This window comes from Cryptomeria japonica, chromosome 8, assembly GCF_030272615.1.
Source record: "Cryptomeria japonica chromosome 8, Sugi_1.0, whole genome shotgun sequence".
Lineage (NCBI taxonomy): Eukaryota > Viridiplantae > Streptophyta > Pinopsida > Cupressales > Cupressaceae > Cryptomeria > Cryptomeria japonica.
Genome location: NC_081412.1, coordinates 553,947,494 through 554,019,582, shown reverse-complemented (window position 1 = coordinate 554,019,582; position 72,089 = coordinate 553,947,494). Strand labels below are relative to the sequence as shown.

The 72,089-nt window shown below is 33.3% G+C and overlaps 1 protein-coding gene and 1 long non-coding RNA gene across 2 annotated transcripts; both read right to left on the bottom strand.

Moving 5' to 3' along the window:
- Positions 1-35,017: 35,017 nt before the first annotated feature.
- LOC131067098 (probable serine/threonine-protein kinase At1g01540) lies at positions 35,018-36,759 on the bottom strand. Its single transcript, XM_058002034.2, has one exon. The coding sequence runs from the start codon at positions 36,260-36,262 to the stop codon at positions 35,180-35,182; it is 1,083 nt and encodes a 360-aa protein (XP_057858017.1). The 5' UTR covers positions 36,263-36,759; the 3' UTR covers positions 35,018-35,179.
- A 19-nt stretch (positions 36,760-36,778) lies between these two features.
- Positions 36,779-39,466, bottom strand: LOC131067100 (uncharacterized). Its single transcript, XR_009111772.1, has 4 exons — positions 39,409-39,466; positions 39,111-39,221; positions 38,452-38,610; positions 36,779-36,793 (listed from the first exon to the last, which is right to left on the bottom strand). It is a non-coding gene; the product is annotated as an uncharacterized LOC131067100 (long non-coding RNA).
- Between the last annotated feature and the right edge of the window lie 32,623 nt (positions 39,467-72,089).

The following is a 72,089-nucleotide window of genomic DNA, read 5'->3' as shown; positions in this document are numbered from 1 at the left end:
AATACTCCCTACATAGTTTTTAGAGCCACAACACTTACTTCATCCCCATGTTAGAAGCATAGGTGTTGTCATGGTCAATTATCTAGATGACATAATAGATCCCAATCTTAGGACTCTTATTTGTAATTTTATATAAGTTTTACTAACTATGGATGATCTCAACCCTTTTACTCACATTCTATCTCTTTTCATTCTTGTCTATCCACATTTTAGCAACTTCACTCACTTGGAACTAGTAAGTTGTTCTATTCATGCTCAACATCCTATAGAAGATCAAGAGGAGGGTTCTCTTATTGACAAGAAGCCTTTTAATAATGACATTATGTCTATTAATGTATCAGATAAACTTCATAATCATGATACCCCTTCTTCGTTATTATCTTATTAGTTAGCAAGTTTACTTATATTTATCATTGGTCAAGCTATAACCTTAATTTATTTTTATGGAGGTCATTGAAGGCATCTTGGTTAAGCACAAGTTTCGTATTGCCTCTAATATGTGCCATTCATACCCAGTTACAGATGAATTCGCAATTGCATAGTTGTTTTCGTTCTTCCTTAATGTTAGAACCTCGCACATTTTAAGAGGAAATTCATGTGTAAATTGAGGATAAAATCCTTTGAAAAGAGTTTGCAGGGCAACAAATCATAAAAAAAAAGCCATTGAATCTAAGTCTAGAATTAAATGTTTCCATGAGAACAATTTATTTTTATTTTTATTTTTTTAAATTGTGTCACAAGGCGCCTGTTTGTCAGGGTTTCACCAAGTAATGATTTTTTTTTTATGTTTATGATTTTTATGTATTTTTGATTATTTTTTTGTATTTTTGAATTAAGATATTCTAAAGAGCTATGTGTCAAACCTGCGAAGGTGCATGTTGTTGATTTTATCTTCCAAAGGTTCTCCATCTGGTGTCAAGAGCTGATATGCACCTGATCTATAGACTGATGTGATGATGTAAGGACCAAGCCAATTTGATTCAAACTGGCCCTTCTTCTCTCTGTCTTGTTATTTTTATGATTTTCTCTGAGAATTAAGTCACCCACCTCAAATGTATGAGGTTGTACCTTATGATTGTAGCTTTGACATTCCTTGACTAAATGATATGTAGCTCGAGTGACTATCTTCCTTGATAAAGGAACTGAGATAGAATTACTAATGTGTGGACTACACAGGCCTGCATGCAGGTCACCTAAAGAAGTTTGGGCATCCCTGACAACAAATTCCTTCGAGGAAGCTCCATTAAAGGTCCATGATGTATCGTTGGAAGGGAATGGATGTGTGGAACAAGTGGATGAGGAATGAAGGCTTATGATTGCGAAAAGAAGTGAAAGTAGGATAGCATGATATAGACTTAGGATCAACAAGTACGCATTTTGACTTGAAATTTTAAAACTTTTGCCCCCAGTTATTTTGATATTAGGGAAGATCAACTCTTTTTCTTTTTCTTTCATAGGATTTTTATCCTTGACTTTGATTTTTGCAAAGTCCAATAGCTTTTGATTTGATTTGGACTAAAGGACTTTTCTTTATTTTTGAGTTTTAGATTTTTCTTTTCAAAGCTTGATTTCTTATCCCTAATTAGTAAGGGATTTTGTGATTCTTGTTGATCCAAGTCTAGGAGAGGAGTGGAAATAGAATGAGTGGATGAAATGGTAAACCTATGTGAATTCTCAAGAGGGTTGGCGATACGCTCAATAGATTCTTCGCTGGAACCACTCTTAGGACTATTGATATCAAGAGTTGCTTGAACCACTAGAGGAGATTTGCATTCAGACCTAGTAGATACAACACCCAATTCCTTGGCATTGCAAATAGTTTGTAGGTTGTTCTTGTCGACTAAATACCTTAGGAGATAGTGGCAGTTGATCAACATGAAAGATATACTCACCACATCCCATATCTTTAATCTTGAACTTTTCTTTGATCTCTGCTTGTTTTGATGTAGAAGCTTTCAATGATTCTGGATCAACATATGCTAATGAAGGAGCAGTCTCTCGATTGACTGGGATTGTTATTTCTGATCTAGGTTGCAGATTGTTGCAATATATGAAAGGGTTTGGATCAGCTTTGACGGTTACTTAAAGTTCATTTTGTGGGAACTTGATACATCGAAGATATGTAGATGGGACTCAGCTCATCTAATGAATCCATGGGTGTCATAGCAATATGTTGTATGTGAGCTCTAGATCAAGGACTTGACAAACCACATCCTTCTTAACTAGCCCAACTCTGAGAGGTAAAGTGACTATGCCTTTAGATGAACGGCCTTCATCATCATATGCTTTTATGGTGATTGAATGTGTAGAATTCAGAGCCTTTTCAGAATATCCCAATTGTTTAAGAGTGTTGAATGTATAAATATCTAGACCTGCTCCTCCATCTATTAGGACTCATTTTATTCGATGTTTGTGTACGAAAGCTTCAATGTGTAAAGGTGCATTATGTGGTTGGCTTACGGAGGCGTCATCTGCTTCAGTGAATGTAAGAGAATGTGGAATAGATAGGTATCCCACCATGGCTTGAAATTGGTCCATGTTCATATCAGTGGGTACAGAGGTTTCTCTTAGGACTTTGTCAAGTATGGCTTTATGTGAAGGAGAGATACATAACAATTCTAAGATTGAGATAAGTGCGGGTGTCTTCCCTAACTGTTCTACTAGGTCGTACTCAGGTTTGGTAAATGAGGAAGCAGTGGTTTTAGCTGGAACACCTTGCAAGGTGACCTTACCTCATTGAGTTGTGACATTACATTTTAAGGTAGATTCAGAAGAAGGTCCAATGCCTTTTAGGACAACTTTGGCCCTTTAAGTAGAACTTTCAAGCGTTTTGTCCTTTATGATAATAGTGGAAACATAGTTGTCCATTGAAATGTGATTAACGGTTGAATCATTATCATAGGACACTTGGGTATAGTTGTCTTGCTCATTTGTGGCTTTGACTTTTCTCTTGTCATGTTTAGGGAATGGTTCCTTAAACATCTCGTGTTCTTGATTGGATGTATGTCCCTTGATCTCAATGTCACCTCTATCAATAAGATCTTGTATAATGTTCTTCAAGCGATGGCAATTTCCTGTTTTATGTCCCTTGCTCTTGTGATATTCACAGTACTCATCATCATTCCACCAATTTGGTTTGACTTTTGGTTCATATGGAGGATTGTTTGGAATTTTTATTAGTTTGTTTTCCACTAGCTTCCTAAAAGTTGACTCAAGTGGTTCTCCCAATGGGGTGTATTTCCTTTGTGGTTTTGAAGTTGCTTGAGTGTTTACTTGGTTGTTTGTAGAAGAACTTGATCCTAAAAGAATAATTTTTGGTCTCACTGTGTTGGCATCAACAATACCATCATTTATCATGTTCTTGTTCTTGTTCCAAAATCATGGCTTGTCCTTTCCTTTAAAATCCTCTTTATTTTCTTTGAATATCTTGATGATTCCTTGCTCAATTAAGACCTTCTATCTCGCTAAGCCTTTCTTAATGACGTCCTTGAAAATGGACAAACAAGCTTTTCTCAAGTCATAACTAATTTCTCTGTTGGCATTTTGTGTAAACATCTCTACCATTTGTTTTTGTGGAATTTCACAAGAGCATTTGTTGGCTAAATTCCTCCATCTTTGTAAGAATGATGAAAATGACTCCCCATCCTTCTATTTGGTATTGCACAAAGTGGTAACTGATATGTTTGTCTCTAACAAGAGCTCAACAAAGAATAAAAATATGGTTGATAGCTTGATCGCATATGAAAATTTAAATTCTAGAATGCTTGGGAAGGGATTGATAATGAAGGAAGCATCTCCTTATATAGAAGACACTCTAGGAAATGGAGGGATGAAATTAAGAGGTGTAAAATATAAATGGTCGGCTAAGATTAGAGGGTAGATAGAAGAAATAAGAAAATAATGAGAGGGTGGGTAGTGTAAGAATTAAGAGATGAATGACATGTGTCATGGGTAGAAAAGGATAATTAATTAATTAGATAAATAAAGATTTATTTGATTAATAGAAGAAATGGGATCAATTAAATAAATAAAAGTATTTATTTAATTTATAAAAAGGATAATTTATATAAATAAAAGTATTTATTTAAATGAGGAAAAAGGTTAGAAGAGGATAAATGAATTAATTAAATAAATAAAGATTTATTTAATTAATAGAAGACTTAGGCTAAAATATTTATTTAATTAGACAGGACAATTTTAGGTGTCTACATTTTGCCCCTCTTCGAGACAATGCAGCTTGTCGTGTTGGCTCAAAGAAGATAAGATGAACTGATACAAAGTTACCCCAAGATGGGAATGATATTCCCCCTTGAGAGATTGGATGAAGATATCTGAAAAGATAGTAGACAATCTCTCAATAAGAAAGAAAGGCTAGAAAGGACAGACAAGATAGGATAGAGTGATAGTCATGGGATAAAGAAGACTAACACAGGAGACTAGGGCTAGGGTAGTCTATAAGATAGACTAAGAGGGAAAATATCCTCATTGTCATCCACACACCTAAGAGATTAGAGTGCAAAGAGAGCAAAGAGTAGTCAACAACGATGGCATTGGTGCATAGATTCAATCGCATTCGCCGATATCAAAGGCCAGCAGATGCAGGAGAGTCAGTAAGTACCACAAAACCTCCTTGTAGCTTGTTGCATTAATTGTTGTCATAAATGCATGCTAGGTAGGGTAATAAATGTGCATTAGGTATGCTGAAAAAAATGTCAAGCGGGTCAAAAGATAAGAATGTGCATTTGCATTAATGCCAGGTGCATCTGGGTAGGTTAGGCACGTCTGTGTAGAATGTCAAATCCTCTATGTCAAATGCAAGCCTATTTGCGAAGTGCATGCGCGTCTATGCAGGGAAAGTATGTCTGTGCATAACAGAGGCACGTCTGTGTGTTTCAGGCAAGTCTGTGAAATGCAGAAACGTCTATAAAGTATGTAAGCGCTTTTGTGTCATGAATGCGCGTTTATGTCTTCAAGGTCAAATCGATAGTTCTATGATAAACATACACTGTCAATTGGATAATTTGCTGAGAGGATACACTCAAACAGGTCCTCTAGGAAAGACTAGGATAGCAGAAAGGGCTAGGATTGACAATTATGTGATAGAACATACGTTGCCAATCAGGAAACTACTCAAGAGGATACACTCAAGAAAAGGCCCTACAATAGGATATAGCGAGGCACTTTGTGATGAATAGGGAGTACCATAGAAATTGACAATTTTGTGATGGAACATGTGTTGCCAATTGGATAAGGTTGAAATTGATAATTTTATGATAGAACATACATTGCCAATTGGATAAACTACTCAAGAGGATACACTCAAGTAGGTGCCCTAAAAGATAAGAGTAGCACTTTGTGATGATCAAGGATTACTACTAGAGAGAGTGCCATATGATAGATATAAGCACTAGGATAAAAAAGCAGCACTTTGTGATGAACAGGGAGTACTACTAGAATAGAGTGCCATATGATAAATATAAGCACTAGGATAAAAAAGTAGCCCTTTGTAATGAACAGGGAGTACTACTAGGATTGACACAGTTGATTTGCTTGACTACATGAGGATCTATCGATGTTGGAGTCATGGGAGAGATTCCCTTCGACTCAGGGATTATGAGCAGAGTTGACATTTGAGGATAGAGTAGTAGTTGAGGCTATGGAATTGCGATACATTATGTATATGCCTGAGTTTCGAGTGAACATGGGATTGTTGACTACATTAGCTGAGAGATGGCACTCAAAGACATGCACTTTTCATTTGCAGATGGGTGAGATGATAGTCATCTTAGAGGATGTGTACAAGATACTGTGGATATCTATCGTTGGGGAGTTGGTTCCTTACGATCGAGAGGGATATAGGGATGCACTAAGATGAGTGTTTCAAGATCCAAGACTAGAGATGAGGGCAAGACATGTGGCTTGGGACACCATGACAGCTACGGGATTGGTGTTATCGGTGGTGTTGGTAGGAGTTATCAGTGGGTTCCTCTATCCAGACAAGGCGACACGAGGGTTGGCTATGGGATGGGGGAGGACTTTGGAGACATTGGTGACTGAGTTGTACTAGGTTTGCATGGGGTTGTGTCTACTAGAACACTTGTATTATGAGTTGCATTAGTTTGTGTATCATGGATCAACAAGATTGGGGTGCAGAGTGACATTACTATAGGTATGGGCATATAAGCATCTTTTGGTGACACGGTCGATATACTTTAGAGGTAGGGGACATGGGCACAGTTATGTGCATTGTATGATATGATTACTTCCTAGCCACGGATTGGGAGGCTAGAGTATTGGCGTCGAGTGATTGATGAAGTAGATAGTGTGATATGGAGGCCTTATCGAGATTGCGAGGAGTGGGAGGATGACACAATGGAGCTGCCATATGTGTTCAAGAGTAGGTATCTGATTGGGCGGACACCATATGTTATTGAGCGGTAGTTGATAGACAGAGTGTGTAGGCAATTCGATAGGATACAGTAGATGCCACAGGGTTCAGAGATGTATGCACAGATAGTGAGAGATCAGGCTCATTTAGGTACATTATTGTCTTATGATCAGGCAGTGACACAAATGATGGAGATCGTTATGATGCCTTGGGATATTTGGGTAGATGTGGAGGATGCAGGGATGGATGCGGAGTACAGTGCATATTGGGCAGAGCATCCATTTCCATTGCTGATAGATCTAGGGGAGCCGATAAAGGGTGATGGTGGAGATGGTGGAGATGATAGTGGAGATAGGGGAGGCAGAGGCCGACAGTGGAGGTGGGGGGCAGTAGCAAAGAGGAGAGTAGCTCAAAGGAGAGATGTAGGAGAGGAGAGGTAGGTGCATGTAGTCAGAGGTAGAGGTGGATTACCTTTACAAGTGCTAGCAACATAGGTTCCTAGATAGGTACAGGGACATAGACAGGGACAGGAACAACAATAGGAGCAGCCATAGGGACAAGGGGAGGTTGGAGGAGAGGAGGAGGATGAGCTACTATCCTTGCGAGAGATCTGCCAAGGTTAGGAAGATGACATCCAGGATCTGGAGTAAGATGGGGCTAGGCTTAGGAGACAGTTGAGTGACACTAAGCGCGAGAGAGATCAGGCTATTCAATGCTACACTGAGGCTGAGACAACACTGAGAATAGACAGGCAAGTAGCAGAGGACACAGGGGTTGGATACGCCTATGTTCTACGGGCAAGGAAGGAGATAGCCTACTAGAGAGACCTATATTTTGGATTTGTGACACCAGATCAGCGGGTTAGGAGCTTCTGAAGACCATTGCGGACTATGATGACCACTACAGGAAGAGATAGGAGACAGGCATCTAGTGGTGGGGTCATGGATCCTCCACCACCACTAGATAGAGGGGGCAAGAGAGATGATCCTAGGGCAGGGACTTCCAACACTCAAACTTCATCAAGGCTAGCTAGCTTCGAGGGAGGGAGTTCATCATAGCCTTAGAGGGCTCCCTATGTATCAGTTTTGTACCATTTTTTATATGATGATATGTAGACACCTTCAAGTGATTGTGTATCCATATGTATTTTGACATCATTGTATCATGACACTTATGATTTTTTGAGATATATATATGAGATGATTCATCCTTGTGGCAGCTATATGCATGTGTACCTATGTGATGCTTCTATATGTTTTATGATGATGATTTTATGATATGGATGCAAATATGTACTTGATGGAATGCAATATTTCTTTTTTTGTTCTTTTATGTTTTTTATGTTATGCAAATGCAAATGTGAATGTATGAAATGCAAATAACTATTTATATGATGAGAATGTAAAATGTGTTAATATGTGTTGTGTCCAAGATATGGTGCAATTTTGATATTTATATGTATGTATGAAATGGTAATATATGGTAATGCAGGTGCAAACTACATGAAATGCGAATATTTTGGGTGTGTCATTATACTCGGTCATGTGATAGCGGGCTACATGGACTCAAGAAGGATGATGGAGGTCAATCAAGAAAGGGGGATGGAAGGTAGAAGATATGGAAGTGAAAGAGCTTCTTGTGATTTATCGTCATTGAGATTTATTATGGAAAATAGGTTATGACAATCGAGGTATAGGTTTGACCTAGAAAGTCATTGTACCCGTTTGCATGGAGATCAGAAAGTTGCAAACAAGGATTGCCCTAGTTCACACTAGACTCACAGTGTCCTCATATCCTTGGACAAGTCATAGCATTACTAAGAGACAATCCATAGACAACAAAACAATAGGTGAATATATCCCATCCTTGCCTTTCTAGTCAAAGACATCCAGGAGATAGAATCTCTAGTCAGAGACATCTCGGAAAAGCTAAAAGACATGTCACCAAAAGATAAAATCAAAAGAAAACCAAGACTTGACACCAACATCCACTGTAGTCCTCAATATTAGTGTCTCTTGTCACTTATATAAGTTGATTTGATTGTGGTCACAATGTTTTCATTCACAAAAGGATAGATAGCACTGAACCCTAATGTTGTCTGAATCTATTGAAAGGTTTGATTTGTTGAAGCCCGTTGTTGTTGTGTCTCATCTAAAACTGACTGAATACATGAAACCGATACTTTATTGCTGAGAAGACAGAACTTTATTGCAGATCTGTGATGCAAGTGTTCCTTTATTGTGGATTGTGCACGGATAGACTGAAGAAAATTGGAAGAAAATGTACTCCTCAAAATGTGTGATGCACTCAGTTCCACACCCATCACTAGACTTAAGATTTGTCGTAGCCACGGATAGGACCTAATTTATTATGGGTGGAAAGGGGTGAAAAGGAGGGATTATTATGAATGGCTAACCAATCTTAGGTAGATCAATAACAAGCCATGATGGGAATGGGTAAGTTTATTATGAATGGACAAGTTGTGAGTGTGTGCAAAGGTGAAAGGACAAAAGTGAATTGTGAAGGAGGGAGGAGAAATGTCTCTACACATGACATCGTTGTCCCAGTTTTCACCATGGTACTTGCCCATGGTGCCACCGAAGTGGTTTTCACCATTGGACGAATTTATTTCTCTTTACTTTGTTTGATTTTTCAATTTTTTTGTGTCACAAGGCACCTGTTTGTCAGGGTTTCACCAAGTAATGATTTTTTATTTTTATGATTTTTTGAATTTTTTTGTATTTTTGAATTAGGATATGCTAAAGATTTATGTGTAAAACCTTTGAATGTGCATGTTATTGATTGGATCTTCCAAAGCTTTTCCATCTGGGGTCGGAAGTTGATATGCACCCGATTCGTAGACCGTTGTGATGACATAAGGACTGAGCCAATTTGGTTCGAACTTGTTCTCTCTGTCTTGCTAATTTCTAGGATTATCCTTGAGAACTAGGTCAACCACCTCAAATGTTTGAGGCTTAACCTGATGATTGTAACTGCATCGTTCCTTGACTGAATGATGTGTAGCTCGAGTGATTGTCTTCCTTGATAAAGGAACTGAGATATAATTACTAATGTGTAGACTATGTTTGCCCATATGCGTGTCACCTAAAGAAGTTTGGGCATCCCTGATAACAAAGTCCCTCAAGGAATCTCCATTAAAGGTCCATGATGTATCACCAAAAGGAGATGGCTAGATGGAACAAGTGGATCTAAGTTATGAAGGCTTATGATTGCGAAAAGAAGTGAAAATATCATGACATGATGGAGACTTAGGATCAACAAGTATGATTTTTGACTTGAAATTTTAGAACTTTTGCCCCCAATTATTTTGTAGGGTTTTGTGGTTGAATCTATTTAGTCTTTCATTATTGTTGTTTCCATTTTTACCATAAACAGTGGTTAATTCCGACACGTTCATCATTGATTGTGGATCACTGGTTGTCTATACATTCACCGCAGTTGGTCTAAGATCCAAATTAGTTGTTGTTGATTGTGGATCTTGATTGCATTTGACTTCAGATCCCACACAGATTGTGGATCTTGATTGTGATCTTTGTTTCCTTCACCTATACGGTGTTTTTCATATTAGATAGAAAGTATTGAAATGTAATCAATAGTAGTGAATATTAACATTTTGATTCTGTATGTTCTATTTTTTCTTAATTGTTTCATTCTTGTCTGTGTTTTTTTTGCAATTTTATTTTTTTCTTCTTTCAGTTGGATCTTGAGCTTAATTTATAGGTAAAGCTATAATTTTACATGGTATCATAGCCCCAAGGGTAGGAAGAAGGAAAATAAATATTTTTTCTTGCAGGAACAGTGAATCAGAGCTTAAAGAATGGAGTTTCCAACCTCTTCTCTTCTCACTCCATACAACTATTTCGAATGGAAGCCAAAGATTTTGCTTCAGCTGAGAGGCAGAGGCTTGTATCAAATAGTTATGGCAATAGAGGTTGAACCTAATTTTTTGTTGTAAAATCCAAATATTTCAACAAGATGGGTGAAGCCTATGGTCTCTCATGCTTTTCCATGTCTCTAGAATTGATGTTTCATGTTGAAGGATGCAAAAGTCCAAATTAAGTTTGGACCATGTTGGAGACTCTTTTTGGAAAGCAAGATGAGATGCGGGGTCACATTGTTGAAAATGACCTCAACTCATTAGATCCAAAATTTTTTGATAACATTCAAGACTTCTTCACCAAGTTCAAGGCCTTATTACTCCAACTAAAAGGATGTGGAATTGAAAAAATCCAAGAATGAAAGCAAATTAATCCTTGCTATTCTGTCAAAGTTGGATCTAAAATATGATGTATTTGTCTCCACTTTCACACAGTCAGGACAGGAACAACTTGGAAGATTCCCACACTTGATGCCTTCATTGAGTCCTTGATACATGAGCAAGATAAGTTAATAAAGATGGGCACACTAAAAAATTCCAATGCTCATGCACTTCTTGTGCGTGGAAGTAGAAAGAACAACTCCAAATCCAATCAGCAATCCAAAGGCAAAGGGAAGAAGGAACTAGATCCAAAAAAGGAAGGAAACCCCAAACCTCCAAATGGATCTACCAGCTCAAAAGAAAAGAAGGACAAAAAGGGAAAATCAAAGTGCATCTATTGCAACCACGGTTACCATCCAAAATCATCATGCATGAATAAGACCATTGATCTCATGACACAAACACTTCAGCAAAACAATCTTGGTAACCTTATCTCAAAAGGTGCCAAGAAGAAGTAGGAAGAAAAAGCACCAAAAACAAGAAACAATTCTCATACATTGATTGATATTCATTCTTCTTCATATGCATGGATCATAGACTCTGGAGATTCACACCATATGGCAGCCACAAAAGATGCTCTCTCTTCTTTGAAACCATATTCTAGTTCACCTATTCACTTGGGAGATGGATCTCTTGTAGCAGGAACTGGAATAGGGAAGGTTGAGATGGGAATTGGAAGTTTTAAAAATGTCTTGCACATTCCAAATCTTTCTATTAATCTTATTTCTATGTATCAAATGACACACACTGGCACTAGTAGGAGAGTTGAATTCACTCCAAATTCTATGAGCATATTTGACATTGAAGACAACTCCAAAATTATTGTTGGTAAGGAAAATCATCAATCTCATATGTACACTTTCACTGATTTTGATGCCAAATCAGATTTTACTTTACTTCTAACACATGCAAATGATGAAAGTAGAATTTGGAATGCAAGATTTAGTCATTTGAACTTTAGATGCATGTAGAATTTGAGCAAACAAGGGATGGTGAAAGCCTTGCCTACTATAGAATTTTTAGATGGAGTTTGTGAAGGTTGTGCTCTTGGAAAGCATCCACAAGAAAAGTTTCCAGAGGGGATTGCATGGAGACCCTCCTCTCCTCTAAAGATTGTTCATGCAGTGATCTAATGGGTCCATTTCCTGATCCTTCCATGAGTAAATACAGATATGTCTAACTTTCATTGATGATTGCACAAGATACACATGGGTTTATTTTCTCAAATTCAAATCTGAGGTGTTTGAGAATCTCAATATTTTCAAAGCCCATGTGGAGAATCAATCAAGAAAAATGATCAAGATCCTTCGCACAAATAACGAGGAGTATGTCAAAAATGATGTTCAACATCTTTTTGATGAAGCGGGAACACATTTGTAGAACACAATTCCTTACACTCTGCAACATAATGGAGTAGCTGAGAGGAAGAACTGATCCTTGAAGGAGATGGCTAGTTGTACGTTGCATGCTCGATCTCTTCCCTCCAAATTGAGGGTTGAAGCAATCAATTGTGCTTCATACATACAAAATAGATCTCCTCACAAATCTATCACAGGAAAGACACCTTTTGAAGAATGGAGTGGCATGAAACCCCATTTCTGAATTTTTGGATCATGTGCATGGGCTGGTATTCCTACAGAGAAGAGGAAGTTCTTGGGGCCTCAAAGCAAAGAATGCATCTTTGTTGGATACCCAGATGGTGTAAAGGGCTACAAATTGTTAGATCTTTTAAAAGAAACACTCTTCATTGAGAGGAGTGTCTACTTTGATGAAAGTCCCATGCATGCATCTCAGGAGCCACATTCCAATACTTCTTTGCTTCCTCCTCTTACAAATCTTAAAGATGATACGTGCCATCATTCAGATTTGAATTGTGATACATCTAAATTTGATCCAAATAAACCTAAGCATGCATGTGCAAATCCAAATGTTGTTTATGATTGGGCTTCTAGTGATGATACAGTATCTCCTATGATAAATCAAAGGACTAGGAGCTTGGTTAATATATATGATGCCCCTCATGCACTTTTAGCTACTGATCCCATCATGCCAATGCATACCTATATGGTTCAAGCATCTAATCCTTAGACTTATCCAAAAGCTCCAGAGAATCCTCTTTGGGAAGCTACCATATATGAGGAGTACAATTCTCTCATTGAGAATAAAACTTGGGACTCGGTTCCACTTCCACCTAATCGCAAACTTGTAAGGTGTGGGTGAACTCACAATAATGGTTCCCACTTTTTTTCCACTTTTGACACTAAGATGAACATTTTTTAAAATAATCTTCAACTTCCGATAGCTATAACTTTTAAACTATTAAGAATTTGAAGATGATGTAAATTAGTGATTTGTAGCATTTTGTCTACAGATTCCATAATATTTTTTTCAAATTTTTCCATCTCCCTTGAAAAGTAATCTTTTACAGAAAACTACATTTTTTAAGAGTGATGTGCCTCCCAAAATGCATAATTTTTTTTTATAGATGATAAAAACTCAATTCTTTTGAATTTTGGTTTGTAACATCAATATCCAAGGCTTAATGTTGATTTGATAGTGATATGTTGAATATTTTTTATTTTATTAAGTTTTGAAGTCTGGCTAGTTATAATTCAAACATAGGTTTAGGTTTGAACACATAACTTGTTCTATATAGATCAAAATTCAATTTTATTTTTCTGTTATAAAGAAGACATCAATACCTAGGGCATAGATATTTTTCAGAATCTTTTTGAATTAGTTTCGTATTTTTCCCAATGCGTTGAACAAAGAAGTTCATGTTCAGTGAAAACCCAATATTTCATAAAATTAAAAAACAAGAACATAATAGATTCACAATGTAATAAAATCATACTCGTTGTAAATATTTCTCCAAGCACTACAATCTTATATTTTTCGGTTATCAAGGTTATTTCAATTGAAACTTGAACCAGAGGTTTGAAGGCCAAACTTTCTCAGAATTCTGAAGAATTTGAGGAAAGATCTCAAAAAAGGCGGTTCAAACGAATAGGGGTTTGAGCGAAGGGGGGTTCGATCGCTCGAACCTGTTGAAATCCAAGAACATTGAGACAGGCAGGTGAATCGGTGTTATGCCAGTTAGAATAAATTTAAACTTATAAGCACAACAACTCAACAACTGGTATAGATAAAAGGATATAACAATAAGTAACAATGCAACCAAAAAGATGAACACCATAACACCACAGATTCATATGTGGAAAACCTTAATGAGGAAAACCAAGGTGGGATTGGAGACCCGTGATATCTATCCACTGATCAGATGAATAAATATTGTAATAAGAGGCCTACACATGCAGGAAGGCCAATAGCCTAGAGCGCACTTCTCATAACAAAAGGAGTCTCACTGACTACAAAAAACATCAAACTACAATCCAAAATGAAGATTGAACTGCTAGAATAGCGTCTCCTATGCCTGAGTATAGTTCCGGTTAAGCTCAATACTGGAGGTCTTAAACCTCTTACACAAATCCAATTCGATCACCTAATATGATCAACCAAAACCTCTACATATGATTACAAGTTTATTCGGACACAAATAATAACCCACATATCATGATCTACAAAGAGATCTTACATCATATTTATACCAACTTGAGACCTAAACAATTAGGTTGGCCACTTAAAAGATAATACAATAAATCCATTACATAATCCCACAAACCAATGATAAACCAAGTTGGCCTAAGACCAAAACAACATAAACCAATCAATAAATCCAATCAATAATGCATCGGGAGCATCAACCAACATATGACATAAATCAGTCCACAACCTATCAGAATAACACTGGACCTAAAATAGGTCGCCATAATCCAAATGAAACATTGTTGATCAACTAGAACACAAACATGATAACCATCAGCATCCTGATAACCTTCTAGAAGCCACACCAACACCACTTATTAGATTCATCAAAAGATCTTCAACAAAGCTCTGTCGGTAAAACCCTTACTGGTAACAAAAAGGCTTACTAAAACAAATGATAGCTTCCAGATCATCAAATCTTGAACCAACTAAATGTGATATGCATTAGGAACACATGAATAACTAATCCAAACCAATTCCACAAGCCAAAACATACTAGAGAAGATCTCCAAATTAACATCATAATCCAACCACTTTATCGGAACCTGGTAGACAGCAAACAACTAGTGTTGACATCAATGACAAACATCAATGCAACACATAATCAATTCCTCCAAATTGCCACCAATATCCCCCTTTAGCATTGATGGCAACACTAGATGTAAAAAAATCCAAGTGCCAAGAAATGCCAAACAAGTCTCCCCCCAAAGGAAGACATCCAACAATCTCCCCAAGATGATATAACAATGAAGTTATGAACCAATAGACCAAACGCCCCTTGTGAATGATATCCCTTTTAAGCTATGTTCTCTCTATTTTTCACATCAATATCTCTCCCCCTTTGACATAAATGCCATAAATCTGACATAAACATCAAAGACAAATCATATATCCTCTAAACCACACAGCTGACTACTCCCCCTGACTAGTAGCACCAACTCATCAATCCGGAATGAATGATAGTTCTGATAATACATGTTAGACTGAAGCCAAACAGCATCACTCTCTGAAGTATTCAAATGATTCCTTAAGAAAAGGTTTAGTGAAGATATCTGCAATCTACTCTTTAGTGTTCACATAAACCAATCTGACTTCATTTGCTTCTCCTTTATAAAATTATACTTGATTGATACATGCCTTGTCTTAGAATGAAATACGAGATTCTTTGATATGTCAATAGTAGTAGAGTTATCACGGTGGATAACTACCGGTTCATTACAATCTAACCTTATATCCTTCAACATTTTCTTCATCCATGGAACTTATGTACAGTTAGTAGTAGCAATAGCTTCAACAGTAGATAAAGAAGTCCATGATTGTTTCTTGTTAATCCATGAAACAGGTTTCTTTCCAAGAAAGAAAAATTCACCAGATGTGCCTATCTGGCTACCTATAGCTCCAGCCCAATCTGCATCTGTATATGTACATAGTGTAAATTCATCATAAACCAAAAACCATACCTAAAAATCCTTGAAAATATCTTAAAATCCTAGCTACTAGAGCAAGGATTCAACATAATCAATTCCTTCCTTCTAAGAGTATCCTTTGTAAATCAATCAAACCTAGTTCCAATAAGTCCATGTGTTGTCCTTTTCTAACTGATCCAATTCCTCTTCCATAGCTTACATCCAATATTAATCCTTACATGCTTCATCTATTGATGTCAGTTCAACTTGAGAAATTAATCATACCTCATTAGCTGCCAACCTTCTCCTTGTCCAATTATTTGATCTTCTGAATGGTTCAACCTTACATACCTAGGAGTCTTCTGACTTTCTGTTTCTTTACTCTGATCTTCAGCTATTGTTGAATTTTTTGATACTGTCAGGGTAACTGGTTCAACATTCTATTCTAGTACCGATTCAGTTATAATCATTTCCACTTCTGGTTCTCTCTCATAAGTTTTGATTTGACCTATGTATTGCTTATCCACCTTAACATTAACACTCCACAATTTTTTGCAGTCTTTTGTTATAACATCTATATGTTTTGCTTTTATTTGAATAATCAAGAAATATTCCTTCATCACATCTAGGATCAAACTTCCAATTCACTACCAAATATTTTGAAGTACTTAACTATAGATGTATGACCAAACAATAACTCATAAAGTGACTTATCGGTAAACTAAACTAGATCCAAGATCCAACAAATCTCCGCTGGTTAACCTTCAAACTGACTTCTCCAAAGTCTGAAATAGGATTTCAGACCACTAACAAGGGTAATGCATGATCTGTCATTAATTTTCCTCTCCCTAAGTCTAATGCCTTAGTTACCAGATGAATTTCCTATAGGTGCAAGAACATTTTTCTTTGTTAGTTGAGTAACCGGGGTATATTCTTCAACCAAATGAAAATTTGGGGCATTTGATTTTGTTGGTTGATCCTTAGACTTCACAACCCACTTCTCCTCATGCTCCTTCTGAATATCATCAACCTTCTACTTTCCCTTCTCATTAGATTTATCACTTCCTATCGATAGGTTCTTGCTTTTGCAAAATTTAGCAATATGTCCTACTTTGTTGCATGCATAACAAGTGGCATTATTCTTCTTGATTGCCTTATTGTAACCTTAACCATTCCTCAACCTACATTGATTACCCATATGTCCAAACTTTCCACATACATGACATCTCACATTCATTCTACAATCTTCTATCCTATGACCATACTTTTTACAATTTGAACATTGACCGAGAACTGAATTATTATTTTGATTTTCTCTATTTTTGCACTGACTTGCCATATGACCAAACTTATTGCAAACAAAGAATCTACCATTAAATTTGCGTACATTAGGTTGTCTTACCAGTGATTTTTTATTCCAGTTCACCTTCTGACTAGATGTGTCATCCTAATTTGCAGTACCGGAGCTTTCTCTATGCTCAAATCCAAGACCTCTAGTGTCTCTAGTGTCCCTTTGATTCTTTAATAAGTCATCAAGCTTAGCAGAACTAACCTTGAACTTATCTTTGAATTCATTTGCAGCATCCAGATCTCCTCTTAGGATTACTATCATTCTTTCCAACTCTTGCTCATTGTTTTGTGATTGCATCAATTCAATTCTCAACACATCATTCTCATGTGCCAACCTGATGCATTCCTCAGATATGTCTTTTAGAGATATGGAAAGATTTTCTTCATTCTTCTTCCGGTATTCAATCTCCTTGGAAATCCTTATAGTTATGGCTTGCATTTCATTCTTCATGACACCATTCTCTTGACTCAGCTTCTAACATAGTTCCTTTAAAGTATTCTTATCTTCATCATCCTATTTTTGTAATTGATCACAAAGTTCCTTCCTTTTAGCTTGTGCAGATGACAACTTCTCCTACAGAGTAAAGATGAATTCCTTTGTATATCTCAACTCATCTTGCAACTTCATGTTCCACAACCTTTCAACATCATAGTCTTCAAGTGCTACTTGAAGTTTCTTCCTTAAACTTATCTCCATGGATTCCAGATTCAGGATCTTCCTGAAGTTGTTAGACTTATTATGAGGCACCAAGCTCTGATACCAATTGTTGGAATCCAAGAACACTAAGAGGGGGGTGAATTAGTGTTTTGTCGGTTAGAATAAATTTAACCTTATTAGCACAACAACACAGAAACCAATATACAAAAAATCATATAACAATAAGTAAACATGCAACCACAAAGATGAACACCATAACACCACAAATTTATATGTGAAAAACCTCAATGAGGAAAAATAACAGTGGGATTAGAGACCCACAATATCTATCATTGGATCAGATGAATAAATATTACAATAAGGGACCTGCACATGTAGGAAGGCCAACAGCCTAGAGCTTATTGCTCATCACAAAAGGAGTCTCACTGACTACAAAAAACACTGGACTACAATCCGGAATGAAGATTGAACAGCTAGAATAGCATCTCCTATGCCTGAGTACAATTCTGGTTAAGCTCAATACCGAAGGTCTTAAACCTCTTACACAAACCCAATTTGATCACAAATGATCGACCAAAACCTCTACATATGATTACAACTTTATTCGCACACAGATAATCCCATAACCCACATATCACCATCTACAAAGAGATCTTACATCATATTATACCAACCCGAGACCTAAACAATTAGGTCAGCCACCTAAAAGATAATACAATAAATCCATTACATAATACCACAAACCAATGATAAACCAAGTCAGCCTAAGACTGAAATGACATAAACCAATCCATAAATCCAACCGGTAACGCATCGGGAGTATCAACCAACACGTTACATAAACCGGTCCATAACCTAGTAGAATAACATCGGACCTAAAATAGGTCTCCATAAGCCAAATGAAACACCACCGATCAACTGGAACACAAAAATGATAACCATTAGCATCCTGATAGCCTTCTAGAAGCCACACCAACACCACTTATCAGATTCATCAAAATATCTTCAACAAAGCTTTGTCGGTAAAATCCTTACCAATAACCAAAAGGCTTACTAGAACAAATGATAGCTTCCGGATAATCAAATCCCAAACCAACTAAATGTGATATGCATCAGGAACACATGAAAAACCAATCCAAACCAATTCCGAAAGTCAGAACATATCGGAGAAGATCTCCAGATCAACATCATAATCCAACCACTCTAAAACCTGATAGACAGCAAAACAACTAGTGTTGACATCAATGCCAAATATCAATGCAACACATAATCAATTCCTCCAAATTGTCAATAGAACCCCTGGGTAAAATAATGATGTGTACTTTCATGTAACGGCCAGGTTCGAACAAACCCTACCTTTCATAATGATCAATGTTCATTCAAACCCAAGCCGACCCAAATTTCTAATTTCTTCAACAATTTAGTATGTCATATAAATATACTTTTTTTTTTCATTTTTTACACACAAATGATCAAAACAATTTGCATTTTTGGATGAAAGAAGACATTTAAAAGTTATTTTGAGGGAAATAGTTTAAAGATATTTTAAGGTCATTTTAAAAGCATGGGGAACAAGAAGAGAATGCAAAATAAGACTTCAAGGAATTATTCACTCGAAACAGAACAAATATATCGAGAACAAAGAAGGCAAAGATATCATGATGCAAGTATGTATCTTTATTTTTATTTCTATTTAATTTCAAGTATGTATCTTTATTTTTATTTCTATTTAATTTTATATGTATTACATACCAAAAATTGTGTTTATTTGTTAGTATTAGTTAAATATTTTTTATCTAATATTTTTATGAAAATTATTTTAAATAATATTAATTAAATTAAATTAATTTAATTTATATAATAATTCTATCTTAATTAATTCTAAATGATGATATTTTTATTAAATCAATTGGAAATAGTAGGATTAAAAATAATATTGTTTTAATAAAAAATTATTTTGTTTTAATTTGAAATAATATGTGTATTTGCATTTCAAATTCCATTAACTTGCTTGTTGTGTAATTGATATTTTCTCTCCCCCCTTAAGTCAATTTATAATAGATTGCGGTTTGAATTTAAAATTTAGATCTTTAGGACCTCTCTCTTTCCCATTTATAATTTATAATTTATAATTTAATTTAGATAGTCCATAAATATATAATTTAATTTAGATTTAATTTAATTTATAGAGGTTTAGAAGTATGGTAGAGGTTCCACCAAATTGACCTTTCCCCATGCAAGAAATTATTGTTGTTAACATTAGTATTAACAATAATCCTCCTAACATGCTCCCATGCTTTCCAGATAGATTTGAAGACACAAGTACCTTGAACTAAGATACGGAAGGTGCCAGCCACAAGGTCACTAAAGGGAAGACCCTTCGACGACTTAGCTTTCTTAGGAACCGCATTCTTAATATTGTTTCTAACTAGGATCTTCCAAGGTTCCTATCCCTCCAGCAAATGGAATATCCATTTCGCAGTGAGGGCAATGCCTTGCATTTTAAGATCTTTCAAACCAAGGTCACCAAGCTTTTTGTCAATGTGACACCACTTCCATAGCTAGAATGGAAATTCCTATAGGGATGCTTTAATTCCCATAGCTAGTTAGGATGGATTTTGGTATTTTTATGATAAAAGAGATGGTAAGGTCCTAGTATCAAACCTGTAGAAATTGGACCTAGATAAATTAATTGTGCCACTTATGTATTTGTGGATGTTGAGTTGATTCAAGTGGTGGTTCAACACTATCACTCTGTTACCAAGACTATGAGAATGCCTAGTTCAAACCCCTTGGTAGTAAAAGCTAGGTCAACCATTGTGGACTATTTCATGTTGAATAAATAGGCCCTAACTAAATTTAAAATGACTAAGCTTGAGGAGGATTATGTTAGGTTAGGAAAACCCTATAGAAAGGATGACCTCCCATTGCATAGAAAATGAGGTTTCAATTATATAACTATGAAGGTCATAGGGAATGAGCCATTTGCCATGGATGAATTTCAATTTTATTTCCAAAGGATATATTTTGTCCTATGTCCAATATTGGGAGAGGATGTGAAAGACGAAATGTCAGTTTCTTTAGTGTACATGGCTATGAGAATCTAGAATTCAATGTTAAACGTTGAATTTGACTTTTCCCTAAAGGTTGAAAGGAGGATTCATGTGCAGCTTGTGACATTGAAAGAGAAGAAGGGATCCTATGATTTCATTACTCATTGTTTTTTTATTTGATATCGTATCAAAATAGACAATCATTAGAAAAAAAATTAAAATTGGTAATTGTTGATAATATGTGAAACAAAATGTTAGTACAGTTGTGGTGCTATATATAGGATAAGAAATGTTAAAATAGTGATTACAAAAATTTTCATGATGTGCTTTTTGTTTTAGTATTATCCTCTTTGAATCACCATGTTAACAAATTTTCACCTCAAATCCTGGAATTTGTAAGGCCACTAGCTATGAAACCTAAAGTAGGGCATACTCATAACTTTGGTGACTGGTTCTACATGGTTGAGTACATGTTGATCAGAGTATATGGATATCCGGAGGCTCCTCATCAACTACCAGTGTTTTTATCTGATAGAATTGCATTCCTTGAGTTTATGTGATAGATAATGTGAATGGAGAAGGAGATAATGGAGAGGTAGAAAAAGGGGATCGTTATGCCACATGTTGCTAGATATGTTGGATTCTTCATTGGATCAAATGTGCTTGAATAATTGTAGGGCTACATAAAGAAAATATATTCTTTGAAATTGGGTCTAGAGAGATTATGTGACTAGCATAGGGATCACCCATGAAGTGCTCTTGGATGAAGATGTGATTAGAAATTGTGTCACTTTTGATGAAATTTTTCAAGGAAGGAGAAAATAGAATATTTTGATAAAAATAGAAGAGAAGAAAAAGAAAGATCCAAGTTTCCTAGGATTCTTCACAGAAGAGAAAGACATCCTCCAAAGAATTTATTTGTATATAAATAATTTTAAAAAATTGTATGGAAAATCAGTTGGTGGTGATACATCACCTAAGGTAACAAAGTTACATGTGAAGAAACCCAAAGGGGTTGTGATTTTTCATGTTCTTAATAGTATTTACATTCAAGAATCTACACCCAGTCCACCCCCACAAAAAGATAAAAGAAATATGATCATGTGCCCTTGGTGTCATATGATGACACTGAAGAGGTAGGTGGCACTTCTGAAGTTGATAGTGCTTTAAGAGCTTTGAAGGATGACGAGGGCATTGGTAAACCTCAACAATCACCACCAAGATATGAAGAAGCACATGGGCATGGGATTAAACTAAGGGGAATACATAGCCGAAAGATCATGAAGATGACAAAGAGTTGCCATATTCTTCAGATTCATTGAGGATGATGAGTTCGTCAAAACACCCAAATTTAAAGACTTCTGGACTAAAATAAAGATGAAAGAGTTGGAGGAAAAGAAGAAAATAAAGATGATAGGTGTAGAAGAGTCTTAGAATGATGAAATTTATTTGATAAATTTCAAAGAAATAGAATTTGATGACATAGATGTCATTCCCAATGAAGCCAGAGACATAGTGCTAAAGAGAAATATGTTGATCATTCCTGGGATGATAGTAAAGAAAATATTTTTATTAGATAAGGTTGGACATCAAGAAGACCCAATGCTAGTGGTAGAGTTTGATTCTAAGAAAGGAGTGAGTGGGACAATGCACAACCCCTAGACTGAAACTTTGGTTGCATGGGTAAAGTTTAAACATACAAATAAGCCAGAATTATTTTACATGACCAAAGAAACAAAAGGGGAAGCCATACTCAAGAAACTCAAAGATACCTCCCCTTTGGAGGTGGCCACTATGACAGTGCACTTAGAAATGTTCACCAAGGATGCTATAAAGAATATGCAACAAAAGTTAATTGAGCATAAAAAGATTCAAGTTGATATGAAAGAGGAGATAAATACATTGTACATTGAGAATGTTCGATTGATAGATCAATTGAAAGGTGGAGAGAACATTCAAATAAAAGCAATACTTCTTCATATAAATGTTGTGTCAAATAAAACTGATGAAAATATTGATGCCAGAAGCTAGATTAAAGAGAAGAAAATTTATGAAAATGTAATTGAAGAATTGAGAAAATTGAATGAAGAAATCAAACAGAAAATCTCATAACAAATTATTTCTACATTTGAGAAGTTATTCACACATAGAGTAAAGTATGTTATTGATAAGATAGAGGATGTGCACAAAGTTTATGAGTCACCATTGAAAGCATTGGAAGTATTCATGGAAAATAAGCCTATATTGAGGTCATTGTCCAAGAGATGGTAGCCACTAAACCACACTCTGATGACTCTATGTAAAGTATTGACAAGAAATCCAAATGCCCCTCCTACCATCAAATTGACTAAAAAGTGGTTAAATTTGTGATTGAATAGCCCAATTATATTTCTGTAGAAGAATCCTAGGTGAAGGCTAAGATTGACTCATTCCACACATTCAAGGACTGGACCATTCCATCAATTATTGATCAAGACAAACATATCAAAGAATTCAATGATTGGAAGAGTCAATTTAATCAAATGATTCCACAGATCCTTTCTCACATGCAAGAGGAAAATGATACTAGTGTTCAAAGCCTAAATCTTTTCCTAGATAAAATTTAGTCACGCTGTAACAATAGTAACATTGAACATTTATCTTATCAAAATATATCTCTATCTCTTCCTCTAGAATCACTTCTTCCTCTTGAGTCACCTCTACCTCTATTTCCTCTTAAACTATTCTTATTTTGACCTTTACCTTAGCCTTGTTTACTTTTGGTGCTGCAACAAGTGGCATCTTCACTCCTTGTGATTTGTAATTTGGAGGAAAACATTTTCTTTATTCTTTGAATATTTCTTCATGAGACATCAAAGATATAACCAGTTGATCAAATGTTGCCATCAAAAACATAATTGCCTAGAGGCGCGGGATAGGGCCAATACTTGGGTGGATGATTTGGATCAAGATAAGTTTTGGAGGATTGCTAACAATATTGCTAGCATTATGGGGTACTAGGATAAGGTGGGTGGAAAAATTGATGACATGGAATCCAAGATAAAGATGGCACAGAATAAGCTCGAGTTGAACAAAAAATAGGAGGCCCTGGAAAGGAAAATTGAGGAGCTCAACCTTGCTTGGAGTAATACAGCTAGTACTCACAATGTCTCCACATAGGCTATCCATGACGAGATTGAAAGGAAATAGGTGAATAAAATAATATGCATGGAGTCCTTGGCCATGGACTATGGCCCTGCTATGTCTTTAGTTAAAGCCACCCTTGACTCGATGTTGGTTACCTCTGGCTCTAGGATTGGGTCTAGTAAAAGAGTATTTTTTTAATAAAGTGCTTATTTTGTGTTAGGATTGATAGCAAAAGGGTACCTCCATGTAGTGAACCATCTCTTTGTGTCTATGGTGGGTGGTTAATGTATTTTTTTTGGTTGCTCTGGTTTTCACAGTTTGCTAGTTTTTAGTTTTGTTGCTAGCTCTATTCGCCTTGCTAGGTTTTTGTTGTGTTTTAGTGAGAGGTTTTTTATATAGTTGTGTATCCCTCATATGCTCTTGGTGTTCCTTCATAGATATGTGGACATATGTCACTTTTATTAACCAAAATAAAGAAAAACAACCAAAAATATTAATTTTTTAAAATATGTAACTACCTAAAAATAAAATAAAACTATAAGAAAAGAGACAAGAAAACAAATAAAATGATATATATCTAAAGAGACCAAAAATATCAAAACTTATAGATATAGATATAGATATAGATATCGAGATAGATATAGATATAGATATAGATATAGATATACACATACATATACATATACATGTTTTCTTGTCTCTTTTCCTATAGTTTTATGTTATTTTTAGGTAGTTTTATATTTTATGAGATGAATTGAACTAGATTGAACAAAAAAATCTCTAGACACTGACAATCGATGAACAACATCTAACAATTTTTTTATGAAATTTCAAGAGGATATTCTAAGTGACATTCTGATCCTAAAACTATTTGTAATATTATAATTAGACACATTCAGGACTAGTTTTCCTAGTCCCATATTCCGACACTTGCGAGCTCAAATTTTACACACAACTTTCTCTCTATTTCCCATTTCCAAATTTGTGGTTGATGTCTACAAATCCGATGATCTATAGCTTTCTATTTATGTTATTTTCTCTCAAATTTTCATAATTATGCCTTGATCTCATATAATTTCTAATATAAAATTCAATTCAACAAAAAAGGAGATTTTAAAGAATTCCCTACTCCTTTTCAATAGGTCTAGAGTAGGGCCTATTAAAATTAAATATCTTCAATGTATTGATATGGTAAATGTGTTTGATTCCTAGTTTACATAATTAGGCTAATGGATGTGATTTACAACACCCTCTATAGGTGTTATAAAGGATATCTTAAGAATCTATCAACTTTTGTTAGGATCATGGAGGTGAAATATTCCAAGGGTTATCCATGATATTATGGAAACATGATTTAGTTTATTGTCATCAATACTAGATGTAGATGATAGATATGAAGGGGTTACAAATATCTTAGTGTTGGATGGTTATCATGTGCTAGTAGCATACAGGTAGTAGATTCCAAGAGATGCTCATGATATGATAGCTCTTCGCCAATTTTCATGATTACCATGTAGATGATAGATTATAGGAGCTGCCCCATATTAGGTTGAGCTAAATTTTGCAAATAGAATATAGATAACAGATGTCAAGATCCACCAACTTGAAACTATACCAAATTGTGAAAATATTATTAATGGTCCTATGTGATGCTTTTTATTACACTTACACCTTATGGAGTGATGATCACAAGTAGTATGGGGTGCTTTCCCATAATCAGAAAAGAACTTAAAAAAATATGGGATTCATGGTGTAGTATTGGATATACTAATATTCAATTTTAGTTTTAGGACACACTTATAAAGGGTAAGTGTTAGTGAACTGGTTAATGGGATGTGTATGTAGTACCATCACATACCATTCCTATTAATATTTTGTTGGTATATATGTGTAAGTCAATAAATACTTAAATATGTAAAAATAGCCTTAGGTATTGTGCATGTTATTCTTGTACCCTTAACAATAAATATAGCAAGTAGCATTGGATGCTTACTTGTCATCATATGTGGTGGTAGATTGCAAGAAAGGATGGAACCTATAATGTAGTATGAGATGTAATAACTTTTTTTCTTCTTTATGAGATGTATTTACAAGTTTATGAGTTAGTAAAGTAGGAGAATAAAAAGATACTTGTATTAAATTTACAACTAATTCCTTTTCCTAGCTAGTTTCATATAGTTGTGAGATTGTTAATTTATTCTAATTCTATATAGGGGTTTTGTATGCTTAAGCTAGTCACACTATGTATATGTGGTATATGCACCAACTATCACATCAAGTAAAAGTGACTTAAATGTACCTTATTCACACTATGTATATGTGGCATATGCCTACGCTAGTCATCATGTATAATTGTGAGGTTGATATGCACTAGTCACCCTATGCGTATAGGATGTATATTATAGATAATGCTTAGGTTTAACTAGGAGATCCATTTGAGATAGTCACCTATGTGTGTAGGACATAAGGGACAACTAGCCATGTGGTGTATAGTTCAGCTATGCTTGAGCTAATCATTGTGAAGATATAATCTTTATGTGACATTGTGTGTGTTTGTAAACTAATGTTGGCATGAAACAAATAATTTGTTGGAGTGCTTTTCTATCACTCTATCTTAATTGGATCAAACTGAAAATACAAGCTCAATGAATAATTGAAGTTTAAAGATGAGGTTAGAGAGCTCATCCTTACTGTGAATATGTAATTTGTATAGAATAAGACTATGAACTATGCATTCCCTAATTTTTAAAAGTGATATGTAGGATGGGTCTAGGGATGACCTTGGCACTAGGAGCTTACCACTTAGTGGTATAGAATTGCTGCCAAAATTGTGGTTGACAAAGCTATGAATTTGGGACTTATATTTTAGTTAAAAGATGCTTGATAGATTAGATTATAACTAATTTAAAAATATATATATATAATAATCAAAAAACAATTACTACAGAATGGAGATGTAATATTTTCATAAAAATAATAAAATGTTGGCTACGGCCTTTTATCGATCAAAAAAAAAAACAATTACTACAATTCAAATTTATAATAATTTATTACATACTCTCTAAATTAGAGTTGTACACTTTAGTGGCTAAGATTGGCCAATTGGCTATTTTTTGAAATTTGGGAATCAAGATTTGGCTAATAAGTTCAGCTATTGAGGTGAGAATCGCCACATTTTTACAAATTTATATTCATACATAATTGGATCATATTTGCCAAAATTTTATAATGTATTATAGAAATCTAAATTAATTCACCAAAAATATAGCATAATTATTAGTTACTTTAGGGTTATATCAACAATATTTAGTTGCCACCATTGATAAATTGTACCTACAAGTTGTAATGGCCTCAATCAAAATCAATCATCTAAAAGAAAATTTTGGCCCCACGAGTATTACAAATTGTTGGTACATTTTAAACTCATTCATGATTTCCACCTTCAGGCCTTTACTTTTCTATTAAAAAATTATTTTTTTAAATGAAAAGATTTGAAATGGTAATTAATGCATACTCTTATTATTTTCCAAGTTTGGCCAATATTTTCTACCAAAAAAATTGATATAATTTTTTTTGCCAAATTAAATATTTGCCAAGATTTTATACAATTTTTCTGAGAGAGGTTTCTTAAAGTTATCAGTCTTTTGTTTTGTAAAGATATGAGCTTTTTTATTTTTAATAATATATATAAGCATGTGTTGAACAAGTATACTTTTACAGTTATTATAATTTGATACATAGTTGAAAGTACCATATCACGCACAAAATAGACATTCACTAGCTTCTGCATTTAGGATTTATTAATGATGTTGAAGGATCATTCACTTGATTAGCTTCTAAATGTAGGATTTATTAATGATGTTGAATGGAATAAACTACCAATACAGTGGACAAACAATTCAAAAGAATATGCACATGCATGCCTACTACAAATATACTCATTTCTTTTTGTCTGCTCTCAAGTTGAAAAATCAATGGAAGTGATTGTTTTATTCTTAATGTTTGAAGTTTTTGGACTATTGTGTGTGTTTTATTAGCATCAATGTTTCAGATCACACTCCATGATCCATCATCTAAATGAGAGAGAGAAAATGAAAGAAAAAACATAACAGATGATGGATCAGGGAGTGTGATCTGAAACATTGATGCTAACAAAATACACATAGTGAAATCCAAAAACTTCAAGCATTATACATCATAGCCTGTGAAAATTTGATAACTTTGATGTTTTATTCTTTTTGTTTTACCAACAAATGTGGAATTCTCATTGAAATAATTTTACTAGAGTAGTTGCAACAATCAAATCACCAAGCTTGAATGTGAAAAGATCACTATTTGCCAACGATTAGATCACCAAGATAGAATGTGATAGAGAGTTCTGTTTTCCATTAGTGTTTGATCCTCCACATTGTAGCAACATGTGCACCATTATAGTCAAATTTTGAAAAAAAATAAAACATAACAGAGGTAACTACAAACCTTTTATAGGGTTATTTCCTATTTAATGTAGGTTATTTTACCTCCCTACAGAGACTTGATATTTCTTGTTCTTGTTTCTCTTACAGCTCTTTTTACTAGGGTTCGAATTGAAATTTTGAGCATTGCTTGGTTTGTTTCTCATTTTGGTTTTTTCGCTTCAAAACTTGCAAAAGGTTAGTTCTAAACCCATCTTCATTATGAGCCATAGTTTAGATTCATCTTTTCTATTGCTAAAAATAAACCCTAAAGATGAATTTATTCATTCTTATTTTTCTTTTTTATTTATTATCTTTTATTTTAGGATGGCAATGACTATTAGCAATCAATTCCTTTTACTAGCAGTGTTGGAGAAATGTTGCATTTCATGTAGATGTTGCTTCCTAGGGTATATTCAAATTGGACTGCTCTTTACAATCTTATTTCTGAATTATAATTTTTGGTTATTCATAATTACCTTTTCAAACCTCCCTTTTACATTTGTTTTTGCTATATTTTGCTCTGTCATTTTTAATTTTTTTAAATTTATGCAAATTGTTTTGCAAAAACCTTCCTTTCTCCATACTTTTTTTTTTGCCTAAATTGTTGTTGCTTACTTCTATTTAGATATTTACTTGCCCTTATGCATTTTCATTTGCTCTCTTTAATGCAGGGAAGAAGTTGTTTCCCAAGCACAATGGATCCATTACACAACAGTGGTTAGAACGAAAGTCATGAATGCTACATTTATTAGAGACAATATTTATTTGAACTCAACTTGAATAGGAACTACAATTTGAACATAATAATATTCATAACTGCAATCATGAAATAGTTCAATTTATAGAACATATTAAAAAAAATCTTGTATGTGATTTAAGATTTTCTTATATACTCAAGCTAACATGAATTGATTTCTCAAATGCTTTTGTTAAATGTAATTGCACAGCTATTTTATTCTGAGCTATTATGTTTTCTCACTACAAGTTGCAGGAAAATGCTTGTGAGATAAAAAAAACCATGTTCTTTCTATAGCTCTTTATTCTTAATGACGCAATTTCTGTTAATAGAAAGTTTTTTCCAATTTGTATGTTTTCAATTCTCCCATTTCATTTCCTCGTAAAAATTAAAAACCTATCGACATCCATTACATGAAAAAGACGTACGTTGATCAAATGTCTTCCTTCCATTATTGCATACCCCTCTCTACCCCTCAGTTCTTGAAACGTGTCCTAAAAGTCGTTTCAAGCATCAAAATGATAGGCCCTTTTGATCTTGTGCTTGTTGATTCTTGGCCCTTATGAAATGACGCAACAACGTACACTCAGAGCATCCATAACTTTTTTCCTGATTCTAGTGGCACATGAATAGTGGTATATGAATAATATTTTCATCCATTAGTACAACTCATCATTTGACTATCATAATTACTATATCTGGAACAGGCTTACTGTCTGACAGATTCAAATAAATCGTCATTACACATTATCTTCAAACAAATTTAGATAGTTAAATTTAGATAATACTCGAAGATGGCTATTATGTTGATACAAGTCGATTTTAATTTTGCGGAATCGATATCCAGTGAGAAAATCTTGAAGTTCTGAGGAAAATATGAAAGTCCTCTTCTAAATTTTTTTTCCTAAATTTTTAATAGAAGATCAGGGGAAGGCTACTGTTTTGAACCAATTAAAACAATTCGTTGTTGCAGATTATATCTAAACTATTTTAAAAAATTAATTTTAAGGCGATTTATTTTTCCAGGGCCCATCACATCCACTCAGGGGATACATGTGCCTGCTCCTACGAAGGGTAAAGGAATTGTTTTTCTTTCTCTTTTAAAAAAAAATTACCGTAGAATAACGATATTTACAAAACATTTTTTTAAATAGTAGATCTGGAACAGGCTCACCGCCTGACGGATTCAAACAAATCATCTTGCACATTGTATTCAAACAAATTTAGATGATTCATTTTAAATAATATCTGAAGATGGCAATTATTTTGACACATTGCAATACAGTTTTATTTTTGGAGAAGTGACATCCATAGAAAAAATCTTAATTTCTGAGCATCCTACCAAGAGGAGAATCTTAAAATTTTGAAGAAAATATAGAAGTACTGTTTTGGTTTTTTGTCCTACAATATTTCTCTTAAGATGGTAGGCCAGACATATACCAAAAAAAAATTAACTAATAATAAATTTAACTATTTATATGACACTTGAAGTTCGCTGTAACTTTAAATTATTGCACAACTTTATTTTTACAGGCGAAGGGCCCATCAATACGAATTCTCGGCCTCCTTATAACGATGGTAAAATTCTTAAGTAATAAAGAAAACCTTAAAAAATATGTTTCTCATGTTTTTTCCTTATGGACTACTGATATTTACTTTCTTTATTTATCATTATAGCTCGGGATCTGGCTCACGTGCCTGGCCAAGACACCATTGTTCTCTAAAATAAATCTCGAGATAAAATTGATATTATTGTAGCTGGTAAGTGATCAGAACTTCCCAGATTTAAAAAGAAAATATAAACTGCTGTTACTACTAGTCTGGATTATTGTGCCGAAGCCTGAAGCAAGAATTTGTAATTTGAGCTATATAAGTATTTGGTAATGATGTTATTTTACTATTTTTAATTTTTCTTTGTTGCAGCTTTTGCCATTGTTATAGTTATACTATTAGCAATCATCTTCTTGTGCTACAAGATGATTTACAAACCTGAGCCCAAAAAGGAAGGAACAACTACATCTTTACCTTCATCGGCTGTAAATATAGAGTGGAAATCTACTGTTCAACAAGAGCAGGTTCGTAAAGGTTTATCCTCAAACGTTCAGATGGTGTCTATTATAGCAGATGCAAAAAGAGGAAGAATGGTAGAGATGCAAAAAGGCCTCTCCTCCAACCAGGAATACATTGTATTAAAAGCTATTGCCGTGAGTCTCGTCCAATTGGGGAAGGAAGCTTTGCGCGTGTTTATAGGATGATCTTCCAAGGTGAAGTTTTGGCTATAAAGGAAATACAACATAGGTCCCCGCACAGCAAAAGATGGGTGGAGAATGAAGTTGATCTTCTGCTGTGAAAGGAACACATAAACATAAACAACCTGTATGCTTGGTGTATAGAAGCAGACATATCCTACTTGGCCTATATGTACATAGATGGATGTTCCCTGGATAACTACTTGAGACGAAATTGTGCAGGATTTAACTACAGTTGGGTACAGAGCTTTGGCACTCAAGCCGCAGAATATTATGGTGGATGGTAATGATAATGAGGCAATGATTGTTGATTTTCGGCTTTCCAAGCATGTAGATTGGGAAGGCACACATAGGTCAACTGCTATGGTAGAGGCTATTGGGCTCCAGAGTATTGCTGGAATAACGAAATCTCTTATAAAAAATGATGTTTATAGCTTTGGAATTGTGGTGTTAGAGATGATAACAGGGCAGAGGCATCATAAAACAAATAAAATGATATATATAAAGAGATCAAAAATATCAAAATTTATTAATATAGATATAGATATAGATATACATATACATATACATATACATATACATATATATTATACATATAAATATACATGTTTTCTTGTCTCTTTTCTTATAGTTTTATTTTATTTTTAGGTAGTTTTATATTTTATGAGATGAATTGAACTAGATTGAACAAAAAAACTCTAGACATTGACAACCGATAAACAACATCTAACAATTTTTTAATGAAATTTCAAGAGGATATTCTAAGTGATATTCTGATCCTAAAACTAGTTATAATATTATAATTAGACACATTCACGATTAGTAGTCCCATATTCGGACACTTGCAAACTCAAATTTTAGCCACAATTTTCTCTCTAATTCCCATTTCCAAATTTGTGGTGGATGTCTACAAATCTAATGATCTATAGCTTTCTATTTATGTCATTTTCTCTCAATTTTGCATCATTATGCCTTGATCTCATATAATTTCTAATATGAAATTCAATTCAACAAAAAGGAGATTTTAAAGAATTCCCAACTCCTTTTCAATAGGTCTAGAGTAGGGCCTATTAAAATCAAATATCTTTAATGTATTGATATGGTAAATGTGTTTGATTCCTAGTTTACATAATTAGGCTATTGAATGTGATTTACACCACCCTCTATAAGTGTTATCAAGGATATCTTAAGTTGATAACAAGGATATCTTAAGAATCTATCAACTTTTGTTAGGATCATGGAGGTGAAATATTCCAAGGGCTATCCATGATATTATGCAAACATGCTTTAGTTTATTGTCAACAATACCATGTAGATGGTAGATATGAAGGGGTTACAATTATCATAGGGTTTGGATGGTTAGCATGTTAGTATCATAGAGGTAATAGATGCCAAGAGATGCTCATGATATGATAGCGCTTGGCCAATTTTCATGATTACCATGTAGATGATAGATTATAGGAGCTACCCCATACTAGGTTGAGCTAAATTTTGCAAATAGAATATAGACAATAGATGTCAAGATCCACCAACTTGAAACTATACCAAATTGTGGAAATATTATTAATGGCCCCATGTGATGTTTTTTATTACACTTACACCTTATGGAGTGATGATCACAAGTAGTATGGGGTGATTTCCCATCATCAGAATTGGATAATGGGATATGTATGTAATAGCATCACATACCATTCCTATTGATATTTTGTTGGTATATATGTGTAAGTTAGTAAATACATAAATATGTAAAAATAGCCTTAGGTATTGTGCATGTTATTCTTATACCCTTAACAATAAAGATAGCAAGTAGCATTGGATGCTTACTTGTCATCATATGTGGTGGTGGATTGTGAGAAAGGATGGAACCTATAATGTAGTATGAGACGTAATAACATTTTTTCTTCTTTATGGGATGTATTTACAAGTTAAAGAGTTAGTGAAGTAGGAGAATAAAAAGATACTTCTATTAAATTTAGAACTAATTCCTTTTCCTAGCTAGTTTCATATAGTTGTGAGATTGTTAATTTATTCTCATTGTATATAGGTGTTTTGGATGCTTAAGCTAGTCACACTATGTATATGTGGTATATGCACCAATTATCGCATCAAGTACAAGTGATTTAAATGTATCTTATTCACACTATGTATATGTGGCATATGCCTAAGCTAGTCGTCATGTATAGTTGTGAGGTTGATATGCACTAGTCACCCTATGTGTACATGATGTATATTATAGATAATGCTTAGGTTTACCTACTAGATCCTTTGGAGATAGTCACCTATGTGTGTAGGACAAAAGAGACAACTAGCCATGTGGTGTATAGTTGAGTTATGCTTGACCTAATCATTGTGAGGATATAATCTTTATGTGACATTGTGTGTGTTTGTAAACTAATGTTGGCATGAAACAAATAATTTGTTGGAATGTTTTTCTATCACTCTATCTTAATTGGATCAAATTGAAAATATAAGCTCAATGAATAATTGAAGTTTAAAGATGAGGTTAGAGATCTCATCCTTAATGTGAATATGTAATTTGTATAGCATAAGACTATGAACTATGCATTCCCTAATTTTTAAAAGTGATACATAGGAAACTACATTACAAACAAGCCATTGTATTTTAAGTATGGGTCTAGGGATGACCTTAGCACTAGGAGCTTACCACTTAGTGGTGCAGAATTGCTGCCAAAATTGTGATTGACAAAGCTATGAATTTGGGACTTATAATATAGTGAAAAGATGCTTGATTGATTAGATTAGAACAAATTTTTAAAAATATATATATAACAATCAAAAAACAATTACTACAATTTCAAATTTAAAATAATTTATTACATACTCTAAATTAGAGTTGTACACTTAATTATCATACTATCACTAATATGTGAATGTTTATCGAAAATCAATTCTACCTTCAATTAATTGAAGCATTTAAATTTGACTTACACTCTTGAAAGAAGAAAATCATTACAATTTGATGAACACATATTTGCAAAAGTTGATGAATTTAATGGAGGTTGCTGAAGCCTTCTTGGTTGAGTAGGAGTTCCATATTTGCCTCTAGTTTGTGCCGTTCATAGCTTGTTGCATGTTCGCTCTTTTTATTTTAGAACTCACACAATTTGAGGGGAATGTCATGAGTAAGTTGAGCATAAAATGCTTTTAAAAGAGCTAGTTGTGCAACAAATCGGAAAGAAAAGCCCCTGAATCTAAGTCTATAAAATTAAATGTTGGTACGTTACCAAAAAAAAAATTGCTTGATCCTATTGACTAAAAGCTACAACGTTGCTTCCAATTGATTTGTATTAAGGTGTCATTGAATATTGATTTGGTTCACCGACAAGTGTATGTATAATTCAAGAAGGAATTTGATCGTCCTTTGAGTCTGGAATAAATATTTATACTCGGTTGTTTACCATTTGTTGAGGTTAGACAATAACTGTTGAAAGTAATCCACCAGAGGCAATTTAGAAGCATATACGCTCATTCGTGACTCTGCTCTCCACCCCTGTTTTCTTTTGTACAATTTAAATTTAAAATCTAGCTAAACTTTAGTTTAGCTGGAAGTAAAACTAATAAACTTAAAATAATGGAGTAGTTTATTTGAAACAAATTTAGTTTTGGACATCAGAGTTTACATGGAAGAAGATGCTCTTCTATATTTTCACTATAATGATTATTAAACTTAATAAAAAATGTCCATGGGTTAAAACAAATGATAGAGCTTCTAACATTTGGCTCCAAATTTCGAGTCCATCGAAAGAATTTCACTGTTTAACATTTTCAATTCGAAACTCAAAATTATGCATAAAACCAAGATAGAATCAGGAAGCCAAAGTTAGCCACAAAACCTGCACATGTACTAGTTTCACATGGACGTTGCAAGTGAAATCTCTTCTTCTTTCTGTTCAATACCAAATTGAGGTGAGTTCTGGGCGCTGCTCATCATCGAACTGAGTTCTGTGAGCACAAGATTCATGTCAGGTCGCTCGACCTTATCCGGGTGAGCACATCTGAGAGCAATGTTTGCAACAGACAATGCTTCTTCTAAAGCAAAGATGTCCCACCCATCCTGTTTAAGTTTAGCATCTACAGCTTGTTCAAAACGATTGTTCTCGATCATGTGCCTTACATATCCTGGAATATGAAATTGACGGGAACCTCGTGCTTGATCAACATGCCTCTGCCCTGTTATCACCTCTAACACAACAATTCCAAAGCTATAAACATCATGCTTATAAGAGAGCTTGTTATTCCAGCAATACTCTGGAGCCCAGTAGCCTTTTGTACCTATTATTTTATCAGTTGACCGATGCGTGCCCTCCCAATCTACATGCCTAGAAAACCCGAAATCAACAAGCTTTGCCTCATTCTCATTAGCATCCACCATAATATTCTGAGGTTTGATATCAACATGAATGATTTTATTCAAGTGTAAGAATTGAATTCCCTTTGCTATACCCATGATCATTCTGAAGCTCTGCTTCCAGCTGTAGGAAAACCCTATACAATTTCCTCTCAAATAGTCATCTAGAGAACATCCATCTATATATATATAGGCCAAGTAAGATATATTTGCTTCAATACACCAAGCATACAGCTTGTTTATGTTAATGTGGTCCTTTCCATGCAGAAGTTCAACTTCATTCTTTACCCATGTTTTGGTGTCAGGAGATCTGTGTTCTATTTCCTTTATAGCCAAATCGTTACCTTGGATGCCGCCCCTATAAACTCGTGCAAAGCTTCCTTCCCCAATTTGGTGAGACTCATGGCAAAAGCTTTTGATATAAACTATCTGATTTAGTGCGAGGTTTGTATAAATTAGTGTAGGCACCAGTGCCTGGTTGGAGGAGAGACCTGCATCAATCTCTACAATAATCCCTCTCTCTGCAATCCCAATTGTTTGAATTGGGTTAGGAGTGGTTATTGCTCTAATAGGCACCATTCCCATGTCGGAGGATTCTTCCGAATGAAGCTGCTGTTGTTGAGCATCGGCTGTCCTCTCTACATTTACAGCTGATGAAGGTAAAGGGGAAGTTATCCCCTCTTGTCTTGCCTCGGTTTTGTAGTTGATCTTGTACAGGATGAAGATTACAGCCTATAGCACAATCGCAACAACTACAACAGAGGAAAATGAAAATAATGAAATAATGCTAATCCAAAATGCTTCTACAGCTCGTATGGCAGTCATTTGCTTCAGTGACATCAATAAATACTAGTAACAGTAATTTTAATTTAGAAAAGTAAATTTTGAAAGTCAAGATTACTTACCAACTACAATAGTTATTATTTTAGATGATTGTACAGAGTCATTGAAACTTTTGGTGATAGTGTCTGATTAAAAAAAGTATCTAAATGTCGTTAGTCAATATTTATACAGGAAAAAAAAGGAAAAAATATATTTTCTCAAGCACCCAAAGATTTTACCCTCGGGAGCAGGAGGTTGAAAATCCAGCTGGAAGTTTGACATCGGTCCTTTTAACTGTGAAAACAAACTTTTACAATGTTTTAAAAAATAATACGTATCTGCAAGTACTCTATAAAACTATTTATCTAAATTTGTCTTCTTGATCTGCAGTAACAAGAATCATTTTTCTTATGGCTTCACACTGTCATCTGATCATTTTTCTGTTTCAGAAATGCTCATTTAACTATCATCATGAATAAACATGGTTAAAAACTTTGATGAATTTACTTTAAACTTTTTCAGACTAGTAAAATATCTATAAAACAATAATATAAATTCAGGGACTTTGAAAAAAAAAAATTCTACAGTATTCAAAACAATGTTTTCATATTCTATTGTAAGTAAATCCTCTTCCTTGAAGTAAGATGATGTAAGTAAATCTTTTTTGCAAATATTTTTATCTTACTTTGAATTTAAAATCTAATTAGATATTTTTTATAGAGCAATTAAAATTGACTTGCATTCATATTTAATTTAACTAAAAGGGTGGTAAAAATTTATTCCACACAAAGAGAATTACAAAGCAAGAAGGGCCAGCAGCCCAGCAAAGAACAAAACATTAAACAACCCTATCTTTATTAACTAACTTCTCCAACATGTGAGACAATTCCAAAAATAATTGTGCAATAGTGCACTACTCTATTTCACTCCCTAGGAATGTGAGTAAAAGTAATAGATTCCAAAGACCTACACAACCTTAAAATTTGTTTAATAAGCAAGGCATCATCGAACCACTCAATCACGGCCTATTTAGCTGTGTCGCCACCAATTGTGAATCAGCTTCACAAATAATCATTTTCCATTCAAGAACAGGATTCCCCCTAGAAGTACCATCAGTATTTATCTTCAAAACTAATTGAAGAATAGGGTGCCATCAACCCATCTAATTATTTTTCCTCAAAGGTTGTCTGCACCTATTCCTCTTTATAATTTTTTGTGCCATGTTCTTTGATTTTGTTCAAATTTTCTTCTATTGAACCTGATAAGATTCTTATTTGTTGAATCACTTAGTCATGTCCTTTCTTGAACCAACCTAGAAGCTCTCATTTCCATGGGTACTCTGGCACTAAACTACAAATTAAGTTTTTGAATAATAATGTCTCATTCAGATGTGACTTGTTTCTCCATCTTTATATTGTGATTCTAACCCTTCCTAATATTAATGAAAATTTCACCATTAAAAAACTATTTTCTTGTTTTTAGAACCAATATTGATGATATAGATTGTATATAAAAATGATATATTAAAAAGATCTATTAATATATACACTCTTTTACTAATTTGAAAAACATTCAAATGAATTCTTATAAAAATTGACTTTAGGGACATTTATATGTTGATTCCAACCCTTGTTACTATTAATGAAAATTCCACGATTAAAAAACTATTTCCTTGTTTTGAGAACCCTTCCTATACTAATACTTTTATTCCATATGTTTAAAGAAATTAATCTTTAACAGTTGGGTAAATCGCAGTCATCCAATTATATAAAGTTATACGTAAAAGCTCAATAGAAATTCCTAAGCAAATCATAAAAGTTTCAGCCACTGATCATTAGATAAACAAAGAAAAACTAAATTATAAATCTTTTAAACACACAAAGAAAATATGTCCAAAACAAAAACAGTGAGAAATCCGATATTGTATAAGGATTGAAGATAAGTTTTCACACCTTGAAATATCAGATCTGACAATATTTGAAGTGAAGCCCTTTCTGCTTGAAATCCAAAAGTACGTACGTAGACAGCTTCTTAACATTCAAATAGCCAGGGAACAAACCCTTTTGAATGATCCGGAAAGATACTGAAAAGCTTACTTTCAAACAGCTCAACTGCAACTACAGAAACACCTATATCTTCAGAATATTATTTCAATTAATACTCATATATATTATCTATTACTCCAAACTGTATATTATACACCATTTTCTTATTGAGCTTTGAAACCAATTCCTTTTCTCTTAAAGATATAATTAGTGGAATTCAGAGGCTAGAAAGCTAGAGACCATGCTTTAGTTTCTTCAAATTAAGTACATAAATTTTGAAAGGTAAACCCCAATCACCCAAACCATATATATTTATACATAGTAATGAAATGGTAAAAGTTTCAGCCATTAGATAAACAAAGAAAAACTTAAATATAAATCTTCACTTAAAAACTTTGTAGAAAACATGAAATGGTAAAAGTTTCAGCCATTAGATAAACAAAGAAAAACTTAAATATAAATCTTCACTTAAAAACTTTGTAGAAAACATAAAAACTTTGTAGAAAACAAAACAAAAAAGAAAAAGAGAGAAATTCGATGTTGTAAGATAGTCTAAATTTTCACACCTTAAAATATCAGATCTGAAAATCTTTGAAGTGGGTAACCCTCTGTTCTTGAAGTCGAAAGGAAGCTTCTTCAGATTGCATAAGACACCGCAACAAACCCTTCTGAAGGATCTACAAACATAATGAAATCTTATTTTTATACTGCTCAACTGCAATGATAAACTAACCTATATAACCTTCACAATAAGCGAATCATTTTCTGAATTTCGTGGCTGTTTCTCAAGGGCAGTCCAAGCCAAATAAGGAGACTAGTGTAGAATAGGCCAAAACATTCAACTTTTGAAGAAACCGCGTTCACAATATAATAGTCTTTCTCTGAACAAACCGCGTTCTGTACCACAAATGGAGCTTTCTTCTCAACATATTGCTTGGAGTCGGACTTGTAGATGGGACGAAGATGATAAATTATTTAACTCAAACAAGAGGCTTCCAACAATATTGAACTGTGACAGGTAGATGGGGCGAAGATAATAAATTATATAACTCAAAGAAGAGGCTTTCAACAACACTGCCGACAGCTCATTATAAGGTCTTCAACCACATTATTTACAACTTCCTTAGAATTGATTTGATGTTTTTTTTTGATAAAATTGCGGATCTTTTAAACTTGCTGAATCGACGGATCCTAAAAGATGAAGTGCATAAGAAAGCATAGTTCAATCTTTTGAAAGCATTTCCATACCTTGATTTGAAGATGAACAAACTATTGGGTGGGCAGCTTTTAAACATTGAAAATGGTCTAAATGAGATTCAAAAGCAGATATCTCCACAACATCAATAGAACCTAAATAATGGAGAGGGTTGCATGGGACAAAAAAATTACATCGTTGGGAAAATGCGTTGAACTTTCCTTCCTTTATAGCTACAAACATATAATGCCAGTTCAAAATTAAATATGCGTACTAGGCAATTTATTCATACAAATATATAAAGCCAATCCAAAATTAAAGATGCATATTAAGCAGTTTATTTTGTGTTATAATATTTGTTTTGATTATTTTAATGGCACAATTTTATAATTATATTAATTTGTATTTTGTTTTGGGTTTATTTTTAATGTAATATTTCAATTTGATTACATAGTAGTACATGATACATTTTTTAATTATGTTTGATTTTTTTCTTGAGATGTTCTTCTATAGTTGTTTACTTTTGTTTTCACTCATTTTCATACATTTAATTTCATCCTTGTCCTACTTGTACTTATCAGCATACATTTGTCCCCTTAATAATACACATCTTCTGCACTTAATCATTGCCTTAGGATTCTAGACTCCTTAAGCTGGGTCATCTCACTGATAAATTGCATGAAAGTTGTTTATAATACATTTTGTGTCATTAATAATATGCATTAAATGCTTGTCTCATTAATTATAAATTGTGTTCCAAAGCACTAAAGGAATAAAAATTTCAATCAAAGTTAAAAGTATTCATCAAAACTTGTAAGTGTATTATAATGTTTAATTGTTGAATAATACATATAGTGTGAATACTTTTGTGAGTTGATTTTTTTTAAAAGGGTTTTCCTAGGGTATATCTTGTTTTAAACATTGAGGGTATCATGCATGTATTTCTTAATAATCAAACTTATAATTAACTTGCTCAATATCCTCGACCTTTAATAAAATTAATCATCAATCTTTCAATACAACATCAAAATTTATCTCAAAAATAAACTTATCCACACTTCACCATAAAATACAAATTTGTTTTTTAAAAATCACCTACATTTAAGAGCAATTCATCACGTTGGCCCCTAATAGAAAATTAAAATTATAAACAAAGATGGATTTTAATAATAGAAACCCACTTAAATTAGGATTTATTTATGTTTAGAAAACCCCTCACTATGGATTCCTCTATCATGGTAGTGGCATAGGAATTCCTCATGACTAAAGTGAATATTTGCTAGACCTTATAGACTTTTTTTTTTGATAAAATATAACAGTTGTGGATTGATTCCCACAAATTAATACCCATCTTTATATCTTTAAACACTCCAATTTTCTAAGATTCAAAGCCTTGCATAGTCCATGAAGAACTAGAAGAAAATGAATGGATAACAATGGATAGCCCTATTAAAGCCCTTGGTAATCCTAAAAAACTTAGTTGCTAAACCATTTTCTTTTATTAAAGTAAGTGGAGGAGGGTGCCAACCCATTACAGATCTAGCATTGACCATCAAAAAATAAAATTAGAACAAAACTAGTCACTAAGATAGGAAAACAAGACAACTAACCAAATAATATAACTAGAGCCAAATAGGTTAAATCTTATTTTAAAATACAACTTTGAGATTGCTAATCGACCATATTAACCTAAGAAGACTTATTAGTGGGAAGCGTCTTCTTACATTGGACAATTATCCAAGTAGATCCATTATTACAATCAGAACAACATTGATCCAAAGAGAAAGGTGGGTTAACATAAATAGGGGCAATACCATTACTAGCAGAAACAATATTATTAAGGGTAATAACATTACTAGTAAAAAAACATAAGAATCATTACTAGTAGAACCAGTAGAAAAATCATTGACAACATTAGTTGAAAAAATAGCATACCTAGCACCACAAATTTTATCATCAAAAACAACTCCTACTGGTAAATCAACAACAAGATGGATAGGAGTAAGAGATAGCTCCAGATCAATAGAAAAAATAGGAAAACCAAGAAGAGAAAGATAGGAGTGTGTGGATTTGAATCCTCTAAAACAACATCATCCTCAAAAACAACATTAGGAAAAATATTAAGGTTATCATGAACAATATTCTTCTACCAATTCAAGGAATATTGCTTGTGAGCATTCTAGGAGCACTTAGAAGCCAAATATTCTATAGAAAAATAGAATCTATAGTGAAAGAAAATCCCTCCATAGTCCACCAATTGACACCATGATCTATGACTAACTTATAGAATGACTTCTCCAAGTAGATCTATTGAAATATCCACTTCAACCAAAATGCAAGCAAAAGAACTATGACCAAAGGCTTTAGTCATAGGATCCACCTTCAAGAATCTTTCTAAAGAATTAGAAATATCCTCATATGCTTCATTGCACCAAAAATGAAAGGGAAAATAAGGTAACCTTACCCATACAAGTAGAATATCAATCAAATATTTCAAAGGGTTGACAAAAGAGATCTAGGGTCTCATTGAGAGGAGATGAAAATCCCATCTCCAAGACCCACCATTAAGCATAGCCTGTCGTTCATCCTCAAAATGAAAACACACCCAAAAAAAAACTCTAGCATTAGCATAAAACATTATTTTCTTGTCAAGTAAAGGACACCAAACCTCCTCAATACATTGATGCAAATCAAGAAGAGAAAGCCAAAAAGAAAAAAAAATGATAGATTTAACCTTCTTGGCAAAATATTCTTAATAGTCCAAGATTGCCTTCCCTAGAGGAATCACAAGAGTGGCAGTAGGATAGGGTATAGAATTAACAAAACCCTTCATATTCCCAAAGGTAGCAATCTTAGTACTTGAAGTAATAGCCAATATTTTCCTAAGAAGATTTGCATGAGAAGCACACTTACTAGTACTAGAGAACTTAGGGGAGAAGCAACACCCAAATTTTGATGAGAGGCGAAGGGACTCAAAGCCAAATCAATGGCCAGCCTTAAACAACACACACCTAGCTTTGATTGCTCAGGTGGTTGTGGTCCTATTCTTTCCCTCTTATCGAACTTCCGTCTGTTTCCATTCAAAAATTATCGCTATTAACATTCAAATTCGATTAACAATGTCCTCGCTTGTTTGATTGCTTTGGACAAAGCAAATGGCAGATGTCAGACGTCTACCTAGCAGCCATCATTTAATGCTTCACAACTGTCATTTTTATATTCAACATGTGCTATTGATGATTTTTTCCACTTCCCCTCTTTCGATATTACCTACAAGTAAAAATAATTTTCCATGTTGTGTGGCTTTTTTCCAATCTGGATGGGCTAAAACTATTTTTTAATCTTCACCACTCAGTCATAGAATGCAGTAATAAATATTGGTATAATATAATCACCATGGAGGTATCTTGCGCCAAAATTGTCCACGTAAACACAACAAATACGTTAATTAAGACTGTAATAGTGTTCTCTTTCAAAAGTCTCCTTCAAAAAGATATTATGTTTCAATTAGCTTTGATATTTGGTAAATATAATTTTAATCACAATAGTCAGAATAAAATCAAGATTTTGTCAAATTTGTTTTAATTTTAAACAAGTTTTAATTTTTTATGTTTGGTTATTTTTATTTATATTCATATGTATAATTAATCATGATAATATTATTTAGATTTCATGTAGATGTACATGAAAAAACTGATAATGATGACATAAATCTAATTATTTAGATAACATTATAAGGCAAACATTTAATATCACATTTAACATAATAGATATAAACAATTATATAAAAATATTGAGCATACTTATATAAAATAATTTTTTTCTATAATTGTATTTCTAATCTACTTTTTTCTTAAATATGCTTACTCAATATTTACATAAAAAGAAATTCATTAGAAAACTAGATAAAGAGATAAAAAATACATCAAACCAAAAACACATAATCTATAAGAAAAACATGGCATGCCTATAATTGTTGCATACAATGATCTACAAAACCTTATCATAAGTATTACTAATACAAAAAAGTCTAATAGAGGACTAATTACATTAAAACCAATATAATAATTTCTTTGTCAAACATGTTGTTAAAGGATTATATATTCATGTTTTAATACATGCCTACATTTAATCTCAAAAAAAATATGACACATTGTTGTATTGTGACATAGAAAAAGGTAAAAAATTAAGAGCTTTATTGTTGGATAATTTTAAAGATATAATATTTTGAATTAAATTTTGATGTTTAGAAGAGAAAAAAATGTAAAAAAGATGAACAACAACAATGTGTTATATGTCCTCCAAACCATTAAATTAGGTTATAACTTGGGTGTTAAAATGTTATGGTTGGAAGGTGACTTTATTAATTTCCTCCTTGGTAAACACCAACTCTTGTGGACGATTAAAAACATCATTGATTCTACCAAGGAGTTGCTTGAGGGGTTTGACAAGTGCAACATCTCCCATGAGTAAAGAGAGGCCAATAGGTGTGCTGACTGGGCTGCCAATGAGGTAGTATGGAGTGAGAAAATCAAGATCTAGAATAGTGAGGGGGAGCTCCCTCGTGTGGCACATGACATCTTAACTTATGAAAGATTGCATGGTAAGAAAGGCCAGATTTGAAATCATTTACCGAGATGATAGAGGAGGTCATGGCAGCAGGAGTTGGTTTTGTATGCAATCAAGAAGGAGGTATAGTAATAATTGCATGATCAACTCACATGCTTTATGGTTGATTTTTCCCTATCAAGAGGAAACATTAAAAATTTCCATAGGCTTCTAGTGGTTTCTCACAAAAACTTCATAGCGAACAAAGGTATTTGTAGAAATTGATAGTTGACAGACATCAATAACAATATGGGTGGAAATCAGAAGAGAACGGAGGCTACCACTATTGACAAATGGAGGAACCATCCTCAGGTCTGGGCAGTACTTCAAGCTACCAAGATGATTGATTTCATGGAGAGAATGCAAGAGAAACAACTCGAAATTACAAGAATTTTCAAAAAGGGTTGGAATAAAGGCACATTGACCATTGGTAATAGGAAGGTCAAGGTGACTAAAACTATGATCGATGAGGATATGGGTCTTTTGATGGACGACATCTAATTTTATAGGGATAGGAAAATTTTAGATGCAACTGTGAAGAAATTTCCTAAGGACAATGAGGAGAAAGCCAGATTGGTGAAGGGCAACCATACTTACTACTCGCCAAAGGTAATTGAGTTATTTTGGTGAAGGGTTTTGCTTGCTATTATGGAATTTACCACTTTAGATGGTATATTTACTAGGGTTTACAACTATCATTTTGTCATTCTTAACCATTTTTGGTATAAGGAGAAAATTTCCATTCCATACCATCTTTTTTGCACCCTAAATTTTGGGATTAAGGATGTAATTTCCAACCCCAATACCAATCCAGCTATGCATGAGGGTCTGATGGTGATTTTGTATAATCACATCAAGAATACTACCATCCTTTTGAACATTGCTAAGGTTTCTGAGTCGAAAGATGATTTCGATGACTCTGATTATGAGTATGGTAATGGCTATGATACGGAAGCTGAGGTGGAGGATGACCCCCAAATTGTTGGGTTGAGCAAGAGAGAAAGAAAAATAGGGCATGAGCTACAAAACAAAGGGTCGGCCAAAAGGAAGTAGAGGGTGGAGGATGATAATAGCTGGTATGAGTAGAAAAATGAGATGGCTGATGACATGGATACTAAAAGTGATGAGTTCCAAATCCTCTCAAGCTAGAAGTAGAAAAGGAAAACTCCTAAAATTGAGGATTTGGGAACTAAGAATTGGTTGCCTCTCATGACTGGTTCGAAGGATAAGGGTCTAGTACGGGAGGAGACAACCATGAGAGAAGCTCAAAGCTCTGATGTCAGGGAAGTGGGTCTTAAGGCTAATTTAGAACCTGCTGGTGACAAGGCCTAGGAAGGCCATCATCTGGATATTGATCTTTGCATCCAAAATGGCACGGAAAGCCTCAACAAAACATTCCTTTGGCTGCATAAGGAAATTACTGGCATAAAAACCAAGCAAGCCCAGGAAGCCAGAAAAATTGAGATCTTAGAAGCTATTGGGTCAGGAAAATTTAACTCCCTTGCTGAATGTCTCAGTGAGCTTACCAAATCTATTACTAATGCTTAGAGATTATTAATGCACATCTTCCAAACCTTGGAGAACAGAGTAGAGGCTACTGAAAGAAGACTTGAATAAGTTGAGAACATGCTCAAGAAGATTGGTGAGAAAATTAATAAGATCCTTAAGCACGCCTCTGCTAGTATGAAGGATTTTATCAGTAAGCTTGAGATTGAGCATGGGGATAAGGCCTCTGTGGGCATCATTGATGTGAAGGAAGATACCCCTGATGATAAGGAGATAGGGCTTGGTAGAAGAACTCATGTGAGCACCAGAAATATGCAAAGCCAAAGAAAGGAAATTGATGATATCAAGCAGGTAACTGATAATATGGAACAATTGAAGCTGGAAGCCACTAAGATGCTTCATAACTTAACCTAACTCAGGCTCTTTCTCTTTCGGTCCTACGTTTTGTTAGTTGTCTCTAGTTTGCTGGATTTTTGTTCAACAATTATCATTTTCTTGGTTGCTATCTTTTTTGTTTTTTTGCACTTTAATGTATATATTTTGATCTTTTGGTTGTAATGGGTTTCTGGGGCACATAAAGACCTTTTTTCCCTTATTCAAAAACAATGTGCTATATGAAAGATGCAATACTATTAGTGATAAATCATGGTATAATAGTGGATGTTTCAAAGAGTACACTTTCATCATTATTTTAGGTCATGTATCAAATCCAAGTTTTAATAATCACCAAATGGTTGATAAAATATGATATATTTTGGTTTTAAAGAATTATAATAATCTCTAGTACATAGAATCAAAAAGTGAAATTCTAAAAAAATGCATATTTTAAAGAAAAAATTATCAACAATAAAATCTATTGATTTAGTTTATTATATTAATACCATTTATGTAATTAATTTGCATCTTAAATGTTGTTTTTCTAAAAATATTTCATATATATTTTAAATTGAGCAAACTCTTTTCAGATTTAAAAATTAATTGATTTAATTGAAAAGCATCACACTATACTAATAAAACCACAAATTAATATAAATACTTTTTTAAATTTAGAAAATATATATTATATATAAATTTTGTTAAAAAAATCATTGAAAATAATTAGCATATAACATCACAAAAATTGATACTAATAAGATTACTCATTTTTTTCTAAAACAATAAAATGCATGTTTTCCTAATTATAAACAAAGATGGTAAATACTTAATATGAACAAATGAAATAATTTGATACAATAAAAACTATATTATAAGAAAAAAGAGTATCTATGTATATATGTTTTGGCATTCACATGGATTTTTAAAAGCTATTGTTGAATATTAGTGTCTTGACTCTTTGGTTCATATCTTTAAATAATTATTATGATGGTTTATAAGGTGTTGATATAAAATATAAAGCTTTTAATGGTTTGAATGTAACATGCCCATTGTTCTACCCATTCGATTTACGAAATGTTAACCCATAAATGAAAGAAATACATTGCAAAATACAAGTAATAAAAAAAATTCTCTTTCCTTTCAAAAATAAGATACATATTTGAAATAAATCTCTTTTCAATTTTAATTTCATCATGAATCATATACAATATCATATTCATAAACATATGAATACATTTACATTTTACCTTTCAAATTTCTATTTACTTTAGGAATATTTGAATACATATAATGCTTCTAGGAGCTTAAAGAAACATAAAAGATACAAAGTGGTCCAAATGCCTTTACTGGCATAGATCCTCAAATATTGGCCGCCGGCTAAATGAGGAAGAGCATCACTCAAGTGTTTTTCCACCCAACCAAGACTTTACAATCCCCCATGCCTCTTCTAATATAGCCGACCCAACCCTTCAACAAAGAGTTTGGTTTGGTGACCTCATAATAATACAGCCTTATGAGCATAGTGTTGTGTCCTAAATAAATAGAGCTTCCATACATTGGCTACAACCTACATGTATGGTGTTCCATGTCTAGTATGTAAACCTGGATCATAGTGAACCAATAATGTACATAGTCGCAACCTATACTACTTTGGCCAAAGAATTTGTCACCCAGTATTTCAAGTGAGAGTTGTATCTCCACCCACTTGATTGCTCTATTCGGTAAACTGGCCATTAATTCTATTCCCATACCTTTTCCATAAGGTTGAATGATAGAATGTCTATCTAGGTTGTTCCCATCCACAAATTATCCTAACCCCAAGATTAACCAAATCAATGATTCCTACATTCAAAATATATAATTCATAGCATAATATTATCCTAGCTATTACATACATATATGTAATTCTGTATTATAAGGAATATAAAGTTTCTATCAGCTCAAGAATGCATATCCTACCAATAATTCAATTTCAAACATTGCTTTAAATCAAGCTTATGCAACAACATAACCTATATATAACATTACTAAAAAAGAAGGTAGAATCCTCATGCCTATATTATAGCTTCCATGCAAATACTAATTCCTTTCCATAAATATGCAAGCTTCAAAGATTATCCACTAGGATAAGAATTTATTCTCTCTCTCTCTCTCTCAATGATAACCACTAACCTATTCTATTGTAATGATCATTTAGAAAAGTTGTGGCTTTTCATATCTTTCCCTATCATTCCTTCTTCTACTTCTCTACATTGTTACATAATATTTTATTATATATATATATATATATATATATATATATATATATATATATATATGGACACCTAATGGGACATTTCCCTTACATTCTATTATTTTCTCCAAGTGTGTCTACTCATTTAGGAGCTTTGCAACTTTTGTGGTGGATTGTGGTATTTTATTCATCGCAATTCTAGCTCTGGTAGATTCCTTGCTAATAGGAATTGACGTAAAACCAATCTTATGTAGGCATTATAAATTAAAATCTATTGGAACAAAATAGATAGAATATCCCATAATTTATGGTGAAATGGGTTTGAAAAGCATTAGTTGAGCCTAAGGAAACCTCAATTAAAATTATCCACAACATAAAATATTATACTTGAAATAAGGAGATTACAAATACCTTACTAAAATTGGTCAATTCATTTTCTTCAAGATGCATTGCTCCTTTAAATTGGGAGAAACTCTTTAGGATGAATGTATACCTCAACTATCAAACCAAAAGGTTCCTCTCATGGTTTCAATTTTTAATCGAAGTAGGTCTAATCAACAAAATAATTAATTGGAAACTCTTTTAGGCAACTAAAATTATCTCTAAACTATAATTTTTTATTTGCACCATAAAAGGACCTAAGAGACCCACCATTAGGAGATAACTATGGGAGATTATATGGTATATTATAAAACTCATAAATAAATTATACATGATATGTGAATATTTTACTACAATATTAACCTCAAATGACAAATAGGGAACTATACAACATTTAGTCACGATTTTAGTCCCTTTATATAAATGAATACACTCTTAGATTTAACACCTAGGAATGGAACACTCACATGGACAAACAAAAGGCCCAATTTAAGTAAAATAGAAAAGAGATTGGATATTAATTTTATTTTTCTTAAATGGATTGAACATAATGATTTTTAAAAATATTAAATAAATATATGCTTTGTTTAATATCACCTTTTGTTGACTTTACAATTCATTGAAGATCATCTTAAGCCCAAATGCACCTTCAACTTTAAAAATATGTAGTTTGAATATCAACCTTTCATAGATCTTGTTGAACATTGATGAAGTGGCCTTATAGAAATAAGAGTCACCAATCTGAATGCTCTACTAAATAACTCATTGTCTTAAAAAATCCGTAAATATTAGAATAATAATTCTAATTTTGAAGAACACTTTGTTGATAAAAGAATGGATAAAAATGGAACTAAACACTCCCAATAGATTTATCATAGTTAGAGGGATGGACTAGGATAAATTCATCAAGAAAAATCTTTTATCTCAAATTTAATAATAGTCCAAGCAAAAGAAAATAAAATCTAGAGATAAAAATCTTCAAAAATTTAGCTAGCTCATGATGAAAAGAGCATAAATTTTTTAACAACGCAACTAGGGAAAGGAGCTAGAAAAAACACTTTTGTAAACTTTCGTAGAGGAGAATCTCTCATTGATCCTAAACCCACCGAGTTGAATCATCTTCTTTTTCAATGAAATTCTTGCAAGTGAGGGGGATTCAAGATTGTAGGAGCAAATGGACTTCTTATATTCCATTCCCTTTACTAACCCAAATGAAGATATTCAAATATAAATGGCTCCTTTTGTTAAGGAGGAGATGAATTTGGATTTATTCAAAGTGAACTCAAACAAATCCCAAAGGCCCAATGGATTTCATGTTTCCTTTTAGTGATGTTGGCATTTCATTGAAAAATAAGTCACGATGGCTTGTAGTGAAGCACAAAGATTCAAAAAGTACTAAAATAACTTAATTCTATATTTATTGCATTAACCCCTAAGAATGCTTCTCTTGAATCTTTTATAGATTTTTGAAAAATCTCCCTTTGCGACACTCTATACAAAGTCCTATAAAAGTCAATGAAGGAACATCTAAAAATACACACTCCCTTTTCTAATCTCCCAACAACAAACTAGCTTAATCTTTGAGATATTCATCATTGAAGGTATCAACAGTAGACATTAAAGAAATCACTCCCTTTCCAATACAAATAAAAAAAGCATGATAATCAAGCATAATAGTAGCAAATCATATGGTGGAGTAATTGAATTTACTCATGAAAATCCTTAAAAAAAGTTTGTTTCTATGCTAATTTGAGGGAATTGATCTTCGAATGAAGTATAAGTTGAAGCCTTTTTTACTTAGTTTCTTATTGTTTGAATCATGTAACATTGACACAATAATAATTAAGGCCAATTTTATGCTGATCATTCTATGTATATAGAAAAGATGCTCTATCAATTGAAGAATAAATATCACTTTGAATGAATTTTCTGGTATAATTGGTAGTTTCACATCTTTAATTGCCACATATTGCTCTCAATGGTTGGCCTAGCATTAACAAAACGGGTAACCAATCATACATTTAATCTTGATGTTTTTATAATAATTCCACTTTCTTGCATAGGAGTGACACTTCCCACATGTTTGATTTAATTCAAGAAGGTTTTGGCCTCATTATTTTGTGTCAGTTGTTTTTCACTTCATAAATATATAATCAGCATTTATTTTACTTAAAAATTCACAATAGAGTTGCTCATTCACTTCGGTGGTGAGTTATAGTAAATGGGAAGATCAACAAAGCAGATTGAGAAAAGTTTTCTTTCTTCCACACTAGTGATATTACAGTTATGAGACTTTACAGCCCACTATTGGGTGTTTTGGCACTCCGTATACCTAAGAAGAGATCCTCAATCCATTTTGTTAATATCCTACAATCAGGGGAATCTACGAGAACATGTTTCTTTGAGTCATTATGTCAAACCGTTCAGGTCCCTTGTCTATGCTTAAATATTTTACATATCCCTCTGCCAAACAATTTTTGTTTGCATTCTGTAAAACAGTTCACATTCCTTTTCTATGCTTACACATATTACATACGTGTGTCAGAAAAGTTTCAGCTACAACATCTGCAAAGATGTTCTACCGTTTATTGTGTGATGGACCTCCATACCCTGTTCTAAAGCTCCCATTTTCACACACGCTGTGAAGATGTTGGCAGAGGTTGCGGTGTTTGGCTTTACTCCTACTAATCACTTTTAATTCAAAGCTACTAAATCCTATTCAAGGAATGCATTTTGTGCATATCCTGTAATCATGTGGGGTAAAAGATGACAGCATAGCTGCTGCTAAGTCGGCTTGCCCCACTACGTGTTGAAGATCCTGGAATGGAGAGTATGCTCTCTGTGTTATTGCTGCTCAGGGATCTTCAGTGTTGATTCCCTTCTATGGAGAGTAAGCGGCGCCCTATTCAAATCAATTCCCTTCCATTACGCTTTCTTGGATGTCCAAACCCTGTTCCAAAGCTCCCATTTCAGCATAGGCCGCCAAAACACAGCGAAATAAAAGATGCGTACGGGCTGCGATCAAACATATACGCCACATTCATCCATCCAAATCTGCGCGGGAGAAATGTTAGTTTGAATTTGTAACGGAAACGGAAACGGCTGAAAGCAGACCTTGGCAAAGGGAATGGGCCCTCAACTGCCACCTAAACGGTCAAAGGCTTAGTGTGTTGTTTAAGCCATCCTGGTTGGTAAGAGTAATCCATCCCTGTTTTCTTCCCTACAATTCGAATTGAAAATTCAATTAGAAATCTAACCTAGATTGAAATTTAATCCTAATCTATTCCTAATCTTAATCTATCTCAAACCCTAATCCTAATTAAACTTTTATACTAATTTAACCCCAACCTTAATGTAATTGAACCATAACTCTAATTCTAGCCCTAACTTTGATGTAAACCCTAAACATAATTATAACCCTACCCATAAACTTAACCTTAACACTAAACCCTAACCCAAACAAATAGAAAATAATAATAATAATTGCAACAATAATATTACATATTATTGGAACAAACATTAATAATATAATATTATATAGTTCTATTTTGAATTTTTAATTGTTTCCCATGTTGCGCCACCCAGAGATATCCTTCTCGAGGCGCCTATTTTTATCATGTACCTCGAACTCTAATAGGCACCTCGAGAATGATATCTCTCGGCGTATTATATATATATATATATATTTGATTAAAACCAAATATATGTAAGCTAGTTAATCAACAATCATATATATTGATAAATTAAGTTAATATATAGTTATTTTATAAAATTATTTTTTGAAAGGAAAAGAATATATACTAGTTATATTGTCTTTTCCTAGTTTGCATTGTGTGATCATGATGAGAGAGTTAGGTAGAGAGAAGAAAATGATGGATTTTGATTGTGTGATTTTCTGCTCTCTAACTATCTCTTTCATCCTTTCAATGGATCAATAATATGATGCAAAATGACGAAAATTATCTTAGTTCAAACCAGAAAAAGAAAATAAAAATATTATGGACTGGAAATTACATGACTTTGTATATTGTTTTTCAATTTTTATGAAAATTATGAAATTAAATTGATATTTGTTTGGAAAAGTATTCTTTATTTTGATGACTTTTTCAAGATGCATGCTAGATTAATACTATGTTAAGGTCGAGTCAATAAATATAAGATAGCGTGTTCACCCTCTAACTCTGTACAATGTAGAACTTTACTCTTTAATTTGTTTGAATGACTTTAGAAAATTTTACAAAATTTCATCACCATTTAAATAAAAATGAGTCCCAAACCAACCTATAAAGAATACAATTTCTCCTTTATTTTATTTACACCTCCTATACGTGAAACTACTCTTCATCAATCAAACTTATGTCCACTCTGATATACAATCATTAACATATAACTAATATGGATCTATTAAATACACGTACCTAAATATTTTATTAAAATTTATTTTATTTAACTTTGAAAAATTCAATCTACTTACCATATACAGAGCAATACACTCAAATTTTAATTTTCAGTTATGAATCAGTTTATTCTATCTCCATTGTTTATTTTTAAATGAAAAGCTGTCAACCTTTTAACCTTTTTAAAGTTAAAGATGGATTGCAGAGTGAGCGAAGTGAGTGTCTCTGTCGGCTTCAAATCGAAAAGAAGTATACATGAAGGCAGCTTCTGAACATTGCAAACTGAATAAATGAATTCCTGGCCAGCAACAAATTATCCACAGAGAATGAAAAACGAGCTTAAAACATTCCTCTGTTTTTCCTTTTCTCTTTTTCAATGGCAGTCCAAATGAAACAGTGAGAGTGATATGGCACAATACAACAAATTAAAAAATATATTATATATAAGAGCCCTTAAAATTTGCAGAATACATTGACCAAATACTATTAACAATATATTAAAAATAGATTGTATAGACGAAGAATCCGGTAATGCAGATTATGTGGTCAGCCAACAACAGTGCAAAAATAATTTAGTAGTATAGAAAAAGGCTTTTTTACTATTTTTTCTTGGTTGAATGGTTTATTAATGATAATGGGCAAAGTAATGTGAGTGGAACAGACACAGTCTACAGTATTGATTTTGTATGGGCAAAGGCCATGAAATCTACCAACAAGAATCAGATCGTATGAAGTCTATATCAACTACATCAATCTGATGCACTTTTCGTTTCGTTCAAAGTAAAATTTGTTAAAAAATAAAAATAAAAAACCTAATACATTTGAATTTATTTTGTATTTTAATTAGCCGATAGGCTATTTAACGTGGGCATTGCCCACCGGGATTGTCTCACGCATCCCGTACAAATCTCGCGGCAATGTTTTGAGAGAGCAAATTCAGGCTGCCGGGAAAATAGGATACGGTTGTTGGAAAGGTTGTTGGAAAAGTTTTAAGAGAGACTGAAAAAGTTTTACGAACCGTGAAATGATGACTCCATACAATCTCCACACATCTATTTACGTGGTGAGTTTAACTTCATCCTGACGACCCTTTACGTGGTGAGTTTAACTTCATCCTGACTACCCTAATGTTTGCCGCCTCACTGCTCTTATGTTGTTCATATATGTCTGCCTGTAAAAGATTTGAAACAGAAAACAGAGATCAGAATACAGGCTACCCTGATTATTACTGCAAGTGAACTGTGACTACAGACTTTCTTTAAAATAGCAGGTTCTACGGATCAAGGAAGTACTCTGCAATCACGGTATTCTACGGTGCAATCCAGGTACACTGCAATTTTTTGATAAATTAGGTTTCCTTATCTGTGTTGTATCTTATTAATGTTTTTTCAGATAAAAATATTCAAATTGTCTAAATCTTCTTTACAAACCCTAAATATGTCTGTGCTAGGGCTATTTCTATGGTCGTACTTCACATATTCCACTCTTCATATGCGTGTTGGGGCAATTGTTTTCTAGGGTTTGTGCACCGTTTTACCATCAAAACTACAGTGAAAATGTTCAGTAACCATAAAAACTGACAAGAATGAATAACCTTTACTCCCGGAGAATGTTTTTTAGAGGACATCGTCTGAATGAAATCTGCACACCATTTTCTCTCAGTTTTGCGTTTCTTGTCCCTGAAGAATCAATCCCGTTGTGGACAACACCTTCTGAAGCTTGTTAAATTATTTGTAGCTTTTAAAAATAGTATGTATATAGATTTCTCAGTCAAGGAAAAATTCTGATGAGGATAGGAATAGCGATAGAAGTAGTGAATTCCAAATATTTATATCTCCACGGCAAGGGCATTATCTCACACAGGCTGAGCAAATATCAATAAAAGAACACTGTACAAATACTAGAGATCTTTCTCAATGGGTATGAAAAATGCAGAAGAGCTAAAATCTAAAATAGTAATCTTACCATGGAGAATTCATATGAAAAAAAATTACTCTTTTTTCAATATCACCTATTCCGTTCATTTCTACCCAAAGATTTTTTCAACGACTCTTTAACTCTATGAATTATTACTTCTTTTATTTTAAACAAATATTTTAATGGCTGAGAAATTGTAAACACTCTATATAATTAGTAATTGTGTATAAATTTGCATTCATCGATATTTAGAATTCCAAATTTTTTAAATATGATTTTGTTCTCTTCAAATGTATAATAGGTATTCTTGTAACTACATCAAGATGAGACTGTAGTTTCCATTTCTGACCTTGACAAACAAGAATTTTCAGTGATTTCTGGTATTTAAGTCTTTGATTTTAGTTTTATATGGGAGTTGCTGGCTCTGGAGGCAGAGATGAACAAACAGAGAAGGGCAAAATAGAAACAGAAAATACTAGAACAAATCTAAAGTTAATCTGCTCTGAAAACAAGAGACAAAAACATTCAAATAACCAGTCCTTCTCTTCATTCATTCAAATATCAAACCATACAAATAAGACAGAGCTTGAGCTCTTCAAATAGTTTCTTAGACATGAAAAATGGAAACCCCTGTTCTGATTCTGCTCTCTGTTCTCCCTATTCTGCCCTGTTTTTCTTACCTGTGCGATGCCCTTTTCTTTTTACATATATCTCTGTCTTAATGCTCTGATAAGCTTCCATCGTATATGGGGGGGAAAACAAAAACTATTTAAATATATTTAATGCTGACTTAGCAGCTACCGTGCAGAGAAAGATATGATCAGGATATCTGCACATTGATCTTGAGACCTGCAAAATTCCAAAAAGATTTCTCCATTGCTGATTAGTTCTCTAATGAAATGATATCTAGTGTCAATATGTTTGCTTCTCTTGTGGAATACTGGATTCTTTGACAATGCTATGGCTGAATTGTTGTCACAGTAGATCTTTGTTGCCTCCTCTTGTTCTTGTTTGAGATCTTTCAAAACTCTTCTCATCCAAACTGCTTGACATGATGCACTTGTGGCTGCTACATACTCTGCTTCAGCTGATGAAAGAGTGACAATTGGTTGTTTCTTTGAAGACCATGAAACTACACCTGTTCCAAAATGAAAGACATAGCCGGAAGTGCTCTTCCTATCATCAATGCTTCCAGCACTATCACTATCCGTGTATCCTATGAGTTTGAACTCTTTTGAACTTGAATATTGGATCCCATAATTCTTGGTTCCACTCACATATCTCAAAATTCTTTTACCAGCTTGCCAATGTGAAACTTTTGGGGACTCCATGAACCTTGAAATCAAACTTACACCATACATAATGTCTGGCCTTGTTGCTGTTAAATACATGAGGCTTCCAACAAGTTTTTTATACAAAGTTGGATTTACCTCAGTTCCTTTGTCATCTTTACTCAATTTCAAACCTGTCACAATTGGTGTTGGGGCTGATTTGTAATTCATCATATTAAACCTCTTCAAAATGTCATTTGCATATTTTGTTTGAGAGATGAATATACCATTTTCATTTTGATTCACCTCAATGCCAAGAAAATACTTCATTAAACCCAAATCAGTCATCTCAAATTCTTTCTTCATATCTGATTTGAACTTGTCAATTGATAGATCACCTGTGAATACTAAGTCATCAACATATAAGCAAACAATTATGATCTCACCTTGCTCATTCATTTTGGTGTATAAAGTAGGCTCACTGTTGCACCTATTGAATCCATTTTGTAAAAGATAAGAGTCAATTCTACTATACCATGCCCTTGGGGCTTGTCTGAGTCCATAAAGAGCCTTCTTGAGCTTGTAAACCTTGTTTTCATGACCCAAAGTCTCATAACCAGGTGGCTGTTCCACATAGACTTCTTCTTCTAAAATACCATTCAAGAAAGCTGATTTCATGTCCATTCGATATACTGCCCATTTGTTTTGAGCTGCTATGGCCAATATTGTTCTTACGGTGTCCATACGAGCAACCGGTGCAAATGTCTCATTGTAGTCTATTTCGGGTTGTTGAGAGTAACCCTTTGCTACTAACCTTGCCTTATGTTTTTGGACATCACCATTTGCATTCAATTTGGTTTTGTAAACCCATTTCACTCCAATCACCTCTTTTCCTTGTGGAAGATTCACCAACTCCCATGTTTGATTCTTTTCAATAGAATCTATTTCTTCATCCATTGCATGTATCCATTTTTCTTCTTTAATTGCTTCTTCAAAATGAATTGGATCATCTACATGTGAATATAAAGCAAAAAGAGAAGTCTATTCTTTGATTGTTTCCACTTTCATTTTGCTCATAAATCTCTCTTAAACTTCTGATTTTTTGTCTTCTTAAGCTTGCCAATGTAGGATTTGACATGTCACTTGATGTAGACCCTGTGGAATGTGGACTTGTTGTCCCTGCACTAAAAATCCCTATTGTTGATGGTGTTTGCTGCCTATTTGCTTGAGTGTTTGTTTGCATACGTGACGCTGTTCTTACACTTGATGATGGTGTTGCTTGACTACCTTGTTGTCCTTGAATGGGTGTAGGAGGACTGACATTTGGAAGACTGCCTACTGCTATATCATTTTCATTTTCTTCTTGTGGTAAAGTGGCTACAATATTAATGGTTTTATCCATGGTTCCATCCCATGCTTCATCTTCTACAAATTGAGCATCCCTGCTGATTATTACCTTCTTGCTAATTGGATTATATAGCTTGTATGCCTTGGATTCATTACTATATCCCACAAATATGCATTTTTCTCCTTTGTTGTCTAATTTTCTTCTCAATTGATTAGGTACATGTGCATATGCAACACATCCAAAAACTCTCATGTGAGCAACATTATGTTTTCTTCCACTCCAAGCTTCTTCCGGAATCATATTCTTCACACTTTTTGTTGGACATTTATTCATTATATAGGCTGCACATGATATAGCTTCAGCCCAATACTCATTTGGCAAATGTTTGGCCTTCAACATGCTTCTAGACATTTCCATGATTGTCCTATTTTTTCTTTCAGCTACCCCATTTTGTTGAGGTGTGTAGCTAGTGGTGAATTGCTTGTGGATTCCATGTTTCTTGCAAAATCTTAGAAGATCATTTGAGATGTATTCACCACCTCTATCCGTTCTCAATGCTTTGATGTAGTGACCACTTTGTTTTTCAACTAGAGCTTTGAATTGACAAAAATATTCAAACACTTCACTTTTATGCTTTAGAAATTAAACCCATGTTTTCCTTGAGTAATCATCAATAAATGTTAAAAAGTAGAATCTACCACCTATTGAGGGTGTTTGCATTGGGCCACACAAATCTGAATGGATTATCTCCAAAGGTGCCTTAGCTCTCATTGACATACCTGCTGGAAATAATTCTCTATGCTTCTTTCCAAAGATGCACCCTTCACATACTCTTTCCGGTTTCTCAATTAAAGGCAATCCATTGACCATGCTTTTCCTATGAAGTAGATTTAAAGCTGCAAAATTTAAATGCCCAAATCTTAGATGCCAAAGCCAATTTTCATCTTTAATTTCTGCTTGAAAGATTACTTGAGTGACTGCTGTAGTTTTTTCTTCATCCTCTTGTGATTTTGTTGAGGGGGGTCCTTGAGAAAATTCAATTTTTAAATCAGGTTTTATCCTTAATGGAAACATCCTATTGTTTGTCATTTGAACCTTTGCTATGAGCTGATTGCTTGGATATTTGTCTAAAATTATGCACTCTTTGTTTTTGAAAGAGACTCTATAACCCTTTTGGACAAGCTGCCCAATGCTCATTAGATTATGTTTTAAACCGGGAACAAAATAGACATCGGTTATATGTTTCTTCTCCCCCTTCTTGGTTAGAATGTTGATGTTCCCTTTTCCTTTGACTTCAACTTTATTATCATTGCCCAAAGTTACATCAGACTTTATGTTGTTATCCAAACTAGAAAACATTTCTAAATTCCCTGTCATATGATTGCTACAACCCGAATCTAAGAACCATACATCTTTTTCATTTGCTTGAGCAACATTGCATGCCAAAAACATAGTGGGCTGTTCTGATTTTTGGTTTTGATTTTCTTTTATGAAATTTGCATTTTGCTGCCTAGAGTCATATTGTTTCTTTCTACATTCATTCATATAATGCCCAAATTTCTTGCAATAGTGACATTGGACTTGAGATTTGTCATACCTTTGGATTTGAAGGTGATTTTGAGATGGATTTTGACATGAATATTGGCTGCTACCTCTTCCACTTGAGCTTGATGGGCTGCCTCCTCTTCCTCTATGAAAATTTCTTCCTCTACCTCTGAAATTTGATCTACCTCTGCCTCTACCATGGCTGATTGAAACTTGAGACTTGAATGCATGCTCCAACGAAGTGTTTGCTGTCCTACTCAGCCTATGTTCATGAGAAATAAGAGATGCATGAAGCTCATCAACTGAAAACTGTGAGAGATCTTTTGTCTCCTCTATGGTTACAGCAATTGATTCAAATTTTGTGGGCAGACTCCTTAAAATCTTTTCAACCACTCTTTGATCTTCAAGTGTCTCTCCATGAGATCTGATTTGATTTACTAATCCAATGATTTGAGTGAAGAATGAATCTACTAATTCAGTGTCCTTCATATATATTGTTTCAAAGTCCCTTCTCAACATTTGTAGTTTGGTCGTCTTCACCTTTGTCATTCCTTGGTAGGCTTTGGAGAATATCCCATGCTTGTTTTGATTTTGATGCACCTTGAATCCTTGGAAAAATGCTTTCATGAACTCCTTGAAAGATGAAGAAGAGAGCTTTTGAATCCTTCTTTCTATTTTCCTTCAATAAATCTTTATCTGCTTGAGACAATGCATTATATGCTGCTGTGTCTATTGGTTCTGGGTAGCCATTCTCAACAAGCTCCCATAAATCTTGAGCACTAAACAATGCCTTCATTGTGATTGCCCAGTAGTCATAGTTCTTTCCATTAAATTGAGGAATTTGTGGGTTTGTCAAGCTTGTGCTTGCCATTGTTGGCTGTGAATACCCTTGATTAGAAAATAAACTTTGTTGAAGCCTTTTGTTGATGAAGCTCCTGCACTAATAACCTTCAGTTCTTCCTTAAAGCTTTCCTTGAGCAACCTTTGGCTCTGATCAACCTGCTCTGATACCACATGCTGGCTCTAGAGGCAAAAATGAACAAACAGAGAAGGGCAAAATAGAAACAGAAAATACTAGAACAAATCTAAAGTTAATCTGCTCTGAAAACAAGAGACAAAAACATTCAAATAACCAGTCCTTCTCTTCATTCATTCAAATATCAAACCATACAAATAAGACAGAGCTTGAGCTCTTCAAATAGTTTCTTAGACATGAAAAATGGAAACCCCTGTTCTGATTCTGCTCTCTATTCTCCCTATTCTGCCCTGTTTTTCTTACCCGTGTGATGCCTTTTTCTTTTTACATATATCTCTCTCTTAATGATCTGATAAGCTTCCATCGTATATGGGGGAGAAAACAAAAAATAATTAAATATATTTAATGCTGACTTAGCAGCTACCGTGCAGAGAAAGATATGATCAGGATATGCCATCAAACCAAATCCAAAAAACTATCCTAAAATGGAGGCGAGAAGAGAGAGGAGTAGTTGAGCTTGCAGGAGGAGTATACGGATGCATTAAAGTTCCCTGCAATTGGGATTAAATTCTAATAGGAGTATGGTAATTCCAGGGTTGTTCTGAAATCCAAAATGACCACCTGCTTCTAAATGCTACAGAATAAACTTAATGTGACAATTTAAAGGTAGAATGTTAGCATTAGGTTTTATTTGGAATACTGCAGTTTTGTGAATTATGTGAATTATGAGATAGGTTCTTCTCAATATTTTTAGTTTTAGAGTTTTCAATTAAATGTTCTTTACCAAAGAAGATGGTGATTCCTCCACCTCTTCCAACTACAATAGTAAAGTATTTAAAGCCATATGTTTTAAAGATGAATTTGTTCAACAAATTTGTCACAGCCCAAATTTTTAATAAGAAAATTACCTATCCAAAATTAACTGATGTTAAATAAAGTTGAATAGGGCGAGAATGTTAAATTACCTATCCAAAAATTAACTGATGTTAAATAAAGTTGAATAGGGAATTTCCAAAATTAACTAATGTTAAATAAAGTTGAATAATGTGTTTAACAATATTATAAAATGATTTCTAAGTTTTACTCTTCATTCATTTCTATTATTTAACTAATATTAAATAAAGTTGAATAGGCTGAGAAAATTGTTCATATGTGTTTAGCAATATTATTAAATGATTTCTAAGTTTTACTCTTCATTCATTTCTATTTTTCATTTGATTAAGAGATGAAAAAGAATGTTGATTAAGAATATAAAACTTAGATTCAGTTATTAATTAAAAATGATCTTAGATTTAACTTTTTAACATATATTACTATCAGCTTTATCATTGCACCTCCATTTGATGCAAGCGCTAATAAAGTATTACTCATAGGGAAGAAATGAACCAGTATCGAGACTCTCAAAGTCTAACACCTATAACTCTCAAAGAGATATGTGCCTCCATGCTCTCTTTTGTTTTAAAGATTATAGATATGTTTAGTTAAGCACTTTTCAGACAGAAGAGATAGTTAGTAGTTTCTCTTCAGCTGCCTAGCTTTTATCTACTACTGTTTTGGGTGATTTATCACCTACTCTACTCTACAAACTCTCCTTTTGTTGTTTATGTAAATTTTAAATTTGCCTTATTAATATATATTTTCGGCTTTGTCTTTGATGATCGAAAAAACAAAAAATGTGAAATTATTTGTTATATTTTTTTACATAATTTTAAGTTTATTTTATGGGAATGGTTTAATATAATTAAATAGTGATATGGATAGAGAAGTTGTTCTTTATCTAACTTTTCTCTATCTTCATTTTTTTTTTTTTGCATGTACTTTTGTATATTCATTTTTATTATTGGCTATCTAAATGTAATCTTATAAATTTGCTTCATTATTAGCACATCGGATTCCTTATCTAAGATTTAAGATTCCTAATACTATTCAATTCCAATAAGATTAGGATCTATCTTACATAATGTGAATTTGATTTAAAATTTAAAAAAATTAAATCAAATTTGCCAACTCTTGCACTTTCTTATTAGTTGTTGGAAGTCAACTTGACATATGTTTGTGTAGTTATTCCTTATGTCCTTATCATTAAAGACTTTCATGTAGGCATTTAATATGGATCAAGTAATCCTAAATTATTGACATTACAAAGAGCATTTATTCATACAAATATTCTTCTTTAGAGAACTAAAAAGTTTCAACATTTCCATCAAACTCGTCTAGGAGATTATGTTGACTCGCCTTCAGTTGTTGTCCTTGATGACAAAAATACATATGTTCATTCTTGTTGAATCATTGGTAGATTCATGAGTCATTTGCCATATTCTTTCATGTTGGATTGGTAAGGCATTGGTAGGGCAGCATGCATCAATATTGTAGTTTTGGCCTAAATGAGATCTTCAGCACATAATGCTTCATTGTGTGGTCATATACACTTTGGAATATATGGTATCCTATTATATTTGATTTGGGAAAGTTCATTGGTGTTGGTATCCTGTTACATATGACACTGATAGCATGATTCTTGATTGGTATATCTTTACAACAATTTGTTTGTTCATACATCCTCTTTCTTTGCTCAATTGGTGGGTACATTGACATTGTATACAAAGACAAAGACATTGATATCTATATAATAGTTGAATTAACTTTATGTCATTATTGGCATGTTAAGGCTACTTGGTGGCATTTCATGTTAAACATTTGCAATCATGATGTTGGTATAGTGACTATAGTTTCTTTATATGTTATTATATTACTGGCATTCATATTACAAGGTTAAGAAACCTCATCATGGGCACTTAACTATATAAAGTCTAAAAGATTTTAACCATGAATTATTTCCTAAAAAGCATTGAAGTATTAAAACATGGAAATGGTGTTAAGTCACTTTTAGTGACTAGGCCATGGGGATATATTACATTCAAACTTTTTATTATTATAATACATCGAAATACTTTTGATGATAATCGGTTACCACTGTATGTTGTCCTTGGGAGGATATTCGAGAATTTTTATTTTTTATTTTTCTTTATGATGGCTGGAACTCTTCAAACCCCACAGCTAGGGCACGACTATGTGAACTAGTTTTTTTTAAATCTTGTGGAGAGCTTGGTGGCAGTTGCATGACAGTTGGATTACCTGGAGACTGTTAGAAAGGGAGATCAATGGGTTCTAAAATGACATTGGCTTCTCATTTTGACAAGTGTACTCATTCAATCTTCTTTGGTTCTTGTTTCATAATTGTGAATTGATTACTTTATCTTTGTTGTTATTGTAGTCAATGTTAACTGTCAAATTGTTTTTTTTTCAAGTTGGGTTTAGTTTTTATACTTTTTGATTAGGCCATAGCTCTTTTAAAGGGTATCCAAAAGATTCATACAAAGGCTTTGTTTAAAGCTTAGACTTTTGTGTTTGTAAATTCTATCTATGTTTTTCTCATTATGACTTTTCTTAAAACCCTATTTAAGGGTCTTTGAGATGTTAGTTTCAGTTAGAATCTGAATTATCTTTTTTTTGTGATAAAACCCTTGGATTTGGTATCGGGTTTAAGTTATTCATTGTGTTTGTATATCTTTGTGAGTGCAGTTTATTATTTTTGTCTCTGTGAGTTAAGGGTTTAGTTTTGAATTGAAGTTTCCAACCCTAATCAAGGGTTTGCCATGTCTTGCATTATGTGGGTATGTGTTCAGTTTGTTAACCCTATGTATTCTTGGGTAGTTGTTCTCTATTGCTTGCATTTAACAAAAATCTTTTCAGTTTCAATCAAGGTTTCGTTAAGGAAAGTTATGATGAAAATAACCGATTTCATTTTTCAAAGATATTTAACAGTATATGATATATATTGAATTTTTAGAGAAGCATGAAATGTTGATAAAGAGCAGATATTTTGAGTGCTTTCATTCATTTTTGAAGGCATACTATATCATGAAAACATCTTATTTAGTTGTACATCAAATTATGAAGGCACGTTCTAGTGATAATTTATAAAAATATCTTTCAATAAATATCATTGTAATATATTACTGTTTTAGTCTTCATATGCACAATTCTATTATATATGTGAGCAATTTGTTGTTTAAATATACACAATAATGTATTGCATGTGAGTTAGTGAACTATTTCTTCTACATCTTAGATGTTGTAAGATTAGAAAATATAAAGTAATGAAACAAAGATAAAACTCTATATCAAAATTAAGTCAATTCTATTGTGAAAAGTGTTGATAAGCGAGTGAGGCATTCAAAAAGACTATAAGTGAGATAGTATTGTCAGTCAAATATACAAATAGTCAGTGAGGCATTGTCCAAATGATATTTTAGATAAAGCTAATGAGGAAATTTTTGAGTGGTTTTACTCCTTAGGAGGCTTTCCACTCAAGACATATCATTGTCTCATATTCTTGTGTATGTTGTTATTAATTCTACTATCTACTCTATTTTCTTTACATTGCTCAGGTTTTTAAGAATCTATCAATTCTATTTGATTACATTGCTCAAGTTTGTCAAAGTTTGAAAAGATCTTAAAAAGTAAGAAATTTTTGTATGAATATTGATTCAACCCTCCCTCTCAGTGTTCACTGTACTCCAACAAGTGGTATCAAAGCCAAACCCTTGTCTAGAGTCAAACTAAGGGATTCCTAATAGTGAGTACTCTTCATGGTTAACCGCAAAAGAAATAAAGGTCAAAAGAAAAACACAAGTGTCAAACAAACCTTAATTTCAATCAATTCTAGTTAAGTCTCTTAAGAAAAATCATTTCTAGTAGACGCTAAAAGTGATAATCAAGTCAGTCCTATTGTTAAGAATTTTGAAGAGGAAGTTCATACACTAAGTGGGTTTGAACAACAGTATGATGACGATTAGTTTTAATATTATTTTCAAGGAGAACTTATTACTGTGCTGGATGAGATAAAAAACCTTAGAAAGATGAATAAAAAATTAGAAAAGAAACTCCAAGAAGAAATGGATTGAAGGCTTAGACTCTTTCACCTCTTGAGAATACAAAAAAACTAATTACAGAGTGTAAGAATCAACTTGAAGAAGTCAAGACAAAAGAAGAAGATGGTAAGAGAATAATAGAAGTAACTAAAATAGATTTGGAAATTAAAATTTTTGAGTGCCAAAAACTTGAAGAAGTAGTAGTTACCTTGACAAAAGATTTTGAAAACATGAAGATGAAAAAAATTGTGAAAGGCGCAAATGCATTGAATGAGATGTTGTGTAATCAAAAAAGTCACAAGGATCTGTTAGGTTTAGGATTTGAAAAAGGACAAAGCTCTAGTGTCCAAAATGAGTCCAAAGATGAGATAGTGTTTTCTATGGCAGATGGAAATAAATTCATAGATAGATAGACTCCAAGGAAGAAGATAGACTTGAATTATCATTCTACTACACTTGAAACAGAAAATAAGGATATTGATAGAAGACAACACAAAGGCAGAAACAACCTATACACGAGATCTTCATCTACCAAAAAATATTATCAAATTAGGTATAACTATTCTCAATTTGATGGTTATTTCTATATTTTATCATAAATATGGTCATAGGGCAAGGAATTGTAGAATTCATAGTATGTCAAATTAGAGCTATAATGTTGTTTTCTATAACTGCAATAAATTAGGCCATCTAGCTAGAAGTTGTTGGATGCTTGGAAGATATGATTATATAAATTCAAGACATTGACATCATTATTCTTCTACCACTATCATATGTTATCGATGCAACAGTGTTGGACATAAATCATAGTATTGCAGGGGTAATCATGTTAGCTTAGTTAGATATAACAAAGTCATAAAAACTTTGTGTAAGAGAAAAAAAGACCCTATGAAAGTCAAGAGAAGAAAACCACAGCAAGAAAAGGAAGAATTAGTTCTTGTGCATAAGACAAAAAAAAAATTCAAGGGCCTAAAGAGAATGTCTTATCTCAGGGAGTTCTAAAATATTTTATCTTTTACCCCGACAAGAAAGTCAAAAGGATGTTCAATCCTTGTGTGTTAAAATAATTAATCACAAAGATAATGAAAATGACTCATAGTTATTTCAAAACTTTTTATCAATTCTTGACAAAGGCATACAGATGTTGATGTCTTCAACATATTTTCTAGTGATATTTATAATATTTAAAGAAAATTTCCGAATACATTCAATAGTATATGACTCTAATGAGAAGTTTATGAAAAAGAAGATTTCTAAGTCCTACATATGACAATTCATAGTTTGATATATCAAGAGTGATATAGGTGACATTTAATTGGTTTCTTAGGAAAATGCATATTTTGGTTATTAGACATGTAGTAACTTTGATTAGCACATAAGCTAGAGAATTTATAATACATTCAATATATCTAGAGACAATGCATCTATATTTGATGACACTATCCAAGATGTTGCAGCTGATGAAATGTTGTTTCAAGGATGTTTGATTCTTTTCTTTCCATTGGTACAGAGACACTATGATGGTCACAAAAGGGGTGCTTGTATTTATGTTTTGATGTGATAGAGATTTCATGAGTTTGATATTTATCTTTACTTATGATATCCTATTTGCTTTTTGATATTTATCTTTACTTATGGTATCCTATTTGCTTTAATTTAGCTTACTCTGGTTCAAAGAGTTATGGGGAGAATCTCATGTCTATTATTAGCCCTTAAGTCATTTGTTGGCATTATTGGTTCCATAAGGAAACCTATGATGAATGACTATATATTGTATACTTATGCAACCTTTCAGTTTCTTGAAGTGATGTTTGTAGAGAAAGTTAATGATTTATCCTTTAGCCTCTAGAGAAAGTTGAATGTTAAAAATTCATGGAGTTTCAACTCGTAGTTAGTATTTGACCATTGTACAAAATCTACTGATGGTGAAAGACTGAAACTTTATTCTTGTTATCTTGAATAAAAGATAAATACAAGAAATAGGGAGAAACTCGAGAGGTTCATTCATTCTCTATGCATCCACTAAAAAAATGAGATTTCTTCAAAGAATACAATGTGATAGTAATACCAAACTCTTGTTTTAAATGAATGATTAATACATTGGCAAATGTAGTTGTAGTGGGCCTGTTATAATGATTATAAACAAGAACAAATTGCTTGTCTCTCTTATGGTATAAGCGATTCTTTCATATTGTTATTTTCTACTTCAGGATAATCTTGAATTATCATTGACATAAAAGAGTGGATACAAAAGTGATACATGAACACCGTGAACAATTTTGTTGTGGTTACAGTGAAGCATTTTGATTGCAGATTTGATTGAATAGTTTTATATTGATTCTCAGATTCATTCTGATTCCTAGTGCTAATAGTGGTGATTACTTCTTGTTTATAACAAGTGGTTACTTGAGATGAGCATTTGACCAGTGTGATTATTTGTAACCGTGATAGGGATGAATGAACAATATTCTTTAAATATAGTGATTTTGTGAAATGATTTCCATTATGATCTTAGTGCAGTAATACTATTCTCATAGTGATGTTCAATACTTTATCAGTGCAATGATATTTATGTGATGATTTTTTTCCTTGGTTCATTCATCACACTGAGTTGAGTATTTCAGTGATTTGTATCCTTGAGTAATAGTTCTGGTGTTGATTTTGACAGGGTATATTGGAAATTGCAGTGTAATTGCATTATTGACTTGAGTTCTTTGGAGAGTTTGAAAATCTTTGTGATCTATAGCAGTTTGTGACTAGATGGGCAATTGGATGATTTTTTTGTTGCACAGTAATATTGTGATTTGGTGTTGATGATTTGGACAAAGATGATTGCAAGGGGCCTATTGTTATCATTGGTATGATATCAACATCTTCATGTGTTAGAAAGAAACAAATTTATGATATTCATGTTTCATAAATGAATAATTTCACATACTTCTCTCTATAATTTGATTCCCTTGTTATCTTCTAGTCATTTTTTATGACTGATTGGTTCGTACGATGCAAATTTCTCTTGTTTCACCTTCCAGCTGATAGATTTCATGCTCATTTCTTGCTGAAAGATAAGTTTATTCTTTGATGACTATTGACTGTTACAGTTTCTTGAGGATTACAGCTCTGTTGACCACATTTCCATGAGGCGGCATGCATTTAATCTATTATTGATATCGTTGGATATGTATATTTGCAAAATTTTTAGATCGCTATACTAGAGGGATTTTTTATTTTAATATCAAAGCCATCATTGATGGGCACTTAGTTGCTACTGACATATTGCTTATGATCACTTTGCAGTGTAGAATTTGGTTTTGATCAATAACTTATTATATTTCACTTTTCAACTTTCTCACAAGAATCTTTCTTGACTCATGGACATGTATACATTTTGATTTTCTTTATATATTGTTCTCACTAATAAATCTTTATACATTTAGTATCCCTTGGTTGCAATATTTTTTGAAAGGAAAAGATATAAAGTACTTCGTATCTTAATATACAATATACAATAGAGGCACTACACATCTCTTTATTCCCTTTGTCTTTGATGCAAAATGGGGAGAGAGATTGGTGCTTTGCCATCAAGCAAAAAGGGGGAGTTTGTTGACTCGCCTTCAGTTGTTTTCCTTGATGACAAAAATACATAAGTGCATTCATGTTGACTCATTGGTCATTGGCCATATTCTTTCATGTTTGATTGGTAAGGCATTGGTAAGGCATCATGCATCAGTATTGCATTCTTTCGTGTTGGATGGGTAAGGCATCTGTAAGGCATCATGCATTAGTATTACAATATTGGCCTAAATGAGATGTTCAGCACATAATTCTTCATTGTGTGGTCATATAAACTTTGGATTATATGGTATCCAGTTATATTTGATTTGGTAAAGTTCATTAACGTATATAGGTTCAGTGATATAGGTTGAAGGTATATGGTTTACTGTGTTGATATGTTCAAAATTTGGTTTATATATGATAGTGATAGGATGATTCTTGATTCATATATCTATAGAATAGTTTTTTTGTTGGTACATCCTATTGCTTTGCTTAGTCGGTGGGTACATTGACATTTTAAACAGAAACAAAGACATTGATATCTTTATAATGGTGATATTAAATTTATGTTATTATTGATATTCATATAACAAGGTTATGACTACTTGGTGGCATTGCATGTTGATTCACATTGACACTCATGATGTTGGTATAGTGACTATAGTTTGTCGATATGTTATTATATTATTGGCATTTATATTACAAGGTTAAAAAACCTCATCATGGGCACTTCACTATATAAACTCTACAAGATTTTAAGCATGACTAATTTCCTAAAAAGCATTGAAGTATTAAAACATGGAAATGGTCTTAAGTTAGTTTTAGTGACTAGGTTGTGGGGATATATTACATTAAAAGTTTTTATTAAAATCTTATTGAAATACGTTCGGATGATAATAGGTTACCATTGTATTTTTTCCTTGGGATGATATTCCAGAAAAAGCATTTTTATTGTTTTTGACATTCTTTATGATGGCCAACACTCTTCAAACCCCACAGCTAGGGCATGGCCACGTGAGTTGTTTTTTTTCTATCTTGTGGAGGGCTTGGTGGCGGTTGCATGATACTTGGATTGCTTAGAGACAATTAGAACGGGATATCAATTGCTTCTAAAGAGACATTTTCTTCTCATTTTGATAGGTTTACTCATTCTATCTTCTATGGTTCTTGTTTCATAACTCTGAATTGATTACTTTGTGTTTGTTGTTATTGTAATCAATGTTAACTATAAAAGTGTTTTTTATTCGAGTTGGGTTTGGTTTTCATATTTTTTATTAGTCCATATCTCTTTTAGAGGGTATTTGAAAGATGCTTACAAAGGCTTTGTTTAAAGAGGATTTTTGTGTTTGTAAATTTTGTCTCTATTTTGCCCATTATGACTTTTCTTAAAACCCTAGTTAAGGGTCTTTGAGATGTTTATTTTAGTTAGAACCTGAGTTTTTTTTGTTTTTTTTTAGTGATAAAACCCTTGGGTTTGGTATTGGGTTTAAGTTACTCATTGTGCTTGTATATCTTTGTGAGTGCAGTTTATTATTCTCACCTCTATGACTTAAGGGTTTAGTTTTGAATTGAAGTTTCTAATCCTAGTCAAGGGTTTTTCATGTCTTGCATTATGTGGGTCTCTGTTCAGTTTATTAACCATGTGTATTTACTTGAAGTTAATTCAAATCTTTTCAGTTTCAGTCAAGATTTCGTTATGATGAAAACAATCGGTTTCCTTTTTCAAATATATTGAAAACTATATGATATATATTGAATTTTTTTAAGAAGTGTCAAAAGTTGATAAAGAGTAGATCTTTTGAGTGCTTTCTATCATTTTTGAAGGCATATTATATCGTGGTTACATCTTCTTCAGTTGTACATTAGATTTTGAAGGCACGTTTGACTGATAATTTCTAGAAAGCGCTTTCAATAAATATCACTATAATATAATAATGTTGTAATCTTCATATGCACAATTATATATGTGATCAATTTGGCGCTCTATATGGAAGGACTATGTATGTTTAAATATATGCAATGATGTATTGCATGTGAGTTAATGAACCATTTCTTCTAAATCTCAAATATTGTGAGATTAAAAAATGTACAAAAATGAATCAGAGATAAAAACTTTGTATGCAAATTCAGTCAAATCTGTTGTGAAAAGTGTTGAGAAGCCAATGAGGCATTGAAAGTCTAGTGAGGTATTGAAAAATACTATCACTCAGATAGCATTGTCAATGAGACATACAAACAATCAGTGAGGCATTGTACAAAGAATATTTCAGATATAGCTAATGAGGCAATTTTTGAGTAGTTTTAATCCCCAAGTTGGTTTCCATTGAGGACATTTCATTGTGTCATATTCTTGTGTATGTTTTTGTTAATTCTACTATCTATTCTATTTTCTTTACATTGCTCAGGTATGAACACTGAGTCACCCCTGCCCCCCTCTTATTATTCATTGTACTCCAACACATTACACATGTTGTACCTATTTATTTAGCCACTAACCAAAAGTTTTAAACCTTACAAAATAAAGGTTGAATAAAAATAATGTTCAGCCTTGTAGTCCTACAACTATAGTTTTAGGTAATTTTCAATAGTGTCAAACCTTACCAACTACTAGACAACAAAGACTAGCACAAATTAGGTTAAAAGTGTATATGAACATCTAGTGCAATTACATAGGTTTAAGAATAGTGTAATAACATTTTTCAACCTAATAGAATTACGTATTATTGGAAATATGTGTTGTCATTGATTTCAACCTAACGTTTGGGTAGTTAGTAATGTGGCCATTGATGTTGATATTGCTGATATTTTTGTTGTTGATGATGTTATGTAGATAACTAATAGATAGGCGCACAAGAGGAGCTTACAAGTAGTGACTTCACCAGAATTAAAAGCACCGAAAATATAGCCCCTTTTTGAAAATAGTACATTTGACTAGAGCATCAAACATCGGGAGAAAGATCTTGAACAAAAATAATTACCTAATAACAACACATGGGTTTAGGAGTACTTTGGGCCATCTACCAATAGAAACCCCTTGCACTAAAACAACATAGTCAAGGGAGGGAACTACAAACATTAGGTTTTGAAAGGCATCTTGAAACTTTTTTCCTAAAGACCCAGTATGAATAGAACTATTCAGAGACAAAAATCTCATGGGGTTTTGGTAGGCATCCCTAAACCTTTTATTGAGAAAAAAAACTACAAACAACCCATTGAAGACTAGAGCAATAGGTTGTTTATCAGCAGAGACAATAGGGAACAAAATCCAAAGAAGAAAGGAAGTAGAGACAAACAAGTCCCATGT

What these genes read in the sequence shown, in the direction of transcription:
- LOC131067098 (XM_058002034.2), bottom strand. Translation starts at nt 36,262, where the DNA reads ATGGGAATGGTGCCTATTAGAGCAATAACCACTCCTAACCCAATTCAA.